The 72,089-nt window shown below is 36.6% G+C and overlaps 1 protein-coding gene across 1 annotated transcript; it reads right to left on the reverse strand.

Moving 5' to 3' along the window:
- Positions 1-1,933: 1,933 nt before the first annotated feature.
- Positions 1,934-55,977, reverse strand: ZNF280D (zinc finger protein 280D). Its single transcript, XM_074156637.1, has 17 exons — positions 55,740-55,977; positions 50,426-50,574; positions 46,657-46,722; positions 46,191-46,549; positions 38,818-38,935; positions 31,378-31,487; positions 29,380-29,609; positions 27,185-27,342; positions 26,660-26,760; positions 26,419-26,565; positions 25,680-25,814; positions 23,918-24,162; positions 22,590-22,730; positions 20,865-20,927; positions 20,167-20,285; positions 19,947-19,983; positions 1,934-4,050 (listed from the first exon to the last, which is right to left on the reverse strand). Exons 2-17 carry the CDS (start codon positions 50,565-50,567, stop codon positions 3,414-3,416), a joined length of 2,808 nt encoding a protein of 935 aa, XP_074012738.1. The 5' UTR covers positions 50,568-50,574; positions 55,740-55,977; the 3' UTR covers positions 1,934-3,413.
- Between the last annotated feature and the right edge of the window lie 16,112 nt (positions 55,978-72,089).

Genomic DNA, 72,089 nt, shown 5'->3' on the forward strand with positions numbered 1-72,089 from the left:
ACAACAATGCTTAATGCCTGCAGAAAAGCTTTGAGATCTTTTATTTAAGGTTTTGCAGAATACCAAGTGTTATTCAAGATTTTTTACCCTGACCTTCAGTTTCTAATGCCCTCTGGCACTAAAGCACCACAGAACATGATTTAATACCTATTTCTCAGGGTTCTATTTCTCTCCCCATTTCCATGAAAAGAGAAGTGGACATGGTTTTATTACAGAAATTTTCTTGTTTAAAATACATCACCTAATATGTACAACTCAGTATGTGCTATGATTTGATCTAATTTCCACCCCCCAGGTTTACTCATCCTTTCTGCTAAAGAAAAACCGAACCGCTGGTAAATCAAATCAACTGAGACACCAGCTGCACTTGAGGAAGCTCCAAGTGACTGAACGCTCACTGACCATAAGCTAATAATGACAACAGTTTTCCATTAAATGCAAGTAATGACGATAGCATACATGTGGCATGTGATTTCTTTAAAAGTAAGTGTTATATAAACAATTTGAAATGATTATTCAAGTAAATATGGTAACTCTCTTGAGATAATGATAATTCTAGTATGGACACCAAGAATTAGCTTTAAGTTACTGCTTTTTGGTAAGGCAATGAAAATTTGAGGTAAAATGTCTTCCTAAGTACAAAAAAAAGAGGTGATACAGAATAAAAAGTACTGATGGCTGGATGGAAAAAAAGACTTCTGAACAACTCAGAACAAACAAAAAAATGAATTACGTGCAGCTGAGTTCAAATAACAAAATGCATTCAATGTTACTTGGTCTTATGGAGTGACTTCAGCCAAAAGTCCCAATTTAACTTATCTCTAGGATATCTCCCCAATAACATGATTAATCTCCGCAATTATGCAGTCTCCCATTTAAAGCTCTGACAGTCTTGCTAGAACAATCTAGTTATCTTTCACCTCTTCCTTTGGAAGAGCTACTACATATTTGTGTGGTTTATACCTAACATAACCTTTTGTATAAGCATTCTCTACATGGTTTAAACAAGCAATGCTTTACATATTATCTGAGAAAATACACATGCATCTGCCAAATATGCAGATTTTTCAAACTCAGTTTTATTTTCCAACTTTTCTCAACCGTATGTGGCCAAATCCTTTCAAATTCTAATTACTAAACTGGTAAATGTTTAAAAAAATTAATTGCATAATAAAAGACAAATGTGAGGAATTTACAAGCAAGATCATACAACTGGTTCCAGTTGAACTTAATCTTTTCCAACACCACATACCATGGCTTTATTCGAAATATATCATTTTCATGGAAGATCAGTCAGATTTAAAATACTATAAAGATTTCTCTGGGTTTAAACACAGATGCATTCAGGAACTCCTTCAGTAACGTACACATCAAGTTCCATAGCTGATTAAGTCCTTTTTTGTGATGGTGTATTTTGTAATCTTCCATGTGTACATGCATGAAGACATCAGACTGGTTAATCATACTGTGAGTTAACGGTTTCACTAAAATATTTCAAGAACAAAACAATACTGCAATTTATTGCTGTCAGCTGTTTCGTATGTCTTGTTATTTGAAGTTCTTAAAGTGGCAGATCTTGAAGAGCTGTGACTATGTAAACTGTTCCACTTTTCTTTCTAAAAGTCTTCTAAACCTGCGTGGATGAAAAATCAAGATGCAATTCAAAATTTAAGTCATATAACTCTAAAGAGTCTGAAGCAATTTTTGAGATGTTGAGATTGATGTAGTTTATTTAGAGGCTCCAACAATAAGCTGGATGGTTTCTAAATTTTAATACTGTTGCTGATTAGATTTATTTAGCAGCTGAGCCCAGTTAACCTAAGGGGACAGAGTAGACTTCAATTGCATGCTGATGGCCCAGAAAAATATCCCTATATGATCTGCAGAAGTTAGCACATTGTACCACAAAACACAGCTACAAAACCATGTTTATGCATAGGCACTTGCTCATTTAATTCTAAAAAAAAAAAAAAACCCAAAAAACCAAAAACACCAAACACACACCACCCCAAAACCCCAACCGAACAAAAACCCCCCCATAAGTCTCAAAATCACAACTCTAAAATGAAATAGTTTTTGGGAACTGTCACTACATCTTTAAAAAAAAAAAAAAAGTGGGAAGACTATGCCCAACATTTCAAGCTGAGCATAAAATTATGCACAAACACAAAATTTTGTTGCAAATATTTACTCAAAAAGTAATAATTTACAGCAGTTGCTTTAACAGCTGTTCAAAACATTTAACATTCATTAGAAATGAAACTGTAAGTCAAAAGCACATTCTGAATGTTTCAAATGGAGCAATGAAGTCCTAAGAGCAAGCTACCATTAATCATATGCATTCCTACATCTAGCTGCTAACTAAAAGACAAAAAAAAAAAACCAACACCAAACCAAAAAAACAAACCAAAACCAGCAGCCATCTTTCTGTACACAATTTAGACTATAAAAAGTCCTGAAATTGAACTGTACAATTCTACTTCTATGCTCGTGTCCTTTTTGTAACAGTTAGGCAGTAGCAGCTGCAAAATGGCAGAATGCACGCGCCAGTTGGTGTTTCCAGTTTGGGGGTTTCCTTCTTTTTGCCTAAAACAGTTTTTACATTAAACCATACTTTGGTGTGACTTACAGACCATTCCTATAGGTCTACGGCTAAGAATAATTAAAACAATGGTATAAGCCTAACAGCTACAGTACTTTTAGCAGTATGTTCTACTTTATACAATTATGTTCGGTATCTCTGCTCAGCCTGCACAATGAAAACCCCACAAATATATATTTTTATTGTAATAATTCCACTTTCACTGAAAGTTTATTAAGGTAAGCTTACAGCCTGGCAGGATTACACCTGTACAGAGGTGCATAGAATCATATAATTCTGTTTACATGCTTTTAGAGACGGGAATGTGACACCAAATCCAAAGGGTTATGTTTACCCAGATTATCAGCAGACCAATAACCATCATTACAAGTGTGCTCCATTTCAGCATCAGAGGTGAATTCATACTGAATTCCACTGTTTAATGATATTCACATGGAAGGGTTTAAAAAAATATTTTCTTGGCAAACAAATCATCTTTTCTTGGGCTAGTTAACTATAAAAATTAGAATTTATTCATCCTTTCAAATGTCAATCTAATAAGATATATCACATCCAAGAGACAGGAAGATATATTTGAACATGTTACCTTCTCTAAATTTAGTTAATTCCATTGTATGTATACACACATGCTATCTTGCTATCTTCATATGCAAAACTTCCCAGAAGTGTCCCTTTCTTTCCCCCATTCCTCCTCTCCCCCCCAAAATCAGCTCTTTTATTTTTAATAATTAGCATCAATGAGCACACTCATCAGGAATGGTCCATGGTGTTCTTACCAATGTTTATAACAAACAATAAAATTAACATAATTTCAGCTTGCTTCATTTTCGTCTGTCTTGTTTACAGTTGTTTCCATTCTGCTGGGACTGCTTTCTTTAGAAGTCTCATCTGTCTGCTCAGAGAGTTGTCCAGCTTTCTTTGATGAAGGTGCAACATTACCTTTTTGGAGGATTTCAGTAGCTTCATGCTCTAGTACCTCTGACGGAGTCAAAGGCTCCAAATGAATACTGCCTTGTTCACTAATGTCTGAACTAATGGATTCAGGTTCATCTCTTTTTCTCAAGAACTGCTCAAAACTAACATCTTCACCCAATGTTAGTTTTAAGTCCCTTGTGTTCATTGCGGAAAGTGTAGTTTCATCCAAGCTATGTACTTTAGTCTGCTCATTCAAAATAACATTATCTGAGCTTTGGCAATTTTTCAACTCACTTTCATCATTAATACATTTTTGTTTCTCATCTACCAGTTGTTTGTTATTATCTGAATCACAACATGCTCCTTTCTCATGCAAAGAATTCTTTGAGCTGCTGTCAGGGAGTTCCAAACTAGGAACATTTTCTGTAGTTGACAATGATGAGTTTTCTTCACTCGTTTCAATTGATCCAACTTTTTTAGTTTGATTTCTATTATATTCTTTTGTTTTGTCTGAAGAGTCATGCTCTTGTTTGCTGAAAAAAACAAAACAAGTTATTTTTGTAAGAAACGAAATAAAGCAACACATGGCTGTACTCTGCAAAGTGACATTCAGAAAGTGATGTTATAGACTCCCTATATGGTATTTCTCACAAATTTTCACAGTAAGATGATCTGAATTTAATTAACAGCTGCATTCTTCTTACCTATTTACAAACTCAGCTTTGTATTTAGCATTCAATTCGTACTCTTTAGTTCTTGCATTTCATCTCTAGAAAGGAAAGTTAAGTTGTCCCCTTTGTGTGACACATGGAATTTGCCAAAATCCAATGTTAAGTTCCTCTACCTGCACAGCCTCTTTGACGTAGATGCAGATACAACTACTTGGAAACTCATTAATGATGTGCAAGAAAGAGAAGCCAGTTGGTACCTTTATACTGTTAAACTGACTGTGCAAAACTAATGAGAGTCAAGTGAGGAAAAAAAAGCTAACAGTTGGAAATCGAACTTAAATCTGAAATTTAATTCAGCAACTACAAATTTGGATTCACTGAAAAGTGAATCTGTGAAGCAATATTTTCAGTCACTTTTCAGAGTAAAACTCTATGTTTATAAACAGGAAATACAGATCACTACTGAATTATGCAAGTAAAACTGAGAATCTTTCTGTATAATAAAATCTAAACCACAGTGTATGAACTAAGTAGACAAAGTGGTTGTTTAAACCTTGTATTATTTAAATAAAACCACATGCATGCAGTGCTTCAGGATGACCAGGACAAAAAAAATTAAATAAATCAGAATACTCCAAAGACAGATTGAACTGTGTACTTCGAACGCCATATGTACCCACAAAAATACAAAATAGTCTGGTCATATTGTTATATGCAATTTGCTCATATTTTCATATTCCAACAGTCAAAATTCTAAATAGTAGTTTCTACTATTTCTCTTCATTTGTTATAGGACCACCAGCTTCTCCCATCTTTTCAATGATGGAGCTCAAGATTTAAATTTGGTAAAAGTTTAATCCAATTTCTAACTAATTTGAAATTTTTCAGAATGAGAAGTAGTTCAAATTATCTAAAACGATGATGGTGATAGACAAAATAATGCAGGGGGGGAAGATGGAAGAGCAACAGTTGGTCTGATTTCAGACATAAATTCTATATAGGAAGTGAAATTAGGAGCAAATAAGTCTCCCAAATTAACATCAAACTTTAAAACAAATTGAAAGTAGTCTCTGAACAGTGACATGCAGACAAAAGATGTGAGATATATCACCACCGAGTATCTCATGAATCAAAATGAATTTGTACTTTATTATTCCTTCAAATAGTTTTAAAAATGGTTTGAAATATTTTTTTGGGTAAAACCACTTTCAACATTACCTAAGCAACAGATAGCTCCAGGACTCATAAAAGGAATAACCGATTTCCTGATACTATGTTTTTATGACATATTTTCAAGCTGAACATCTAGACACATTGACTGGCCCAGGAATTTAAAATAATTCATGTGATTTGCCTATATGCTAAATGATATTGCGTTCTACAGAAAATAGTTTTTCTGGAAGAGGTGCTACATACGACAAACATTAAGAAATCTGTTTTCAAGTTTTACTTTCACTTAAATAAACTAATCGAAAAGTATTCCATTTCGTACATCAAATTTAAGTTGGAGGAATACCTCGAGTAGGGATAAGAAACTGCTGAAATCTTACTGATCACTGAGATAGGCATAAGAATCTTTTCATCGTATTACACTGGTTTTTCATTCATAATAAGGAATATGCTCAAGAGATAGGCCAACCTCTTTACCAAGTTACAACCTGTATTTGCTAATTAAGTCAAACAAAGGGTTGTTTTTTTTTTTTTTTCATTTATTGGACTATCTAAACCAGTAAATTACATTCTCGAATATACAAACAAATTTTCTATTTAAGTTCTTCTCCTCTCTCTCGAACTTCTAGAAAAAAAAAAAGAAAGGGGAAAATGGGTAATATTTGAGGGAAAACTCAAGACTAAGTTCCAGCACAAAAGCCAACACTCAGAACCACCCATCAGCTGTGGCTGACATAACTGGTCTTGCCATAACTGTTCCTAATTACCTCATCTACTCCAGAGAAACACTTAAGCTATACAGAGCTGTATAAATGCTAATAAATAGTTAGAATTGTTTTCATATGAAAATCCAGTCAACTCTTTATGAAACTGTATATACATGCCCGTTAGCTACTACTTTTCAACAAGCAGCTTGAGGGTGAGGTGCAGTTGTAGAGTTAACAAGCGCAGTATTATGCTTTATGTGGGAAGTTTTAAACACAGATATGCAAAAAACCCCCACAATTTTAAATAGAGGGATGACAAATGCCTCATTAGCACACACAGAGCAGTGTTTCCACACTGGAAAACCCCGATGGATTACATATATGTACACACACGCTCTCAAGATTCACCCCGAGAAACTTTTCAAAGGACAAATCTGCCCTTAACATATCAGAGGAATCCATGACAGTCTTCCTCACCTTCTAGTAACCAAAATCCCACCTTCATCCAAACCCTGCCTCTCATTCTCACCATTTTTGGAAAAACACAGGAAAGGAAGGAGAGGAAGTGGGGAAAAAAAGGAAGAAAAATCTCTATATATTCATTTCTCATGCAGAAACATGCTGTTTCTCATCAGCATACCTTCCTGTGAGTCATTTACACCAAGAAAACAAGAGTATAAAAATAAAATTGAACAAGTATTTGCACAACAACCACCATCACAAAAACAATTATCCACAAAGAACAGTGATCTTTTAGATCACCAAGCACAACAGTAAGTTCATTTAGATAAAACAGTTCTCCAATTAATTTACCTCTGCTGAGAACTGCAGATTAATAAACAAAACCTAGCAACTGTGACGCACTAAAATCCATTAATAAAGAGAAAAATAACATAGGATTTAAAGAAATTCTGTTAGTAAGTCAGTAACTGAAAAAGAATAGCCTTCCATCCATTATTAGGAATGAAATGTACTCTTACTACTCTATGTGCTAACTGTAAGAAAAGTAAAAATTCAGGCATCAAAAAGACTGGAAAATGAGAGAATGATAATAACTATTATACAGAAAGAAGGATTTCAGCGAACAGTTAGAATGTAAATCTGACTTGTTTCATGAAAACAATGAACCCATTTTCTAAAGCATGATACAAACCATGGCGAGACTATCAAATAAGGGCTTATACTCACAAACTAGCTGCTATATTGTCTGTATGAAGTCAGGTTTTAGAATAAGACTACTTCAAGGGAGTAATACAAGATATAGTTTTGAATCCAAGAGATAAGTCTACTCAGTGCAAACAAATCTATCCCAAGCTACAGAAACCTAGAAATTAAAGGGATTTTTTTTTTCTATTTCTCCCTGGATAGAAAAAGGTAAGATTTGGTGGCCAAGTGAGGCTGAGGGACGGTTTTTGCTTTAAAATCCTAGTAACTTAAATTTCCTTGCTGTTCTTTGCTAAACATATTCGCTTAACTTTATTTAGAGTATTTTATTATTTTGTATTACAATTTTTAAAATCATTCAGGGAAAAATTCTACAGCAAGAAAGAAAAAAATCATACAACTTCACAACAGAACTATAAACAAGCAGAGCAGTTGCAAAATAAGTGCAAACACACACACCTTCAGGCTGTGGAAAAGTACTTCCAAGGTAACAAAACCTGTATTACGGCTGCATTTACATTAACAGCTTGGGGTGAAACTACATCATGGTTTTGAGGCACATTCTTTAATTGTTCCCACATACTGGTTTGGTTTACAGAGCAGTCCTGGGGTACGCAAACTAGATTTCTTTTTGAGGAAACTGAACTGGAAGCATTCATCCACAAGTGATCCAACTCCGTAAGGAGCTGAGTCTTCAGGAGTCCAAACCAACAACGGATGTTCTGCACAGCTCTGATGATGTGCACACTACAGACACTCTGTCCAGGGAACACAAATCTGGTCTAAAATAACACCTCCCAAACACAGTGCAGGGAAGATGCCAGATTCGCAGAATCAACTGCTTTCATCTACTGATCTGCTCCTGCAGCACTAATTACTTGCTAATATCAATATAACTACCTTTACTTAATAACAGAGAAAAGTGTTTGATGACTGAGAATATCTGATGCTAGAGCTACAATAGTCCAGATGCCTATCTTAAAGCCCATAAAGTAGTTTTAACAGAAAATACAGAACAGATTTACATATTAAGTTTTTTTTCATCTACTTAAACACAAGTATAGGAGAAAGTATTATATCATATTCAATTAGAATGACAGTGACTGTTTACTAACCTGCAGCTTCAAGACAAAGTTAGTTTCTAATACCTGAACCATTTAGTCTCAATTCTTAAGCAAGTATTTTAAGTGAAAGTAAAATTTCAAATTATTTGGCTCAAACTGCGTATGACTAGAACAAAGAGAGATAAAGAAGAACATTTTCTAAGAAGAAAAGTAACCTACAGAGAGACTCTTAAAGTAGTTTGCTTGCCTTTTTTTTTGGAGGCACTGTAACTGCATATATAACAAGTAACCACAATTATGCTTTGACTAAGCTTTTAAAGGTTACATTTACACCAATAATTGTGAAAGACTACTACCTAGAATAAGACACTTCAGGCTGTGGGGTCTGGACAAATAATTTAGATCAATTATATGAAGTCTTCCCACAATATACGCCAAAAGAAATGTATAAGATTTCAATTGTTTCCCTAGATTGACATTAAAAATTCTACAATTTTGCATATTTTTTTAAGTGTAGAGCTATAACTGATAGTTACTCAACAATCTCACATATTTGCTCTGCTAAGAATTTGGTTGAGTATGCCTTCCACAAATGACACAGGTCTTTAAAGACCTAAATGAATATCCAAGGATTAACATTTTATACTGTATTTTAAAATCGTTGCCCAATTGCCCCAGTAATACTGGTAACTCCTATGCAATATTATAAAAAATGCTTCTTTTAACAATCTGTACAATTTATTTAATGTCTTATGAGTTTTGACTAATTTACAGTTTAAGCTTTACTAAAAACGTGTTTTGACTCTTGGAACCTAAATTCTACATGTCTGTTGAGTAAGTACATAATGATCGCCATTCCAAATTTTCTATCATAGAAAATGCACATTATGTAAATACTAATTAAATACTGTTGCCCGATTACCTGAGAAATAACATAGTGTGTGCTATTTTATGTACCTGATTTCAAGATGCAGCTCATCATTGTATTTACCTTTCAAAAGTTGGAGTTTCTGTTTTTCCATCAGATATACTAGGTCTTGAAATAATAATAATTTTCTGTAATAATTAATGATATTTCTTTTATTTTACATTCGTGAGCAACCGATTACAATAGAAAGTTGCAGAAATATATTCCCATAAATCTGCCATGTAGCAGAGTGACCATGGATCTTAGTTTAGATGTCTGCCAAGCCTTCCAATTTAAAAAAAAACCAACAAAACAGAACCAGAAACAAAGCGAAACTTTAAAGCAACTCTTGTAGCCTTTTTCATACACATAATTTCTATTATTCCTTACTGAATAGGATGCAAACTAAGTTGATGAAGATTTTTATTTGGAGGCAAAAAAAATAATCTGAACTGAACTTGTGTTTTGCTAGGCAAATAAAAAAAGCAATAAAAGCAAAGGAAAAGCAAAAAAAACAAAGCTGAGGCAAGTATATTTTTTTTAAGCATTACACAGTGTTTTAGCCCTGCAGATGTTATTACATTAAGTGTAAGTATAGGGAAGATTCCTAACAAAATACACCTTCCCCAGGGAAATTACTCCTTAATCCTAAACAAAATGAAGAAAAGAATTTTTTACGCCCGTTTTTAGAACAGCAACAAAGCAAGTGACTGAAAACTGCCATTTGGCAACAGCCACACCAGTCTTCTAAAAGCATCTCCTATGCTACAGGGCATCTTGCACATATAATCTTACTCTCATTTAGGAAATTAAGAAATCAAACTTTTTTTCCTGTTTGAATACAGGTATAAGTTAATTTTTATTTTATTTTAAAATAGAAAAGGTCACTGTACATAAAGACAAACATTTAAAATGATTATTTGAATCACAACCTCTTAAATATTTAAAACTGTGTAAACAATGTTGCATACTTTTAGAATAGTATTTTTTTCCCTCAGAGGTGGCTTATGTTGTTTCAATAAGGTCAAATTATGCAGCAAGTATTTTAAAATTGTATGGTAAAGTTAAGCTTATTCTATCTTCTAAAATACCTTTTGCTATACTTCTATCATAGTTGGTTATATTTCTGTCACACAAAACCCATACATATACGACCCACACTAAGAAACACTTTCCGACTTAAAATTACTGCACTCTACTTCCTGCTGCAGAACCTCCTTCATCATCTACCATCCTCCTGTGCCCTGGCTGACTGCATTCCCCTCTAGGAACTACCAGGAAAGGAAGATTTCCTGACTTATTTCTCTAAGTTTTAAATGCTATGTTTTTAAGCAACCTGCTTCATCAATTTATATTTTTGGTTCTTCAGCACCCTAGAGGTCTGTCCTTTGACCTCATGCTGTGTATTTCAACAAACAGCCCAAATGTCGAGCATCTGGCTGCAGCAAAATAACTGGCATTCTATGGCACCTTGGAAAAAACAACCAGAGGTTCCACATGGCCCAGACCACACTGAATGGCAGCTCACTCTTCTGAAATGTCCTGGTTCAGATGTCCTGCAAGCTCAGACAGCTACCACCAAAGCAGCCTATTCTGTCTGTATTCTCCATCTTTTCCAACTGTAAGGGCAAGGGAGTTCGACTTGGATTATTTTTTGGGGTGGTGGTGCATTTTTTGTTTTATTTTTAAAAGAAAGCCAATATTATGTTACACAATATTGTGGAGCAAAAAATGCAAATTCCACATCTTCTATAATGCTGAAACACAGTATGGGATGAAAAAAAACCAAACCAAAAACTAAGAGAAAACACATCTGAAGTGGTAATGGAGTCCATGGGAAGAAAAGGTGTTACTCTGTATGTTTGAGAATCTTGCTTAATGCTGCTGAATGAAGATGAACAGTCTTCTCACATTTCTACAAAACCATTGCTTCTTTTAAAACAAAGACTCACCCAACCCCTTTGTTTTGGAAAGTAGGCAAGCAGTGTTACAAGAAAAATCTTTTTTAGGTCTGAGGACCTAAACTTCTCCCACTCTCTTACTGATTGGGATTTCTGTAACAGATTGCCTTTTTTGAAGGGCAATGCAAAGACAACTTCTTACAGAAAACAATTCTGTAAAATAAGAATCCAAAGATGATATTTTTGAAAAAAGGTAAGAAGAGGTACTATGTATCATTTAGCTTCCTGACAGGCAGAAAGCAATGGAAAATCCGTACATGTGCTTCAAAAAAAAAAAAAAATTCAAGCCTTTCCAAACTCTCTTTGAAGTAGTAAAAATTAAAAAAAAAAAAAAAAGTCTCAAAATGTTACAGTTCAGAGTCAATATTTACCTCAGGTTATATTTCAGGTCAATTTCCATGTTCCCTGAAGATGAAGATACAAAAGGCAACTAAACCATTCTTTCATTGGAGCCTGGCATAGAAATCAACCAGAATGGACAGACTGCGAACTGAAAATCTCTGGGTGTGCCAGACATACTAAAGGTCCCTCCAACAGTGCCATATCTTTTTGTAGTAAAACACAGCAAGCTAGACTTTCACACTACGCATGTCTTCTGAACACCATGAACCAGCCATATATGTATAGTTAAAAAAACAAATTGTCTTTGATCTTCAAACAAGTTACGAGGTTCAGAGATACCGTTAGACTCTGTGGAGAAAAGAAATAACATTACCTCCAACTTAGCTTCTCTCTCTCTAATGGAGATTTCGGTCTTTAACCTAGTGGATAATGAATTAAGATTCAATGTTTTAAAATACTGTATGGGTCAAATAGAGATCAGGATGACGATACTTATAGTAAGAAAGCAACCATCTCTCACCTCATGAAACCCAGGAAGCAACAGTCTTAAAATGGTTAGTGATACTTTTATTCTAGCACTTACTGCTATTCTACCTGAGGAATAATCTCCTCACCATAAAGGCGTTTCAAACCTTGACTTAAATATTTAAGATCTGAAATGATAAAATTGTTGATGTGCACTTTTTAAAAGTGCATAAAGCTACATTATGGCCCAACAAAAACATTCCACAAAACAAGCTTGGTTTGTTTTTAATTGTCTACCATAACCCAAATACCCAGAACACAGCTGTAGTTTACTTTAGGGCAACTGTAAAACATTGCCACTGACCTCCAACTCCTATTTGGAGGAGATACTTCCCCCAGAATACCTTCACTGCATAGTCTATACATTAGATGAGCTATAAATTATTTAAATTTATTGACTTTTAAAACCACATTAATTAAACAGCTTATCACAACATCACTAAAATTGATTTCCTGTGTTTATATAAGAAAATGCTATCGCAAGAGATAGCAAGAAGTATGTCTCCTACAAAACCTTGTTCAGTCATCAGTTCTAATATAAAATCTAACCTTTCAAAGGTTTCCTATAAAAAAGAAAAACTGAGCAAAACCCTCAAAATTGCTTATGCCTGTATCATCTTTGTTGATGCTGCATTAAAGGCAAATTTAATCTGCTGAAGTGTGGTGCTGCCTCTGGTATATTTAAAGAATGTTATTAATCATATATTAAATGATTCACAACCTCAGCAATCTCAGCTGAGGTTGTTTTTTTGTCAAGTATTCAAGTATTTTGTACCTTGTAGACAGCCAATATCAACTTAAATTTTATGAAAAATTTATATTAATATTAGATTGATATCTACCACATGTATTTTCCTAATTTAATCCCAGAAAGCAGTGCTAAAACCAGACCTTTTGAAGAATTTTAGCACATACTTTCAGCACAACGTAAAACCCTTCTAACACTAACTTGGACTGCAATATAAACAACTATTAGTAACTATTTTAATTATTACATCTTCATTTGCAATAAGAGGGCAAAAATAAATAAAAAAAGGATTGTTTTAAAATAACTTTGCTACGATGGCACTATAACAACGCTCATCTAATTAACAGTAAGAAAGATGATCAGGGTAAATCAAATGACAACACATTTTTTGGGTTAGGGACTTGAAATACTCTGAAGTATTTAATCATGAGTAGCAATACCAGTAAGAGATAAGCTAAATATTTAGTATTGCATTAACTTCACCGCTTTAATGATTTCTATGCAAGAACTTAAACAAATATGTTGGAAATAGTAATCTGTGTAAAGCCAGTCCCTCTTGAAAGAGCAAAACAATTTAGACACAAATAAATCAGATATTGTATATCCAAGGACTAAACATACTGTTCTTCCTGTCTCAATAAATGTAAGTGTTGCCACCAAAATAAATGGGTATGAATTGGATCCAATATCTATAGATTGTCTTAAATACATTATAAACATTATTTTACATCATCAAATTCTAATATGATTTCTTTGGTCATGTTTTATAGCTTATAAAAAAAGATTCAAACTGGCTAGTTTATGCTGTTTTGGAAGTGAACAGGGTTTATAAAGTTTTGTGATAACCACATCTTTGATAACATGGTTTACCTTAGATTCCTGACATATATTCTCAACCTTAATTCTCTTTAGGAATAGGTTTTAGAAAGCAGTTCCTTCTAACTGGTACTTAGCCCAGGTTTCCTAAGTAGATACTAAGCCACAGAAGTTGTGATGTTCCCAGCACACTTATAGGAGATCTTAAATCCCATAGATCTCAAACAGCAACAAAGGCAATGTACTTTCTTACACCTGTGGAGCTACAGTGCTTCTCGAAAGAACATTATGAAAATAAAACAGATTGTGACCATCTCCAGTAAGTACAGCCTGCTGGTCCACAATTTTGAACAATTTTGAAACCTCCCTAGAACTCTCCAAAGATTCTTTATTCTACATAAAAACAAAATTCTAGTTAGAACAATGAAAAAATGTCCCTTAATTGTCAATTCCTTAAAAAAAAAAAAGCATACAATTTCAGCTTGATTGAGATACTCAGTGGAACAGATTGGCCATAATCCTAAGAGACTCTGAATAAAAGCCAGGTAAGGAAGAATGTTAATTTAGACACCTTAAAGATTGATCTGAAACTTGATACATGAGAAGTCACCTAGGACTAATGGAGTCAGTGAAAAAGTAGACTCCAAAATGCACAGTCCAAGCACGGATGGGAGTATTCTCATTTCTGAAATTCATGTAGTCTCATTGCTTCCCCTGCTCTCACACAATAAAATTATGTATATTTGCATACACACACAGAGCGCTCAAATCAGGAGCAACTCTCTTCCCAGTGATCTGTCACATTTCCTTACAACCAAAGAGTTACTCCCACAGCTTCTTTGGGTAAGCAGTACTGAAACTCAGCTGGAATCTTTTGCCAAACATCCCTTTTTTGTCCACCCCTAACCAAAAGTAACCTTTCTAGGATGACTGTAGCTTCAAGATTTTCTAAAAACAAACTTTATGTTACTTAAGCAGCTCAAGCTACCTTCCAGCCACTCAACTGAACCACACCCAGCATTACAAATATAAATCTATTTTCCAACCAAAAGAATGGAAAGGTCTTTGGGTTGTTTCTTTTTGTTTGGTTTTGGGTTCTTTGTTCCTTTTTTTAAGAATTCCAGCTTTTAGCAGAAATTCCCTAATAGTTCATAAAGCACAATTATCCTCCAAATCTCTGATTATATGAGCACCTACTGGGAAGGTACATGAGACCATACAACTAGAGAGAAGGAAAAGCTGCTTCTGTTAATGACTGAATGGGAAAGGAAATACGGTGACATTCATGTTATTTGACACCGTCTCCAGTTTCGCACCTGTAAAATGGGGTTAGCAATGAAGACAGCTACATAATAACTATAATTATAATGAGTAAGCAAAGTGTTATTATGCACAAAGCTGCAGTTACAAACATTTAACAAAGTAAAAAAACCATTTACTTTCTTGTCAGAAAGACTTTCAAAACAAAGGTAATACAGCATTTGCTAATCAAGAAAGGTTGCCCTGCAACTACACATCTTTTAAGAGCCCATAATGCAGTGACACTCAATGTCCTAAAAGTAACAAGAGAGACAGGTTAAAGGTACATACAAATAAAACTTCAATTCTTTGACCATAAGCTAAACCAGTTATACCATGCATATTCATGCTCTGTCCTTGCCGATGTGGTCCGATATGTTGCATTATTCTTCTAACTTGGTAGTTACTGGGACTACCAAGGATATTTAATATCAAGTCAGGCAGGTTTACTTGCACACTTTAGTACTGGTTTTATGAGTTTTCCACGAGTAACTTTTCTGAGAGCCTCACAAAAATGGAAACTGGATGCCGCAATGCCAATGGTTTCTACTTGACCTATTTACACAAAGCTGGCAAATGTCAATGTAGCTTGCAGTTAAAACACTTGTAAGTCTGAAACTTAAAAAAAAAAAAAAATCTGTAGCAAAGCTGTAAAAGAACCAAATGATAATATTCCAAATGAGCATTCAAAAGAGGTATAATTCACATAACTTCAAATTAAAGTGTCAATCTAGTGTAATTTCTGGGAAATTCTTAGAGAAGATTTCTGAAAGCCACGAAAATCTGCAATCCTATTCCAGTTTTGTTGTTGCTGGAAACCTGAATGAAAGTGAAATATCACAAATTCAACTTCCTCTGAAACGCAACAGCACGTTCACAATGAAAACACAAACCCACTATGCTTTTTTGAATGCTGCTGTGTCAAAACAGAAGTAAGTCCTGCAAGAAAAACCTGTAGTAGGTAACTGATGAAGTTGAACAGCAGCATTCAAGATGGAACATAGCTTCTGTCAGAAGAAAAAACAAAAGTTGCAAAAAGAACAACAAGACTTTGAGTACTGAGTAAGCGTGCAGATGATCAATCACAAAATATGCATAAGAGACAATGGATGACAGGATCCTTTCTATTAGCAGCAATACCACAGCGGTTGCAGAAGCTCACTAGCACCAAAATTGTTACTGTTTGAATACTGAAAGTGAAGAGGACAAAAATACCAGTAAAAACGGATTAATCTCAGAGAATTTGATTATGCAGAAAAAGAAAGTGCTGCAAATCAAGAATAGCTTGCATTCATCAGAAGTAATATCTTATAACTAGGAGGTTATAGCAGTGACTGATCTCAGAGTAAGATTAGCTCTATCTATTAGGTTGCTTAGAAGCTAGTAAATTAAAGATTCAACCAAGACATATATCCACTGTAAGCAGGGCGTTGAGTTTGGAGGAACACTAGATGTTCATCATGACAAAAGGAAAGCTCATCATATATCCAGACAACCTGTTGATGGATAAACTTGCCATAGATAATCTAGAACTAAAGATGAAGTCAGGAGCAGTGAAATCAAAAGCAGCAGATGTCTCAGCAGCTTGAGTAGAGCATCCTTGAAGATGAGAGATGATACCAAAAGAACAAGGTGTGAATGAACTGTGGCTGCTCCACCCTTAGAATCAAGGCTCAATAAAGTCTATCTGCTTCCATCCCATGCTTTCCTCCTACAGTATTTAGGAGCAAAAAGAAGCTTAGCTACCAGAGCAAAGCAGCTAATAAATTCCTTTGGCCAAGATTCAGTTTACGCAGTTACATGTGACAGAAGTCATTCAAAGCATATTTTGCCACTATATACTGTAAAGTCACTGGTAGACAAAAATGCAATGTACTTGAATATTAAATAGATCAGGATTTGTATGTTTTAGTGAACATCCGAAGAGAATGACAAAGCCCTTTAGTTTCAGAAGCTGGATCAAGTTCAGAACCTGGATCAAGTTCAGAACAAAATGGGCTTTGATGTCACACATGTATGTCATCATTTATACACTACCCTGGCTTGGGATGATATTGATAGACTTGGGCAGCGAAGAAACACTGCAAACGAGCAGCAAAGAAACACTGCATCGCATAAGTGAAACTCCTGGTAAGCCTCTCTTCAAAGGAGTATAGCCCCCAAAAAGCTGCAAGTCAATGCTGCAAAGCAGAGAACATTATCACAGAAGGGCCTTTGCCAGATTACAGTATTGGGAGAAAAGACCAGACCTGCTGCCTGAAAGATGTGAGAAGAGAATACCACAGCTTCAACGTATGAAGAAAAAGGAAAAGGTCTGGTCAGATCCTTGTTTGCTTACATACCAAAATAATCCCAAGCTGGACTGGGTTCAATTTTCTGGTCCACAATGATGTATCAGTGAGCCAAGGCAGTATAGGATACCTGCTCACTTTCAACTCCCCTGCAACAAAAATGTCTGCTGTCAGTTCATTTTAAAATATGTTAATTGTTGCGCAAAGCAGAGAGTTGAGCATTAGAAGAGTACTGGCATAGCTATTAAGCCTTACCCCTCAGCACAAGGTGGGTCACTAAACAAACAAGACAACTTTGCGTAGAGTAACAATTTAAAAAAGCAATTCCTGCTGGAACATCTCCAGCTAGGTTATCTGTATTACTAACGGCAGGATTCTGGTCCAAAGACAGTCTCATCAACACTACACAGAGCCCATAGAGTATGTCTGGTCATTAGCAATAAAGATGAGTTTTACACCACATACAGACAGTCTGATATATAATAAAAGATACCAAAAGATACCATGTGAGAGATGCAAGAGAAGATCCAAAAGTGTTTAAGATTGCAACGAAGTCATTGTTTCTGACGATGAAGTGTTTCTGAAGAGCCCCATAAACAAGTCATATCTCATTGAATTATAGGTCAAAGAATGGAAAGAAACATTCATAGATCATTGAGAAACTACACAGCAGAAGTTGTGAGTATTGTCTGCAAGTTCCTCTTCTTCCAAAGCAAACCACAGAGTACCATGAAGAACCATCCCCCAAAAAGATGAACATTTTTGTGTGTACTCTGTACTGCAAGTCATGAAAAAAATCTGCTACACTGGTATATTCCTGCTATTAGGTTTAGCAAAGATATGCTCTTGTCCAAAGCATCACAGAATTAGTGTATGAAACAGGACAAGATTTACTGAAATTAATGAAGTCTATGAGCATGACAGTTTCTAAAAGCACCATCACATGTATCACCTCATGTAGTACCAATAACTAATCTTATACCAACATCAGAGCTCTCAAAAATAATGGCTATCTGCACCTGTCATAATCTAACAGCTTGCAAAAACAAACCTGCACATATTCTTGACTCTACTTCAAATCTTCTCAGTGCTCACCCATCTGTTTCTGAGTAATATATACTTTGTGAATACAACATTCTTAAATATTTTCATGTAACATCTCCGTGATACATTCAAGACAGCAAGACCCTTATGCAGTACTGCCAACAGCCTGCCACAACCATACCTTACCGTTCAAAACATCTATAACCTTTCCTTACATATAGTTCAGCAAGTATTAATTCCCAAGACCCTAATGCCAGCTCCAAGTAGAAAAGTCAAGGTTGTATCACAGCTCAACACTTGATTTTCCCTTCGAGTTTCACTGGAATCTAAACTGTTAAAGGATACAAGCTACCCTGGATTAATGAAGGGAATACAGCTCACCCTCCTAGATGACTTTCCAGTGTTTTGTCCAATTTCAATATTCTGTGCTCCAAAATCAGAAATCTAATTTTTCAAATGGCCTTTGGAATACTTCCCCAAATTAATTTCCTTCCCCTGCTCATTCCTGCCAGAGTATCTTCAATTCTTTTTAATAATGTCTTTTGGTCATCCCATCAGACCACCAGTTTTATTCAACTGCATCACATTCTAAGCAGTTACTAGCAGAGGTCTGAAGTTTATAGCATATATTTTGCTCTTGCATCATTTGGATCAGATGTCAGATTATTCCAGTACCCCCTCTTACTGGCCACTTTATGGAAACTAAGAAAGAAAACGTTTAGTAGTTATGAAATAACCTACTGGGGATACTTCCAACACTCAGTGAAGGCTGATTTATGATTAGAGGCCTAAGGACTTCTTGCTCCTTTGGAAGAGTTCTCACCATGCATGAGGATGTGCAATCCCTTTTAGAATCCCGCTATAGGCTACATAGACTCAATGACACCTTGTTGTTAAATCAGGATTTAACTATTTTCTTCCATCATTTAAAAATATCTTTCTTTGCAGTCTAATTGACATTTTTATTTCTGTGTTCTGAAACAGATTAGAGAGGACTCAAATGTATGATTACAATGCTACACTGTAAAGCCTCAGACACTGTTCCAGGATAATCGGGGATGGCTTGGCACGTTTGATTCTTCTAAGGTTAAAAAAAAAACAACCAACCCAAGCAAACCTTGCAACACCATCTCCACATTACTGCAGGTTCTTTTTCAAATCCTTAAAAAAACTGAAAGCCAAAAGCCTCACATTGATTATTCTTTAAAAGCCAGAATTAACAAGTTAATATAAACCAGTATACCTTTGTCATAAAAATAACAATTTTGAAAATAATTTTTAAATATTTAGAAAATATTAAGACTGACCATGTCCTACTTCAATAAAGCTATTTTAAAAATTCATATTAATATTACATAAAGAACATTGAACACTCATTTAATAAAGCCAGTATTAAAAGCAAGTCAAAGTAATACTCTCACTATGTCCAGACTTAGAAGTCAGGATTAAGAAGCGCTAATATTGCAAGAATTATTTATATCTCTTTGGCCAAAGAACAAAAACCTGGTTTTGATTTTGGCTGCAGCAGGTAATCATTTTATCTCCCTGTTCTTGTAATTCTGGACACGGTAAGACAAAAAGCACTAGTATAATAAGGATGTGTTCAGCCATACATTTCAAGTTCTATGAAATTCAAAAGAAACCCAAGTTAAAGTGCAAATTTTGGCCATCCATCACTAAACTAATAGAAATAAACACTTAGCAGTAAAACAAAACTTACTCAGATACTTGTTCGGCAGTTGGGATATCTACAGAAACTGAAAAGAAAAATAAAGGATTTAATTAAAAATATTTTAATATGTGGAAATATACTTTTGAATCCAAGTACACAGAAATAATGATAATGAAACTGAAAAAAAAGACTGCAATAACACAGAGACCATCCACATGTAAGTATTTACATATGTATACTATATAAAAAAGACACTTTACATACTCACCTTTCTCTATAATAACTTGACAAGTATGAGTGTGGCTTTCACTCAGGTGTGCAGCCATACTATCTAAGCCAGAAACATCAGTCAGGAAATCACAGTTAAGACATACTACAGTCACACCTCTAGAGAAAAGAAAGTAATAAAGAAGTATAAATACAACATGGTTGTGAAAACAGTTTTCTTAACTTACAGCAACTGGACAGACTATAAAAAAATAAATTCCTGCAACTTCAGATGAGATGACTCACAAAAATATATTCTTATTTTTTATACTGCATCTAGCACATGGAAATCCCAGTCAATGACCAGGGTACCTCCATATTGGATGTAGTACAAGGAACACCACTTTAGACAGAAATTGATTTGTAAAGCATCAGTTTCTCAGTTTTGTTTGTTTGGTTGGTTTTTATTTCCCTCCCCACCCTCCCATTTTGCACATTATGAATAAATAGAAAATAAAGAAAAGGAAATCTTTTTTTAAACTGCTCAGGGTTGAAAAAGAAGTCAACGAATGTGGACAAATAACCGGTATTTGTCACTGAAGAGAACACTGCTAGTGGAAGAGCTAATGTTTTTATTTCCCTGCTTTTTCTAAATTGTAGAAGTGTAGAAATTCAAGAGACACTAATTTCATTTAACTAATCAGTTCACTGACAGAAAGTAAAAACATAATGATCTGTAACTGAAAAAAGGTGAATTACCGCAGTTGTTCTGAATGCTTCTTATAGATCCAAAATCTTTTACTTGGACGAGCACTGTGAAAACTAAATATAAGAAAACATTACCATTTAGACTGGTTTTTCTTGAGTACATTATTCCACATATCCCCTACACTGTACATGGTACTGCAATTTTCTTATGACAAGGCAGGAAAACAGAAGGCTCTATTACTGACCTGCATTAGTCTAAAACATTAAATTGCTGTAAGCTCACAGGCTTGTGAATCTCAGCTCTAGTTCAAAACACTGGTTCTCTTGTAAATAACGAGTTTGGGAGGGGCAAGGCATAAGTGTCAGCACAGTCCTGCAAGAACACAGTTACATTGCTTCCATCAGCAGTTCAGCTCTTGAGGCAACATGGCTGTAGCTATATAGCGCTCCACAAAAGAAATGAAGCTTTGTTGAACTCACACGTCCTAAAGAGATGGCTTTAAATGAGATAAAACACATTTTCAGACAACCTGTAAGTTATTTTACGTGAGGGTTAAGTATGTGCCAACACTGTACTCCCATATGAAACAAAAAGTGAGCAGAAGAGTACATAGGGCTGCTACTGCAGAAACACCCTCCAACAGCCTTCTTCCTCACCATCCTTGTTCCTTACACTCACCAAAAAAGGTGATGACAGATGCTGCAAGGGGTCAAAGTAGGGGAATTGTGTGTGCATCAACAAGACAAAAGACAAAAACTTGGCTAGTTTTCTGCATGGTTGAATTTGACAACACCCAAAACATGGGTGACAGTAGGAACAGTTCACCTCAGATTTCCCTTTCCCCTTCTGGAGCAAGCTATCTTGTACAATCAGAATCAAGCACATTAATTTTTAATTTTTTTAAGCATGCAACCAATAAGTTTTATGCATAAAAGCATGTAAATTATTTCAGCCTAGAATTTACATAAGCATTGATATTAATATGAGTAGGTCAATGTATAAAATATATACGAAATTAAAGACTTGAGTCATAAATTCAAGAATTCTAGCATTCAAAAATGCCAAGGCATTTTATACATACATGTATTTAAAAAGACAACTGCATTCTGTACTTTTCCCGCACTACGTTTGTCTTGTTTGGGGCACAGGATTAACAAGTAGGTTTTCAAAAATTTTATTTTACCATCACTGCTACATTATCTGGGTCTAATTATTGCACAGCGTAATTCTATTGCTCTGAAAAACTAATGCATCTGTTTTCTTAACAGGCTTTTTTACAGCTGCCATCACTGATACCCTACACAATCAGTGTACAATCCTCCTGCAAACTGAGATGATATTTTTATGGATGACCAGAAGTAGTTTAAGAGAAAGTATCCACTTGAGTATTTGAGACCTTTACATGGTAATATAAGCACAGATTTCATTAGCAACAGTTGTATGAATTCAGCATTTATAAAAAATCAGGTATGGTATTCAATCTGAAACTGAGAGAACACCAACAACTAGTCATTATTTGTTAAGCCTGGCTGAAATGATCAAAGGAAATCCCATAGAAACTGAAGCAAAGATAGAACGCTGCTTGAACCACTGGATTTTTAAGACAAAACAAGAACATGGGGTTTAGGCCCTTATTACGAAGTAAAAATCCAACCTTACACATTTCCCTGCCAGTCCTATGACCCAGTTCAAAATTCAGCTAATGGAAACACTCAACACACCTTTTATGAATTTAGGAAACACTTCATACCCCAGTAAAAATTTTGAGTTCTTACCTCATCATGTGATTCACATAGGCTTTGCTACAGCTAGTGTTGTATCTGCATAAGCTGCAGTGGACATAAGCAGGAAAATGGCTTGCAAAATCTTTTATTTCTGAGTAACACTCAATGCATTTGTGAGCTCCCAAACGATACCTAACAGTAATATGAAAAAATAAATAGCTAATATCAGCACTTTAAGACACAATAACTATTTCAAACTTTTTTGCTTTAAGTCAGTAGCAAGCTTGCCTACATTACAGAAAAAAATTAGGAACTTATAAATATATCTATTACATACTTATTTTAGATTATGTTAGCACACATGAGGACAACCTTGTTTTTTCTTGAATTATACTGTCATTATGACCTTAATAAAAAAGTGAAAATTAACGTAAGCATCTGTTATTGGCCGCTCCTGGCAACAAGATACTGCAATAGATTACAACCTCCAACTTTGGCTGCTGGTGTTGTCTCTAGGTACTTGAGATGGATTTCAAGAAATGCTTCATCCACCATGATTCAGGAAAAGATTCTGGTTTTCCTGTCACCCTTGATATTCCCCACAAACTCTGAAATACCTACAAAGCAAGAATAAAATCTTGCTCTTCCTCAATTTTTCTGGCCATTTTTGGATGTCTCAGTGAGCTACACACTGTGAATGCTAGCACCTTATTGGTAGGGAGACATTTACAATCTTTGACAAAGAAAATGCTGACTCATCTTAGCCAATGAAATTATATACTAGTCCATATAACACCAGTTTTTAATATAAGGATAGAAAAACCCAGGAAATTGTCAATATAAGGATAGCATTCTACCAACAACTTGCTTTCACTTTCTTGATTATTTTTTTTTTTGGTAGCTCTCCAAATTAAAGTATCTCCTAGGACAGACAAGACTTAACCTTTTAAATAACAGGTTAAAATAACCCTTAAAAAATTGAAGGAGGAAAATACTTTTCCCTCCATAACAAAACTTGCCAAGAACACCCAGGCAGATGTATTTCCCCACACAGGTCACTTTTAAACATACATCTGCCTAATGAGACAGTATTTCAAGAGTCTGTGGCCCTGTACAGAGAAAAATTCTAAATTTAGAACAGAAAAGTTTCCAGAACATCTGTTTTTCCATCATAAAGTAGTCTACCACCACCAAAATTGGTGAATGAAGATTCAAAAATTAAAATCACAGCACCAGGATGTGGAAAGTTTATGCATCTGCTTTCTCTGCAAAACAGTGTTGTCAAACCTCCTGTATTAGAAGTTATCAAAAAGTAATTAAATGACAAGTTATTGATATTCAAAGTATACTTAAAGATATTTTTAATGCTAATATTTTACCTTAGATTATGCAATGCTGTATTTGTAATTTCTTTTTTTTTTTTGCTGTTGGTCCATGCATTTTGCTTCTTTGATGTTGCTGGTTTTGATTTTGCTTTTGACTTATTTGTATTAGATTTGTTATGATTTTTAGTGGTTGTATTTTTAGCTTTAGGTGATAATTGAAACGTGGAAGCACTTGTACTAACAAAAGATGTAGCTGATGATCCTGATTGAAGAGATCCAAAAGATGCTCGAATAGTCACCTAAAAGTATGAAATTAAAAATTTTTCTATTTAGATTTAAGCTTTCTAGGTTCCCATCTCTATTTGTCCTAAAGTTTAAGCCACTTTAGGACAGAAATCATAGCATAAAAACCACTCCTCAGTAAAGACTGCTTTGAAAAATACCTAATGCTGTTGACTAGAGAAAAACTAATCTCAATAGTCTATTGGATGCTTAAAAAGCTCTTGTTTTGGTGGAAATAGCCATGACAAAACACACTGCTCTTTTCACACCTGCTGCAGACAACATCCTGCTTTCTTAAAACAATAAAATGTAGCTATGTAAAAGAAACAGAAAGGTCAGGCCAATTAGCACTACTAAGAAGAATATCAAACAAACCCATCAGTGCCTGGATTTAACAAAAGCCCTGTGTCTTGTTGCCTCATTATTGAAGAAAGTAGATTGGCCAGATATTTTTACTCCTTATCATAGCCCCTCCCCCCCGGACTCATTCTGGTTTCTGACCTCTCATCTGACATTACCGAACTCCCTTGTCTTGCCCTTAAATTTGGTTTTCCAGTTTTCACTCGCAGCATGACTCCTAATTATACTTGTTTTCCATACTCATAGTTTAGAAGCACCTCATCTTCTAAACCTGGTTCCAAGCTCTTCAGTCTCATCATCTACATCCTGTCAAGGGCTACTAACACCAACTTTTTAACATAATCTAAGCTTTTATTAGGTCATGAAGACCCTGAAATCTTTAGAAAATTGAGGTATTGTCACAGAACAGAGAATCAGTGCTTTATATAACATCAACTTAATTCATTTTCCCTTCCTGATTCCACAGCAAATGAACTGTGAAGAGCTGATCAAAATGTTAATTTTTTTCTTCCTTTCAACTAGAAGGGCATCTATCTTCACACTTCATTGAAAACCTGTAGGAAAAAGTCTTGAAAACTGCAGGAAAATCCTAGTCTAGGTTGTTCCTTCTCAAGAAATGGAAAAATGATTTAAAAATGTTCTGAGGGCATCCAAGTTTACTTCATAAAACAGAAAATTGTGGGCTTCTTTTCCCCTTCAAACGCTGGAGCTAAAAAAGACCTGGTGACCTCAGTTTTAAGCACATATTGTCTATGGAGAAGTAAGTCTTGCACACTATATGATTTTTTTGCCACTGCCTTCCATGAGTTGAAAGTCTTTCACAATAAATTAATCTAGATGTTGGTCTGAGGGGTCTGAATATCTCCTTTCCTCCTAGGACAAAAAAGGATAAATGGGAGAGGGCAAATTAACCAACAGCTCAAGAAAGCAGCAGCACTGACTGCACTACTGGCATACATGTCTGGAAGAATGGGACAGACAGCACCACCGCAGGTCACCAGGAAGAAACCATAAACCGTGCCTGGCAATTCTTGCAACAGGAGTATTATTTAGATTTTTAACTGGGGGTGAAGATCTTTGCTTTTGAAAAGAAATGAGAAGAGCCCTTCTTTCTATTCCACCCAATACATTTTTTTTATTTTGCCCCCTCTAATTTTCCTGTATGAACACTTACCTTTGTTCCAGGAGGTAATCCTTCTAACTGTTTAGGCTTCCTAAATGTTCGGTGATGCTGAGTCTTGTGATCCATTTTTTCTTTGCACGTCAAAAATTGCAGTCTGCACTTAGTGCAACGGTATATTCCTTTTTTCTTTTAATAACAGAAGACAGTCAACAGTAAGTATTAATGTAATGATACACAAAACTCCAACCCTAGCCTGTCTCAAGCAATAGTTACCCAGTTTCTAAAACACCAACTGGACAAACTCCTTATATTGTACAAAGCCAAGATACTGTGTAGGAGTTCAAGACAGAATATTTAAGGACTTGAAAATGCAAGGCTGCATCGTTACTAAGAGGAGGAGGGATCAGGTTACCAGTTACAAGAAGACAAAGTACTTCGTAATCTTTTTCTCTACTTGTACTAGTAAAAGGTTTGCTAGTAACCTCAAGAAAAGCAGAACACATGACTACAACTTAATGAAGAAGCTAAGTAGCAGAGACATTCTTTCAAGGGTATTCAGAGATATGTTTTTTTTGAAACAGGGAGCTACTGTCACACAAAAACATGACAAATTCTAACAATCCCCTTAAAGACTTTTCAAAAGACAGAGTCATAATTCTTCTACTGTATTTTCTTTAGCTATTCTTATCCAGTAACAACCATACAAATTAGTTACCCTTTTTTTCAGAGACAGATTCATGACATACATTTAGCATTTTTCTAGCATTAAGAACTGAAAATACCTGCTTACCTGATGCCTCATGTAATGATGCATATATGGTGCTCCAATTTTAATTACTTTGAGGCAAAACGGGCATAGCAAATGTTTTGTATTTTCATGAACTGTTCTAAAATGTGTTTCTACATCTGAAAAAGCTGAGGATCTGTAGTTGCATACCTGAAACAAAAAGTTTGACTTCCTTGTTAAAAGTTTATTGACAGTAAAGACGGGGGGAACGTAATCTAAATACGAAACAGTCACTCTGAGATACCTGGCAAACATACGGCATTTCACCTGGCTTATGATTGTCCTTCATATGTTGTAAAAGAACTTGCTCTGTTTCAAAGGATAATTCACAGATTTTACAAATTGCTAGAAAAAGTGAAAAACAAGAAAAAAGTAAAAATTTGTTTGGAGTCACAAGCAGACAAATTTTAATACAAATACATATGTGAACTGTATAAATCTATAAAGGTAAAGCTATTTAATGATTACTGTACTCTTCAGAAAAAAATCCCTGTACAATTTCAGTAAGCCAGGAGTGCAAGTCCCTTAAACAACAGGAATTCTTGCAGTCAAGCATTCAATCAAAAAAACAAAACAAAAATCTTTTTTTTCCCCTACATATATTGCTCTAACATAAATTGAGTGCTCAGCTTCTATATTAAATCTCAAGATTATTGCTCTTAAAGTACAATAGCTTTATTCTGAAGTTACAAATCAGCAAATGAAAAGCCAGAAAATATCTAAAAATTGTAGGTCCCAAAAAGATTCAATGTGATACAATCCAACTTACTAGATGACTCATAAGGCGTGTGTGTACTTTCAATGTGGCACTGCAGCTGGAACGGTGTGGGAAACTGACGGTAACAGTGCTGGCAGGTGGTGTGGCTTTCCCAGCTTTCACTGCTCTGCTTCTCAAGCTCCAAGTGATGTTTCATGTGGTTCATAAACCTTTAAAAGACAGTGAACAGGTGCAAAAATCTACATTTTAACATTCACTATACATGACATATCCTATGCAAGAGGTACTGGGTTCTTAAGAAACTTTACTCTGTAAGGACTTCTCAATTTAAAAAAAAAAAATAAAAAAAATCTAAGGAATGAGTGTTTGTTAAAGAAAGTAAAAATAAAAAGGCAACAAAAGTTAAGCAAGCTCACTATGCCAGAAATCATCTTCCAAAGCTTAAAAAGAAATCTTGACTATTATAATGAACATGCAACATATCCAAAGCATGTTCTAAGACTAAAAAAAAACTATTGCATTTTTCATGTTTGCTTAGACAAAATTGTTGCCTTGAAATAAAGGGAAATTAGCACAGGCAACAACAACAAAACATGTCAGCTGTACACATTTCGCCACCACCAGAGTCTCACAGCCACATTCTGAGGCAAGTGAGTAGCTTTCAGCAGAGCTAAAGTTAAAGTAGCAAGAACATATCTGCAGTTAGGATGTTATAGCTTTATCTGAAACCACCTCCATTCAAAACTGGCATGGTTCCAGGAGCTTTTGTTGTATAGAGCATTCAGGACTGAAGTTGAATTATGAAGGACAGTTATCAAAGAATGCCACTGCGCAGCTGACAATCCAAACAGCATGAGAAACTTGGTGCTATGTTACTACTTCAAGTTACCACCTTTTCCTCATTAATATGTCCCCCTATCTGTAGTAGGAACCTGTCCTGGCTGAGAAGTCTAGGCACCCATCAGAATGTTTCCAGGTCAGTGTTACTGGTGGAGCAGCACAAGGACAGGTTAGTTGCACAACCCACTACTGCTAAACTTCAAAAATTGCTCTATTTTGAATGTGCTTCATTTCAGTACAGCCAGAGGAACTATTAAATGTAGGTCACACTCACAAAAGGCACGTAGTTCTCAAAGTGGTGACCTTGGAATCGGAAAAAACAAATGAGCAAGGAGAATAGTCTCTTGAGCTCAAGCTTCTAGTAGCATGTAACTTAAAGAACAATAACAAAAAAAAGCAGCTAACTGAAGATATCCAGGTACCTAAGCAGAAGAAAGGAACTGACACCAGAACTGCATACTGCCTTAACAGAACATTATTTCAATGGTGTGTTCAACCACAGATCTTTGAAAGGAAGCAGGGGATTACCCTCATGTGCTTTTCTGAATTAAGGTCCATAAAACTTCCACTGTGAGTAGAGAGGTACTATGTATTTATTTTTGGTTAAAGGTATAAAATATACCTTGGAATAAAAATGATGAAACTATAGCATACAGCTTAAGACAAATTATCAGCCCTTTTACTTAGGATTTAGACATACTTAATGATCAATAGCAAATGTAATATTTGTAATTACATGGAACTTCTGTTTTGTTCAATAATATAAGTCTAATGTTTACATAAATCTATTCATTTTAACTTGCAGACTGTGCCCTTCAAAGAAATAGTCCATTTTTCAGTTTTACATTCTGCTACTTCAGCTTCCCTTGAAGAATGCATAGAAAAAAGTTCAATGACCTTAGCTACCAAAGGAACAATGACATGAACTTGTCTACCTATTAAAACAGCTTACTGAAGTTTTTCTGCAGCGTTTGGAAGTAAAATTATTCCATCAAAATAACAGATGTTACATAAGTAAAGCACCAACTATTAGTCATTGTGCATCCCTAAAGGGAATAAACACTCACATCCACTGATATCACCATCAATCCAGATGGCAAACTGTAAACTACTTTATGCCCTTTCTAACCCCAAAGTCCTACAACTGCTCTCATTAAAACTCTACACCATTAAAATTTGTACTCTGTACAAATTATTGTACAGATTACTCTGTAATCTGTAAAAAGTTTAAGTTATCACCATACACGCACAGTCAAAATTAATTCCATTTTTGTTCAGTCACCAATATTATCAGTTTTCAATAAGAAAAAAGTTTCTGTTCCAGAAAGACAAATTTTTAATGCATAAGACTAAGTGCTATGGGCTGTAAGTGATTAACAAACAATTAAGGAAGTGAGTTCAAATACCTTATGTTATTTTTAAGAACTTTCAGACAACTGAAGCACTTAAATGTTGTATGAGTCTTCTGTTCCTGTTGTACCTGCTGGGTGTCACCTTCATGTTTCCCATAATAAAAGTCGTTAACTAACATAATCAATTTTCCTTTCTCAGATTCAGCAGTCTTGCTTGTTGTGCTTGAACATTCTGTTTGGGCCATTCCTGGGAAAAAGTTATTCACCATATCTGGACAGCAATACTGGATGGAAAGGGGGAGACAGACAGAGACAAAGGTATCAGTCTCTCTTACCAAACTGCATCAATGACAACAGCATTTTAAAAACTGAAGCCACTCACTAATCATAGTTAGATCCAAAGCTCAGCTGTCTGACACACTGACTTTGTTCATATTCACATATGGATTTTGAACAGTAACTGATCTTCAGGTAGCATTTAGGTAATAAAACACTATATATTACAAAAACTGAAAAGGAATTATTTGCATAGGTTCATGTAAGATAAATTTAAGCTTGAAATCAGAATACCAGTGTTGCCTTACTCATTAGAAAGATGCCTACTTCATTTAAATTTAGTAATGAGAAAAAGAAAAGCAGCTTTTATGCAAGTATTTTGCTGACAAGTGTAAGTTTACTGAGAACTTAATGGAAAGTTATGTTTTATTTCTTTGGGAAGACAAATGCTGAAACCTGCAGAAGTTCTTTCCAGCTTAACTGAAAAAATCAGAAATTCTAAGTCACACAACATACATTGTCTAAGCTTCTTTATGTCGAAGTGTACATAATGAATGCTTAACCCAATAGCTATTATATGAAACTTAATGCTTAATAAGTATGAAGTACTTCATACAGAAGAAGCTATGAAGTTTCCAACCGTGAACAAAATTAGCGTGTTTCATAGAACAGATCTTTCTCCTGCTGAATACAGGTTCTTATTGTGCAGGACTACTTTCTGTAAGCCTATTAGCAAGGAGTTCATTTCCTACTGTGGAAGCGTAACTCGCTTATACAGTTGCTATATTTATACCATATAGTATGGTATAACATCACTATATTTATACCATATAGTTTAACTAAAAATGTAATTAAATAATACTAAATAGACCCATTCTTCAATGCTTCTTTCACTGGATTGCTGTACTCAGTGCAAAAGCGATTCTCTACAAATGATTAGAGAAAGATAAAACCCTTGATTTTCCCTCCACTGTTATGTATGTTTCTTAATTACATTTTGTAGCTGAAGGGCAGAGTAGCTACCACTTAGGGTATCTTAAGCCCAGTAAATCAGAATCATCTGTGTTAACAGCAACTCAGAGCCTCACAGATTTCTATTACTCAGCAGTTTGTACTCCGTTTTGCATGAGTTATTCACATTGTATATGGAGTGCAAAGCCATTTCTCTGCCCCCTGGAATGGAATACATATGCCTGAGAATTGCATAAATCTGTGCCAAATAATAATAAATATTTTCCAGGTAACAATCAAGTAATTTCATAAGCAGACCAAGTGATGCTTAGTTTCTGAAAGCTTTGTTTCTCACAGTGTTTAAGTATGAACTACAAATTAAGTTTTTCCCTTCAGTTTAACAACTCTTTTAGCTACCAAATAATATATCAAAATAAAAAGGTAAGTTTACATTGTCATCTTTGTCTTAGTAGTGATCTAACACACATGTGGGCCAACTGGCTGCCTGTTATCATAGGCACTTACCTTCATCAAATTCACCTGAATCTGGCCAGTGGTTCAAGAAGTCACAGCCATGGCAGAGAGAAATCATACAAAGCCAGCAAATATGTCTCAATTCATTAGAAAAACATGGCAAAAAGTGGCAAGATCTAGAGCTCCCCTACTCCAGTCTTCCTCTCCATGACTGCAAGACATTGAATGCTTGGGGTCTGGTTGATTGTAGCCAGAAGCCAGACTATCTTCATATCAAAACATGGCACTCTTTCATAACCAAAGAGAAGCCCACATAAGTTTGTTATGTTTACCAGCCCCAAAATATTTTACCTTCATATGATTTTTTAGAGGATCCATAAGATTGAAATGAATATTGCACTTCGGACAAGCTCGTGGAAAAGGTCCTCCATTTTTAATGGTGCCTGATGCAGCATTTGTACCTGTAAAATTTAAAATATGTTAAGATTTAGAATTCACAAGCAGAATACTTGATTTATTATTATTTATTGTTCTAGAAAAATATGCTATTTTAAATGAAAACTATTACAATTGATGTAGTTGTAGTGACTACAAGCAAGGTTTTACAACCATCTTTTAACCACCCTTCCTTTTTTCCAAACTGAGTTTGAGTTTGTTCTGCTTGATATAGACCTATAAGCAACTTTTATAAAAATCTTAGCAATAAATAAGTTAAAAATGGAAGAGGGTGAAGACAGCATAATAGAGACAAAGCATTAGTTCTGTGTGCCACCACCTCCCTAACCCCATGGATAGGACAGATTATTTTATGTTTTTGTTTTAAGAACTCTAATTCTCAAATGAAAATGTAGAACTTGTTTTATGCCATGACCCAACCATCACCACAACAGGGTTCATATAACTGGTTTTGAAAAGGAATTTCACCAACTGGTTCTCAATGAGGAGAATATTTCTCTTTGGACAGTTGATGGAACCTAACCCTAATCAGATGCATCATTCCTGTTGAGCAAAGGTGTCTTTGGAGAACCTGGAGAATAAATCCTCTAAATAATTTCTCCCAGTAGTGAAAAGAAATAATATTTCTTTATGAACTTAAGATGATTAATGCCTTTTGTGCAAAAACAAAACAGCTTTGCATTAGCTTGAACTTTAATGAATAAACCCAGGCTTCCAGTTTTCTCCAAACTGCCAAAAAAACACCAGAGTGAGAGCTACTTTCCCAGATGAAGTTCTCTTGCATTCTCAAGTCATTCACAGACCTGGTGGACTCCATGCTAAGTATGTAGTTTAGAAGAACAGGTTGAACATGGGAAGAGTTTTAAGTAACATCTCAACTGTAGAGTCAACTGTACCCTGCCAGGGCTAGGAAAAAATTTAATAAATATAAACACACAAATATCTCCACCTTATAACAAAGAAACGAATAAGTCTATGTGTGAAGAGATGACCATGCAACAGTTACACACTTTTCCACAAAAACAGTCTTGCATAGTCCATGAGGTAGGCATGGATCAAACAGTATTTTTCCTTGAAGATAACAGCATTGTTAAGAATCATAATTAAGCTGAAAGTCCTTCACGTGAGCAGATGGCCGTGCAAGAGATACACTGCAAAACTGGGCTGCAAGTCTTCACTATTAGGGTTTGTAAAACTTTTTGACACATCACAGCAACTGCAAGCTGATCTGCAAGAAAACAGGTTCTGCAGCAAGATCTGGTGTTCTGTGGTGCTTCAGTGCTGGATTCTGTGACAGATTAGAAATCATTATGCTAGCATGGGATGGCTTAGAGACAAACTCCTAAAAATAAGATTCTCAGTGAATATGATCTACTCCTTTGTTACTGCATTTAGTATGATCCTCCAATTATCTTTTCTATATTATAGGCTGCAGCTCAATATCTTTTACCCAAGAGAGGGCAGAGGAAATTTTTTTGCTGCAATATTCCATGTTATAGCCACTTCCTTCTGGTTGTTGAGGAAGAGTCTGATAGCAAACCAGCTGCAAACAAGACTTGCAAAAAAACAAATATGAAATGATTCCAAACAACAGAATCACACTGTAGATAGCTCCTCATTTTAACAATACAGGAGAATATGTGGCTGGAAATATCTCAACATCAAGAATAAATCCTCCTCTATTGCAATCAGCTGGAAAGCACCTTGAGGGTCAGGAGGAAAATGCACCTAATTATTAATACACTGCAGCTAGACTACCTCTTTTCCTGTAGGGAGGGAAAGGTCTTTCAAATATCCTCTCTTTGAAACTTAGATTCCCCCTCCTCCTTTCCCACTACTGCTTCAAACTGTATCAAAAACACTGCTGCAAAAGAAAGGGGGAAACTGCAAAACACACTTTGCAATAGTCAAAGTACAGAACCACAGAGTAATTTAGATTGGACCTGTGGAGGTTTTTTTGGCCAACCTACCGCTCAAAGCAAGTCCAGCCTTATCAGGAAGCTCAGAGCCGTGTCCAGTCAACTTCTGAGTATCTCCAAGGATGGAGATTCCCCCCAACCCAAGTCCTTGCTGCCTTGCCTGACATACCTACAATCATGTTTTTTTCCTTCCTTCCTTTTATCTAATCAGAATTAGTTGATGAATTCACCAGTCACAGCATGCTTTCAATCTTTATTTTCTGTTTGGTTGTATCTTAACATTTCAACTCTCTATTCAGTTCTTTGACATAGAAAATCTGAACTAACAGTATGATTTATTTTGGTCACCTGTCTTCCCAGCCACTAAACAACTAATTATTAATTAAAGATTCAAACATGCCTACTAAAATAATAAAATAATAATAATGGTCAAAAATTTCAATAGGTAATAACCTAGGGTGTATTAATTTGCAAAGGTATATAAATCCTTGCATAGAAAGGTTTTTCTTATTTGAAGGCATAAGAACAGAGTTTACTTATTTACAGTGCCTTAATAGCATTAATAATACTGACCAACTGAAACATGACAAGAGTGCTAGCTTTTTCCATGAAACAGGCGCATGGATTGACAGCTAGACCATTTAATCCACCCTACCTTTTGAAGACACAGTTTGTGATGATGTTACTGTTGGAGAGTTAACTGTAACTGAAACAGCTTGAATTGCTTCCAGCACCAGCCTCACTAGGCTTGGCCTGTTTTGGAGTTACACTGTTGCCTTCAGAAGTAGCAAGATACTTAAATACAAAAAGGCCCTCTCATTCTGACCTACAGTGGTTTAAATTAAAGAACCTCAAGGTTTTTGCCATAGTATATTACAAACACATTACTGGTGCCTGTACTTCGGCAGATAGACTAGTCTACATAAAACAGTAAAGATCTCCCTAAAATTATAAGTCATACAGAAGTTAAGAAAACAATATCCAACTCAGACTGAATATTTAAGGCCAGTGGAGAAGGAAAAGGTAAATACAAAGAGATACAGCCCCATCCCTGAAATCCAGTAAGTTATACTATGACCACCTGAATTTATTTGTCCCACTTTCCACATCTTGACCCACATTAATCTGAGACAAGGCGAGTTCACCATAATAAAGTTCAGCTAAGCGGCTGGTGTCTGCAACGCCCACTATTTGGAACAACCTCTGCCCTTCCGATGAAAAAAAACCTCTCCTTTTTTTTCTGGTGCTATGCTAATGCTGGTTTAGTTTTCTATTTAACTCTGTAAAATATTTGAGACTTCAGACTGTATGCAAAATGAAAACAGTGTTGTAATTTCTAATGACCAATCACAGCACATCTATTTGCTCTTTTCTGAAGGAAGAGCTGATTCACTTATTGTTTGCAGTGTTTCTTCTAAAAAAAGAAAATCACTAAAAAAATAACTCAGACATTCAGAGGTTCGGTGCCTGATTAACATACCCATCAATATTTGGCTCCATCTTGTCGTGAAACCCATGTCTTTGTCACTGTAACATTACCCTTGATGATGTAGTCTCAATACAGACATCAGTCCTCAAGAGGATCTGAAAGAGTACAGCTACATACCAAGAAGCCTGAAGTGCCAGCACAGGCCTTGTAAATCTCTCACAATCGCAGACTGCAAAGAGCCTTAAGACTACAATAAACTATGACAAGGACTGGACTTCAGTTCCAAACACAATGATCTGAACTAAGGACATTCCTGGATATTCCCCTCCCAATGGCCTAGCTGCTCCAGTGATTTCTTTGGGTGTGATAAAAAACTGAAATAGTACCTTTAAAAGTCTTCTCAACAGGCAGAGAGAACTTGTATCACACAAAATTATTGAAACTTTTTCTGAGAAAAAAACAACCAACCTCCTCCCACCCCTAAATTGTGTTTACTCAGTGATACCCATCTACACACAGCAAACAGCCTGGAGAGTCCCCCCATTCAATCCACGGAAGCAAAGAATCCCAGCAGGGAATGCCGATACTTGAGCATCTTGGAGAATTTACAACACTATGCTTCATATACAGGAAAACGTAATTCACTTGTTACATACATATTTAATCATTCTAACATTATCCTTTGTAGTACACCTTACCTTCTTTCTTACATAAACAAACATATTAAGCTCAAATGTCTCACTCCATGCAATGTTTGCCTAAGGTAATTAACACATTCACAAAATAAACCGGTTATTCATTAGGTACTACTACTTCCTGGGGTTTTTTAATTTATTTATACATGCACTATTAGGTATACGGGCTGGTTACATTGACATACGTGTCTTGATCAGCAAAGGCTTCCAAACAGCTAGTATGACTTTGGTATTCTTTTATATCACTGAGGCTATTCAAGCATCAGGCCATCAACCTACAGCAGGAACTGCTGCTATATATTTAATTATGCATAGTTGTGTAAAAAGGGCCAGGGAAAAGACAGAAGGTCTGACTCATTTTAAAAGAATCTTCAGTAAAATATTTTATTTTACTTTAGAAAACCAGATTTGAAAAAAATTACTATTTTCACATGCCAACAAAATTGGTAATAATTTCAATTTAAAAAGCTCAACGTAGCTGTGGCAAAAAAACTTGAAGACTATTTTATATATTTATAAAGGTAAAGATTCTTAAATTACTTTATACAGCTCTGATGTAATAAATTCCCTCTTTCAGGAGAATTATAATACTAAGAGAATATACCTAGCTTTGAATTTGAATTCTGTTGTTTGTTCATTTAAAAAAAAGTTAAAGCCTCTTTTGAAAAATTATCAAACCAATTCAAAGTATCATTTGATATCTAGCTGGTATAAATCAGACTGATTCCTCTTTTCATCAAAGTGCCTCTCTCAACCGTCGTGTGGACACAAGAACTCATTGGATCACTCATGTTCTAGACTCGTTTGTGCAATCCTCTCTCTCTCCCCAGCAGATGACAGAGCCTACACTGTCAGGGGCCCCACATACTCAAGGGAGCAGAGAAAAGCAGCAGCTAAAAAATTCTTGTTTGTTTTTGAAGGCTGCTCAGGAGTCTATTACCTTTACTTCATGCTATTAGTGAATACTTCTGTAAATATTTTATAGCTATTACAAAACAGTTGGCTATAGTCATATTGTACACAGTATTACTGTGTACAGTATCTAAAATGATTGCAAGAAGGAGCGAAGTATACCGGGTGCAGTATCACCTTACCCATGGCTTTCTAAACACACAACACTACCGCAAAATCCTTAACATTGTTGCATGCATGTGTGCTTGCTGGGCCTGATTTTATGAATGATGGCAAAAGACAATAGAAACAGTAACTAAGAATAAAAGCATCAAATGTACTGTGGTAACAGTCAGATCAAATTAACAGAATAGGGACATGAAAACCAAATTATTTCAGGCCTCAAGTGCATTGTCCCTCACCAACATCTCCCATTAACCTAGTGGTATGAAATCCCATATACAGTCCAGTCAACTCCTAAACACCACAGAATGGTTCTTCTATTGGTTATGGCATTTTCTCGTTCCTCCAAGTGGGTAAAGTCTGTGGCAGAATGATCCCAAGATATTCTCAGAAAGCAAACTACAGTTTTACATACATCCCCAGTGCCTATCCAACCTGCAGCTAAGAGTTATCACTGCTGTTTAACACCATCACCTATTTAGCAGCCTAACAAAATGATTTCTTAGTGTCCCTTCACAGCTTGTCGTTTCCTTGCTTATACCTCAGAAATAAATATTTATGCTATATTGAGCATAAATATGCTCATATGCACGTATATATAAAAATATGCATAAGTATGTCTTTAACGATCCATATACAGAAGTTAAGTTGTCCTGCAGAGTATCACAGGCCAGCTCCCAAATGGATTGTGCTGTTAAATATCATGTTCCGGAGTGTCTCGTGCCCAGAGCGCTGCACATGACTTAGAGGAAGCATAGCACCAACACCAGCAAGTAGGCATCAGCACATACAAACAACATGAACGTAAGAACATTGTGTGACCTCACCATGCAAGCAAAACCACAAAATACGCAGACACTTTCTTTTTGTGAAGTGGAATGTATCTTAAAGTTGCTTTCTCTGTCATAAAAATACTCATGTTTCAACATGCAACTATATACCTTATAATTTCTAAATCCTATTGCCATCTTACAGAAATAATCATAGAATAAGTATGGTATATTTAAGACACTTCGAATTACAATCCTTGATGCTTTTAAAGTATTTAATCTTTCTGGAAAAGAAACTAGTAAAAGTAATTTTCAGATACGCAAGCAGGTCTCCAAATTATAAAAAAAAGCAAAAAACAACACAAACCCACAAATAATTAAACTTTAATACTTGTTCTTTGGAGAACAAGAGCTGGAATACTTAACCATTTGCAAGAAATAAAACCTTTGCTTACCTTAGAAAAAAGCTATTTAACCCAGTAAGATAAGAGTGAGATCACAGAATAGTTGGACACATGCAAGGAAATACACTACCAACCCTCCATCAATAAGTATCTGGAGTGAGTGCCTAATTTAGAGATGCAAATCATCACATTAAGCAGAATTAACTAGCAATTGCTCTGTTCTACATAACTTGTTAGTATGACCAGTTAGGCCATATCTGTTACCTCATGGAAGAGTCAGAAGTGATTGCCATCTGCAACTTATAAATTGAATTACAGGATTCTGGTCAGTTATTACAGAAGTGCAATCCTTCACAAAAGAGAAGGGAAGTCCCAAGTTACAGCCTGTTTAAGATTGAATACACTGCATGCCACAAATCTACTTCATCTGCTCTGACACAAAAAAGGTGCTTTTTGTTTGTTTCTCAGTAGGTTAAATAATTTCTGCTAAAACACAATTTAGCTCGTTTTAAAAAAAAAAAAAAAGTTGTCAAACTATGTATTCTTTCTCTTCCTCTCCTTTTCAGACAGGATCCTTTCGATCCCATCTACTCCTATATATAGCAGTCAGGAAACCAAGATCATCACCACAGGGAATCCACTCGGCAGACTCAGACAGTTCTGGCACGGCTCACAGCCTCGCTCTTGCTGACAGCCATCCCTAGCTGTGCTAGTCAAAGAGCGGTGATAGACTGAAAATGAGCCTTTATTGGTAAAAAAAATTACGGTGAATCTTGCAATAATTTTTGCATCTAAGTGAGCATTACAAGAACACAGCAGTTGATATTACGGTCAGTTTAATGTACTGAAAGGCAAAGTCTGACAACACAAGGCTCCAAAGTTTATTTCATTAGACATTATACAGTGTTATGTACAGGGGGAAGAAAAAAGTAGCTATATTATGTTCTAGAAAGTCTATTTAAAGTTATAACCCAAAGATCTGCACTACAGTTAAATGACATTAGGCTGTTTCTTTCTCTTATCAACTACTACAGTTATACCCACCTGTTACATTCACTGCTGGCCCAGTCTGGTACTGTGGAACTCCCGAGTTCTGTCTCACACCAAACAGTATACCAGATGTATTATCTGGTGCAGCTGGTGGAGAATCCACAATATAATCCTATTAAGATATTTTCAAGAGGGAAAAGAAATTTGAGGTTTAACATTTTTTTTTTTTTTTTTTTTACTTACAGGCTTCAAAGGGTTTATTTTGAAAATAAATTATTGCTTAAAAGTACTCCTAAGTACTCAGCTGTAACTCAAGTTCATTACAATCTCCCCAAAATACTTTCTTTTGACATTTTGATAAGTTTTCAATTCTTATCAGTGGTTGTTAATTTATCCATAGCTGTGTGTCAGAGTAGTAAGATCAACCGTAAGACCTGGGAAAGTCCACTTTATGAAGTATTGCTAAACCTGTTTGAATGGCTAATCGTAAGTGCTTTTGTTCAAAAGTCTGACGATGTTTCAAATTGTACTTTACTTGTTTTTTAAAAATTAATAATTTCTTCAACCTAAACTCAGGCATTTGTCTGTTACTCTTGCATAACAGGTAGCTGCATTTTAAAAGATCAGAAAACAGAACTCAAAAGTAGCACAAACTTCCAGCAAGCAGAAGCTTCTCAAAGCAAGATGATACTACATAAATCAAATTCTACTAAGTGGTCAAGCTTTAATGAAAATAAAAGTGTATCCATAGCATGTTGACTGGGAATGGCACTGAAATTCACGATATCACTAAGGTTTTTTTTTTTCTTTTATGTAATTTAATAAGGACCTCTAGAAATAATATAATCAAACCCTCTTTACAAAGCACAGCTAACCTAAAAGTTCGTTCATGTTTCTTAGCACCTTGTTACATTAGATATCTTCTTAACCTCCAGTTTAAAAGGTTTACCCTTTAGTACTACATATAACCTAAAAAATTAAATAGTCCATAGCCAAATTTCTTGGCTCCGACGCTGAAAACTGTTAAAACTAAACAACTGCACTGATCCCTCAACAGGTAAAATTTGGAAGGAAAAGAAATGTGAAATTTAGTTTTCTTCACAAATATTCAAGGTTTAGGGGGTGAGGTAGGAGAAACACTTTCCAAGACTCATCAACACTGCTCAAATCTTAATAGGCCATTAATCCTAACACAAACAATCAGGAACATGAAATATTTTCAGATATAGCAATAAGGATTTAAGAAAAACCTTGTAATAGAGTTAGCTTTAATTTCAAAATTAAGGTATGAACAGCAAAACATTGTCGCTTGATCTTTCTACCTTGAAATAATTCAACTGTTACACTTCATCAACCTGTACAGTGAAACAAAAAGCTTGACAAGAGGAGCTCCATTTTCCTAAAAATAATAAAAAAAAAATTTTAAAAAAATCACCCAATGCACATGCACTGATGGCACTACGTATCCATGAGACAAAGGCCAAAATACATTTTGCTATAAAGATCAATCTCACAAAATGCTTCCCATCCACAATTGTACTACTTATTTGAAAACATCCCCAAGGAAGTTACCAAATTTTTATCTACCACCATGTTGACTAAACTTGATGGAAGAAGTCTGAAGAAGTGCACAAGTACACATACAGGTGTAAGAATCTATTTTAGGACTTTTAAGTACCAGAAAAGATTTGAACAAAAAGGAAGATGCTTCTCCCCATCCTGCCTTTTTGTTGTACATCTCTTAAATGAAGATCCTGAAGGACCTTAATGATAATTAAGTGGATGAAGTTGCTAAGCTGCTTTCCAGTATATTTGAGACGTCATGGCAGTCTGGTGAAGTTCCCACTGCCTGGAAAATGGAAAACATAACCCCGATATTCAAAAAAGGAAAAAAAGGAAGACCCGGGGAACTACAGGCCAGTCAGTCTCACCTCTGTGCCTGGCAAGATCATGGAGCAGATCCTCCTGGAACCTCTGCTAAGGCACATGGAAAATAAGGAGGTGACTGGTGACAGCCAACATGGCTTCACCAAGGGCAAATCATGCCTGACAGATTTGGTGGCCTTTCACAATATTGCCACAGCATTGGTAGACAGGGGCAGAGCAGCAGATGTCATCTACCTGGACTTATGCAAAGCGTTTGACACTGTCCTACATGACATCCTGGTCTATAAACTGGAAAGTCGTGGATTTGATGGATGGACCACTGGGTGGATAAGGAACTGGCTGGATGGCTGCACTCAAAGGGCTGCAGTCAACAGTTCAATGTCCAAGTGGAAGCCAGTGATGAGAGGTGTTCCTCAGTGGTCGGTACTGGGACCAGTGATGTTTAACATCTTTGTTGGAGGCATGGACAGTGGGATAGAGTGCACCCTCAGCAAGTCTGCCAACACCACCAAGCTGTGTGGCACGGTTGACATGCTGGAGGGAAGGGATGCCATCCAGAGGGACCTGGACAGGCTTGAGAGGTGGGCCTGTACAAACCTGATGAAGTTCAACCAAGCCAAGTGCAGGGTCCTGCACCTAGGACATGGCAACCCCAAGCACAAATACAGGTTGGGTGGAGAATGGCTGGAGAGCAGCCCTGAGGAGAAGGACTTGGGGGTGCTCGTGGATGAGAAGCTCAATATGAGCCAGCAGTGTGCACTGGCAGCCCAGAAAGCACCCCGCATTCTGGGCTGCATCAAAAGAACCATGGCCAGCAAGTTGAGGGAGGAGAATCTAACCTTCTACTCTGCTTTCATGAGACCCCGCCTGGAGTACTGTGTCCAGCTTTGGAGCCCTCAACACAGGAAGGACATGGACCTGTTGGAACGGGTCCAGCGGAGGGCCATGAAAATGATCAGAGGGCTAGAGCACCTCTTCTACGAAGACAGGCTGAGAAAGTTGGGATTGTTCAGCCCGGAGAAGAGAAGGCTCTGGGGAGACCTTATAACTGCCTTCCAGTACCTGAAGGGGGCCTACAGGAGAGATGGGGAGGGACTCTTGATCAGGGAACGTATACCTTGATAGGACGAGGGGTAATAGTTTTAAATTCAAAGAGGGGAGATTTAGATTAGATACTAGAAAAAAATTCTTTACTGTGAGGGTGGTGAGACACTGGAAGAGGCTGCCCAGAGAAGCTGTGGATACCCCATCCCTGGAGGTGTTCAAGGCCAGGCTTTGAGCAACCTGGTCTAGTGCGAGGTGTCCCTGCCCATGGCAGGGGGGTTGGAACTCAATGATCTTTAAGGTCCCTTCCAACCCAAACCATTCTATGATAATGAAGAGCAACAATGGTTTCAGACTAGCCACAGGCAAAGCTGCTTCACCTGCAAACCCCACATCAAGCACAACTGATGCTCAGGTGGTAAGCCTCTAGAAGGATCTTAGTGTGAAGGACTATGCACACGACCTACACTTAATATACAACCCATACAATAGCTGCACACAAAATCTGCTTAACTACTCTGTGGTTTGTTTGGTTTTAAGTGCTGCTAACATGTTTACTTTTTTCAAAATAATCGCCTGGGTATTTTGATGGCATATGTACATCTCCCTAGTATATACTCAACATCTGGTGAGTAAGAAAGTAAAAAACCTGGAAATTCAAAGTCTCATAATCTTCAGAATGTCCTCTTCTGTTTACAGCTATTCCTTCCATGCAATTTGGCTCTGCCATTTTCCATATAGAAAAAAACCCACCCAGAATCTTCCCAAAGCAAAACATTTTAAAGAAAAAAACCACACCAAACAACCCCAGCTTTACCACCTCAATGAAAAAACCCCATCAAATTAACATGTACAGCTGCTTTCACATGCAGAAATGCAAAACCCAACACCTTTATAAATTAAACTCCTCAGGTTCAAGTGAAAAAGAAGAAAATAAAATCCACCATCATTTTAGTTTTCCAAGAGACTAGCAAAAATATCGGGTTCATACTATGCATCCTAGGTTTCCTAACTGTGGAAACCAACATAATTAGTAACCAAATCCACACAGAGGAATTGCAAGGCATGGTATTGGACCTTTGCTCTCCCAAAATTAACCAGAACAACTGGAACCTAAATCACACTCAGACAAAGTAAAGTGCTTATTAAGTAGAGGACAGATGTGGACAGAATTGTCTGGGGATTACTGAAGAGCATTACGAGTGCTGAATTATAGATCTTCACTGCTAAGAAATTTTTTATTAAGAAGATAGCCCTATGCTATCATATACAACAGCAGTAGCTGTGACTGAATTAGAATTGCTGTAAACAGTACGACTGAAGCCAAATTCAACTCAAACTGCATTAATGTAGTGCAGTAACAAGAACACAAAAACTTTTAAAGGAAGTCAGTGAATCAAGCCCGTGACTGGAAAAGGGTATTTCAGTGATAAAACTGGAATACCAAACATTGACAAAAGGTAAGTTATAGACCTACATGTTACAAAATTGAGGAGATGTGTGTTTCAACACAGTTGATGATCGCAAGCAATCAGTTCCCACAGAAAATACTTTGACATCCTGAGATTAAAAAATATTGGACCATATTAAGAACGCAAAGGCACTCTGAAGGATGTTCAGCTAAAGAGGGGTCCTGCCACAGTGTCTAGTCACACCTCGCAGTCATCTTCACATCACAATATTTTAATTTCAAAGGCAAGTTTCAACATCTGGAAGCTGAAGATCCAAATGTCAAGCACTTCCCAGAAAAACTTATTTGAAGCCCTTGCCACTTAGGAATAATTAAGTTAGGAAGAAACAGAAAATGCGTGAACAAAAATGTCACAGAAAGCCCAAGGCAGAAAATCATCATCGTAAAACAGTGGCCTCAAGTGGAATAAAGACTAGATAAAGGGTGGGGGGAAAACTCCAAAAACCCTAAGGAGCTCTTGAATGAAGACAACTCAAACCAAGGACATGAACCAAAAAACAGATAGTGTACATATGACACCAAGAACAGCAAACGACATAATGTGGCAGGAGTGATATTAAGAACCACAGAACTTTGCCCAAGAAGCTGAACTATAGTACCTCAGAAAAAGAAAGCACAACAAACAAGCCTCTTTCCCTATAAAAAGTATAACATAATCAAGTGGCAGGAACAATACAAAAAAAATCAAGAAAACAAATTATTCTAGATAAGGCTAAAATTGGAAATACAATTCTGAACTTAGAAAAGTTGAAGAGATGGAAGATTCACTTCCAGCATGTCTTAAGCAAGGAAAAAAACCCAGAAAAAACTTCCTAAAGGTACTCAAGAATTTCTTAACATCCAAAGAATAGGATGTTACATTTAGGATATGCTAGAAAAAGCTAAGAGCTACCAAAAGCCGTAATCAAAATGTCAACACTGTAAAAAAACCCATATAATATATGATAATTTCAACAGTGGAATACCTATACATTGGATATCCCAGAAAAGGATGCATTACTTTCTAAAGCATGTCAGTCTAACTTGGAATAGAGATAATTGACTTAATACATGGTTAGAGATCCTTTTCCATGCTGTGTATCTTTAAAGTCACATTTCAGGCTGCAACTTCTTCAAATAGGCGTTTCTCTACTCTGCCTGGGAAGAACAACCACCTGCAGATTTCGGCAAAGTAAGACTATAAAACTTAACTAAAGTCTCATCTGTGACACCCCTGTTGAAAGTAAACTTGATGAACGAACTCTCACAAAAAGAAGTGCTGTGTGCATAGTGTCTTTAAAGGAAATCACTGTCTTAAGGAATTACGTCTGGCTTACATGTACCTTTTGGAGAAGTTAAGCTTTCCTAGGTCTGTTTACTCTAAGGTTTTCTAATAAAAACAATGTAGAGGCAGCTTTGCCTATTAGAACAATGAGCTTATCCAGGTGAGGGAAGTAAAGGAAGGGGCTTCCTTTTGCAGTTAAGATTCTGCAAGACATCCTAGTACTCCTTTGAAGGATTTAATAAAGCATACTATGTCATAAGTAAACATTTATAAAAATAAAATTCACAGACTTGACATACATGTATACATTATGTGAAGTAGCAGACATTTCTGTATTAAACTGTCCTGCTTAATAAAGACAGATTTAAGAGGACTCCAGAGGCAATACAGATATTATACTAATATTCGGACTTTTGATTATATCACTTTTCAGGCCTTTTAGATACAGTGACTGATTTAGCTAACCTGCTTCACCAGTCATGCCTATTATTTCTCTCTGCAAACTATCGCTCAGCTGCTGAAGACTCAAAATTGGAAAGTACACCTTCTTTCCTAATGAACCTGCCAGGGATTCAGCTACCCAGTGGATAGGCAATGATTCCATTGCATTGTTTTTCTTAAGATATAATCAATCATTGGCAATGATTTAGCCACAAGTCTTGAGAAGAACATCTAATTCTCATGCTTTAATGGCCTCATTAACTATGTTCATTCAGACTGACACCCCCGCTCAACAAAAGCAGAATACATTAGGTTGCATGATTTTTATTTACACAAAAAGACTGACAGCTGGGACAACTGCAGGTGTATATATTTGCATGGATGATGGAGATGGTGCCTACTGTCAGACTTCATTTTACCTTACAGTAGTAGCTAATATTATAGGCAGAACACATTGTCTAAACAGTTCCAGCTAAAATTATTTTCAATAAAGGTATCACATCATAGTTTATCTCATACAACAATGAATTTTCATCTTCATTCTTTCACAAATGTCCAACAGCTAAGGCAATAAAAACCAGCATCTAATTTGACTCCCTAAAGCTATCATTCTGAGGTTCTGTGGCAATCCAGGAAGATCTATAATATGTGATCTCTGTGCATAATTCCCTTGTGCTTTTCAAACAAAACAAGTATGCTGCTGGATTGTTTCGTCTACTGACCCTGCAACTTTTGGTTCCTTAAGTCCTCCTTATGATACTACTGTTTCACTACAACTGACACGTGAACCAAAAAGCAAAAACACCTAGGGAGCTACAACTACAGCATTCTCTAAAGAAGCAAAAATCCCAAGAGGCACTGTAAAAATCGGGTGGGAAAACCACAAAGTTACTTTAAACACCAAATGCAAGCTACTTAAAAATGAAATTAATTTATCAATACAGAGGATCCATCTCTGAGCACAGAAATCTGAAACATTTCGAGAATGAGAATTTCCATCATTTCTCCACACAACCTAAACAAGATAATCTAAACAGTACTAATTTTTCTTATGCCTAAGATTTTCATTTAATGTAATTCCACTGTTACTAAAGCTACCATCTTTGAGTCTTGCAAATCAATATTTTCAAATATTTATTTTAATTCACCAGTGCAAGGTTATGGTCCTAGAATCCTCACAGTTTATATAATGCCTATAATGAATGTCTATAATCTAGTCCAGGTCTTCAAATTACTAGATTGAGTCAGTATGTTCCTCATTAATTTATTCAAAAGCAATCCCACCTGAGTATTTTACAGTTTAAGGGAATAAAAATTTACCTGATTGAGTATTACAGGCTGTGCTGTTACAGTAGTCACTGGCCTGGATACAGGTTGAGCCACTACAGGAACTGTGATACTTCTTGATACTGGCTGTGTCGTCACTGGAACGCTAACAGGCTGTGATATTCCAGAACCTGACCCAGGCATCTGCTGTGTTGATAAACATCCAGCAACTGGTCTCTGCAGCGTTTGTGAAGTTCCTGAAACATTCACTGGTACAGACAATGGCTGAACTGCCACAGCACTAGTTGTAGGTCTGGATACAGACTGAAAGACTGCTGAAACAGGCATGGCACTGGGGCTGGAGACAGGTGTCGCATAATGGTGACTGTCAGGCTTGAATGTAGCAACTGTACCTGTTACAAAGGATTCCAAAGTTATCTTTATATAATATTGCAGACAGATGTTTCATAAGTGTTGTGGATTTTTTGGTTTTAATTACCATATTAGGACAATAAAGTACCTCTACTGGGTGCACCATTCTGTATCGCCCTTCGTGATGAGCTGAGGTTGACTCTGTTCAATATATCTGTCAAAAGTTACATTTATCTTAATTGCAGTTAAATTAACAGCTTAATTGCTTTTCAAATCAAAAATAGCATTCATATCCACTAATTAAGCCAATTAGGATTTTACTTATAGATTAGAATATTATGTCTAAAATAAATACGTGGCAAAACAAAGCATCATTTGTACAAATAAGATATGTTCTTCTACTGCTCTTCTCTTAGGTTAAGCTAGTTCACCTAAGAATCTCAGTTTTTATTTTCTTGGAGATAGACTAACACACAAATAAGAGTGCAAACAAAAAAAAAAGAGAACATTTCATAAATACTTAGCTTTGCTGATTATAATGCATTTATTCACTTCTGTTTCTCGTATACATAGTAATTTCCCCAAATACTAGAACTGCTCTACAATAAGGGAAACATTTTCTCTAAACCAGTAACTACACAATTTGTTTCTGTATCACAGGAAGATACAGCACTTACAAACTTGTTTTCAGACTTCATGATCTCCATTTTCCAATGTGAAAGAAAAATCAACAGATCAGCAATCAACAGAGTTGTCTTGGAAACGCATTACAAGAGAACCGATTTTCTTACGTATCCTATGTGGTAGTCTACGACCAGCATTCTAGCTCATTAGAAACACATGGAATTTCTTAGATTTGATGTTTACTCCCTAACTAATGCCAACAACATTCCCCAACGTTTTATGTCTTAATCTGGAGTTTCTGATCATTCCAGAGTGTTACAAATATATTCAACAAGTCAAAATATTTTTCTACTGCCAGATTCTCAATTCCATTAGTGTTGCTGTCAAGTTTCTTGCTCTGACATGTGAAAATATGCATATGAAATTAGATAAGAGTCTTCAATATCTAACCAACATGTAATGTACATTCTCAAACCAGGGTCAAATTACATCAGGATCTCAAACAACAGATCTTAGAGTATCTACATACTGTGTTTAACAACCTTAAGGCTGTTTCCACCAGCAATGGCTCACTAGTATACACTACTCAGGTTGACAAATAAATCTAAAAGCAATAGAGCTCAAAAGATCACAGCTTTCAACCTGTCACCTGCATTTAGATCATACTAATAAAAAAGCAGCTGCAACCAACAGATCCAAACAGGTTTGCATTTTTTAACATATGATGAAATTTCATTCTGTAATAGTAATACTATTTTTACGTCAACACAACACTAACTATAAGCAAGAATTTAGCTGGATACATACTTTGTGTTTGTTAATAAAGCCATACCTTACATTTGAATTCCAGAGTGAAATGAAACTAAAGCCCTCATCTACCTACAAGAAAAAAAGCTATTCTAAAGTTATGTCTCAGAAAGCATATTAAGCTTCAGACAGTCAGATGTGCACACAGTTCACATCCTAAAACACAAAGGCAGATTTTACCATTTTTAAAAAGAACACTTCAGGAAGCCAGTGATTTGAAATTATAAACTAGATTTACATGACTCCACTGATGCTTCATTGACTTGATGTGCCCTTTCCCCACTCCCATCAAAGCATTATTTGCCCTGTTTAGGTAAAACAGCACTGAAGTGTAAGAAAGCTAACATGCAGCATAACATTTTGAAGTAGCAACAAATCACAGGTTTGTATCATTATGAAAAAGGAAGCAAGAAAAATGAGCAGTAACTGCGGGAAAAATGAGCAGTCGCGGGAAATGGTAAAGGCAAAGTTCGAATTACTTTTCATCTCAAAGTAATCCTCCAGTAGGTCAGAAGAGACACTTTGTACATGACACTGTACCAGCAAGTCAAAGCTAGGTTTTTAACTATCTCTCGCAAGTTTCCACACCAGTCTGTATAAAAACTGATAGCTGCATTGTCATGAAAAGGTTAAAAAAATTTGCTATGTATTGTAGAAAATATACCTTTCAGAAAAATTAAGAATTTTTCATCTGATCAGACAGGAATTTTCTCAGGTAAAAACCAAACAGCAGTGATAAGCAAAATTGAGTCCACTGTGTCTTACCTATCACCAATAACAAACTGAAGCCTGACTACTGCCAGGTAGTGCTACTTACAAACCAGAGAACAACTGAGGTCATTCTTCCATAGCTGTTTTTGATAGCGAAGTAGAAGATTACAAAGAGGAAAGTTGAGGAAAGGGAAGGAAAAGAGATAAAGTAAAAAGTTATACCATAAGTGATTTTACTGGTGTCAGGACTGAGTACGGACAGCACTAGAGTAAGATACATACATTGTAAGTCTGTCTCTTACCGAAGTTCTTGAAGTTGCAGAATCATATCAAAATTAGAGTTTTTACCTGAAATATTTCCATCCTTTATGACTACAAAAAAATCTTGAACCTACAACAACTGCATGAAACTTGGCTTATTTGTTGTTCCAACATATGCCTAGTGCCTTAATAGTTGTTCTATGCCATGACCTACTGCAAGTGACCAGCAACAATCCAGAGGTCTCTAGACTTTCAAGAAAACAGCAAGGCTATTTTTCAGTCCTTCTGGAAGTTTGTACTGCACAAAAATTTTAGAGTAATTTTAAGATATTCTTCAAATTTTCAAGAGGATCTTGAATACTTTTAAATATTCAAAAAAAAATTAACCCTAAAGAGTATTTCTTTACTATTTAAAACATAATTTTCCACTTTTTTAAGCTAGCGTAAGGAACACTAGACTTACTATCCCAGCAAGTAACAAAGTAAAATAGAATTCAGATGGAAGATGAAACTACTGTGAACTAAAGTGACTGAACAGCTAATAATAGCTCTAAACTCCATGCACCAGAGTGTGACAGAGTCTCATTTCACATTTTGTCTTGAGATTCTTCACTGCAAGCTATAAGCCTTCAGAAAATGACTATGGAAATCTTGGATACGAGCACAGCAGAGATGAGGAGGAAACTGAAAGCAGTAAACCTCACCAAAGTCTCATGTTTTCAACAGCTAGAGAAATCTTAGGTCAAACCTCTTAACAACTGACTACAAAATCCCTGCATATAGAAATCAAGACGTTTCATTACTAAAATCAATTTAAGTAACAAAAATATTCTCCTTTACTTACCTGCCACAGCCCAAGCACAGGACAAACATGGAATCCTGACATCTGCTGTCATCACAACCACCTAACCTCACTCCCTGCACTACCTGCATTAGGAGAAAACTACAGAACTTGATGAAAAATCTCTTTATTTTACAGGGGATGAATGAGTATATTAATAAAAATCTCTTACTTAACAAAGAGGCTTCTACTATTTTCACATTAATCACTTCTCCTGATTGTGCTTAAGACAGTTACCTTGGTTTTGTCAGAATGATGTCCACCAACACATGAAATGTGGGGTGGAGAAAAAAAAGGGATTGTAACATGAAGACTTAAATTAATGCACATTACTTTAGCAGGGAAACACTTCAAGTATCTAACTAATTATCAACTACATTAAGAGCAATTACATGCATGGTTTCAGCATATTTGATTTTTAACCATATTGTTAATGCTAAAACCTTCAAACGTCCTTGTTTTGACTTGAGACTTAAAGGTCAGAGCTATGCATAACCTTGGTTTTAGGACAGAATTTAAGAATTCCAATTTTCAGTATGACAGCAAACTACAGAACAGCTTTAAGATGTAGAATTTCTTAGGTCTTACTGTGAAAATGTCTATATTTTCAAAGTAAGTTTAAAACGTTACTCCTTGAAATATCTGTTTTAAATTATGGAAAAGGTTATCTTACATGTACTAGCTGGCTTCGAGCTTGAGATTTCCCCAACAAAGATGGGCTCATCATCATCATCATCATCTTCTTCCACTTCTTTCACTCTCTTTTGCCATGGTTCTAACTCTTCTTCTTCACATTCCATAAATAATTCTGCCATCTTGAGACTAGACAGTAAAAAATAAAACACACATACCAAAACATTTGGTACTTTCATGAAACAAATATTTCATTGTTCAGTAAAGATTACTGCGCTTCATGATAATTCCCATAGAACAGTCTCCCCTCCCCACCCCACCCTCCCACCATAGTCTGTACAGGTTGAACCTGATCTGATATACAAGATCTTCAGATCGACACCACATCACCTTTCTGATAAATTATTTGAATTCTCATCTTTGCTATTAAACATGAGAAAAAACTGAAGATATCCTTCACATAATTAAACTATTTTTGTATAATCCACCAGTAAGTACCAGAGGAATCCTCTGACACCACAGTGAAAGGTATCTTAAAAAACCCCCACTCCTCTTACAGGTAAGTTATTCAAAAGAAATGTGAAGACTCTACTATGAAGCACGTAATATACCTGGCATAACTGAGTTACAGCAACACTAGCTACAGCTTTACTTTCTATGCATCTAAAAAACTCAAACCAAACCAAATAAAACCCCACCCAAACCCACAACCTACCACCACCCCACACATTTTGTAAGATTTTGCCAGGCCTTCCCATATAGTCACATTTTCTTTAAAACCCAACAAAACCAAAACAAAATTCCACAAAACCCACACAACAAAAACCAATCCACCCACAAAACCCCCTCAAACAAAAAAACCCAGAACAACAAAACCCCCAAACTAACCCACAACACATCGCATAGTGTTTCCATAATCAATTAGGACTTGATAAAAATTTTGCATAGGTCTCATTAGACTGAGTCCCTTGCCCTTGGAAACTTGCTCTTGCAGTAAGGAAAAAACATCATGTATGAAAATCGTAACGAAAATATGTAGCTTTTGGAATTAACCAAATTACGATCAGCATTTCTACTCACAACTAGTGTTACTCACTTTTTAAAGAAACCGTGATGGCTAATGAAGTTTTCCTCTTTCTTTTCATATCCTCTAACATGATCTTGAAAGTATTTCCAAACAATACAGTAAATAAGAAACTTTTCTATTTCTTTACACATGCTACCAATAATTTAATTTGTAGTAAGACCAGTAATTTCATAAAAACCACAGGGCTGCCTCAGCAATAACCAGTGTTTTCTTTGCCTAAGACATTTCATAAAATTCAATGACTTGATTTTTTAGTAAAACAGAGGGGAAGCAATATAGTTTCACATGAGGAACCAAATAGTAACTCCAGCCAATACAGGAATTCCTTGAAATAAACAAGCAGTTAAGTATACGAAATTCAATTCATCATTGGACTGCTTGGACAAAAAACCAAAGAATATTCAAGCAACAGTTCCCTTCATGAAGGCCACAATCAATATAAGCAAGTTTCACGTCTTATTACCAGGCCACTGCCAACAAAAAAACATTACCAACGCTTCTCTCATTCTTGTGCTGACGCAACACTTACCTGACAAAACAAACTTGTTAAGGAAGTTTGGCTTCCCACTATTATACAGAGATTATACAGGCAGTTTAATCCCCTAAATTTAATAGCCAGGGCATCAGACCAGCACCACTGTATACAATTGTGTTACTAAAGCCTATCAAACCTTATACACAAGGCAACAAAATCAAGATTTCATTCATAGTCATAAACTGCCATTTCCTAAACTAAATTATTTATCTTGTAATATGAAGAGGGTGTTTATTCAACACGTTTTTCTGTACAACTGCCCATTATTTTCTCTATTCCAAAAATATTTCAAAAGCAATATATATATTAAACACTGAGCCAGATTTCTTTTTTGAAAGTATAGTTACGCAAAATTAAGAATACTCATCATCTATCAACAGTGTTTGAAACGGAAGCCTTCAGCACAGACACAGTGAGAAACTGCCTAATATTTAATAAGAGAAGACAATTTCAGAATAGGAGTAATGAGCTGCTAGATTTGGTGATGGACTGTGGAAATAATTAGTCTATAATAGTCCCCTGCTTACCACAGGGGAGCAGATAGAATCGTGCCCCTACTTTCATTAAAGTGCATGAGAATGGGGCTGCTGGTGTTACATGCAAAGTCTTGGGGATATAGTAGCAAAGCTATACTCCTTTCTTCCTCCCTCCCTCAGCTTAGGGTGCTGAAGTTAAACATGATGCTAGAAAAGAAGAGAATACGTCATTAAACTAAATTGTCACAGGAAAAGAGGAAGCGCATGAAGCCTACTTCCACTTGATAGAGACAATACGGGCCATATGCCAGATCTTGAAAAGAGAATCAATCCTGACTCTCCTCTGTAGAAGGATGTTCTTTAGAATGCCTTTTCTTTACTAACACAGAAGCAAAATTTATTAGATTCCAAGGCAAAGTGAAAGACTATTTTCAGAGACCTTTTACATGGAACTGACAACATAAACACGAGGGTTTGGGTTTTTTTTTAATTTAAAAAAAAAAAAAAAAAGGTTTATTTGACCTCAGGGAAAAAAGTAATCAAAGCAAATGAGAGCACATGTAATTTATATTAAAACCACAAAATAAACACAAGCAGAATTCTAACAAGATATATGCAAAAATCTCAGCTACACTATAATGCGCTGGTTTTGTGGTTTTTTTTTTTTTTTTTTATACAGTTTAAAGTAATTTGATAACATAGGCATGGACTTTTAGAAAGTTACACCAACTGGTGGTATCTCTTATGGATGTTTCATTCATGAATCAGGATGTACATATTAAGGTATTCTCAAAAGGTGACTCCAAATGTATAGCAGCTTTCAAAAGACAAGTATCAAGATTATTTCAGATCTTTTAATCTATTTTTATTTCAATGCTATGACTTGAAGTCAAGCTTTCACTGACTTTTTTCCTGGAAACAAAGCCAGCCTAATGAGTTCCCACCCTGCTCTTGCACTGTTCCCTCAGTTGTGCTAGTACAACTTTTCATGGGACTATGACGCGAACCAGTGCAGGTTAAAAATAGCCTGGCCCACTAACAGTTTTACCCGCACAACAGAGAGGTAAAAAAAAAGGGTGGCCTGAGCAATCAAAGTTGCAGTACGGGGGAAAGGATTTGATTACAGGTGGTGTGCAGGACCTGCTCAAGTGGTCTCCATTGCCAAAGGAAACATCTAGATCCATTTTTAGAGTACAACTAGCTTCCAAGTCTTCAGCTTCTTTAACTACATTAATGCAGAAAATGCATTCCAGGAATCCTGCTAGTGGTTGCTCTCAAAGCCAAAAGCAACAGTGAACCCTTCCCCGACTCTCCCAAAATATTTCCCAGTGGAGATGCAGATGCCAGTAAAAGAAAGGTAAACTTCTTTACAATAGACTTTATTGTCCTCATTTTAAAATATGTATAAACATATATACACATTCATACACACATCTCTTTAAAAGTAGTCCATACATCTGAGAGGTCCAAAACTCCAATGAAATGCTCTATGTACATAATCAAAGAAAGTGTTTAAACCATTGCTCTAGGATAAAAAGTGTCAAAATTCTGAACAAGTTCTTTAAAACATTAAAAAAATATCATTAGATATTTAGATATGTCAAGATATCGCTTTAAAAGGCAACTGCCCCACAAAAGCTAAGGCTAGTCATGAAAGTTCATTAGGCAGGTCCAGATAATAAACAGCCTGCAAAGACAGAAGTCCATGAAACACTGTAATAGTTATTAAACAAGCAATGAACTAAAAACCTGATATAAGACAGAAAAAAAAGTTGATCTGAAGAGCAATAAGCTTCTGATGAAACAAGCGTTTTAAAAGCACTAGTTCGGACATGGCAATTACATTTAAAGATACCTAACTTTATTAAAGGCCAGTTGTATTTATAACCTGCTCTTTTTACTGTTAGGATATAAAGGCACTCATATAAACAAAAGTGATACAAACATTAGTAAATGTAACACAAATGTAACAGCTGTAGTGAAAAGAGCAGAAAGTGATCTGCAGAGGCACCTTAAAAGATGCAGGCAAATCAATACTATAGAAAATCATGGCAAATGCAGCTGCAATATGATTTAGAATTACTGAAAACCCATGTGTTACTTTAGGTGCAATTCACCTGTTCCATTCTTAAGGTAAAGTGAGCTTTCCAATACTCATTACTTCTTTGGATTGGCTTAAAATAAACGGAACCAAATCACCAATATGAAATCACTTATAGAATGAGGACATTTACATTAACCAGAAAGTTTGTCATCTTACCATAATGGTATTATCAGTGAATTATTAATTTTTTTTTCCCTCCAGTTTAACAGCTGTACTTCAAATGAACAGGAAAGTTACATTATTTACAACACAGACCATGGGGTGAGCACCCACGTTGTATTTTTCAGACAACTTCCCATACAAGCACATAATTTTGTATCATATTAGTTGTAGAAGAGAGTGCAATCCACAGCTTTATCAGGACTGTGCGCAATTGTGCTTTTAATCGACTGCTGCGTTTGTTTCAGCAGCGAAAAAACGATGACCGAGCTGAAACTGAACCTCAAAGTTTTAGAAGCGTCAAAGTAGAAACCAGCATCCCTCAAAACCAAACTGCACCAGCCAACGCTGCCCTCTCTGCCGTGAGATGGTACAAGCTCCGCCTCGGGCGGGCCGACACTGCCTTCGCGGGCCGCTGAAGAGCTCACACCCCCGGGCCGCCGGGGTGCGAGGCGGCGTGAAGCAGCCAAGTCCCCGCGGGCGGCCCAGCAGCCGCCGCCGCTCCGCCCGCGGCGCCGCCGTCCCCGGCGCAGCCCCACCGCCCCGCCTCCAGCCTCCCCAGCGCCGGGTGACCGCAAGCACTCGGCTCCGGCTGCAGGTTCGGCTTTGGACGAGGCCCACATACCACAGCCACGCCGGGAGGGGAGGAGGCCCGGCAGCATCCGCTGCCAATGGCCGGGGAGCCCTGACCGCGACCGGCCCATGGATGGTGGAGACAGGGCGGAGCGAGCCCTATCCGGGACGCCCCTATGGGCAGAACCCCCCGGTTCCCAGCGGGGCCCCACGGGCGGCCCGAGGGAGCCCTCACGGCGTGGGGTCCCCGCTCCACAGACGCGGCGGGGGGAGGAGAGGGGGCAAGGCCGCGCTCCGACCTAAGATGGCGTCGGTCTCACAGGCGACAATCCCCCCGCGGCCCACCCGCCGCTGAGCGGCGGCTCCCTCCTCCCGGGGAGGCGGCAGGGAGGGCCGAGGGGAAGAAACGGGCAGACTTACCGTGCTGCGCGTCCAGAGAGGCGTCGGTGACGGGCAGGCCGCCCCGCTCCCTTCCTCCTGGGCTGGCGCGGTGGGGGGATGGGAGGCAGCCGCGCTGGCGGAGGCGCCTCACATCGCCGGACCGCGGCGCCCCACCTCAGCCGCCGGCGAGGGAAGGAGGCGGGCGGGGATGGCTGCCCGGCGCGCTGCCTGCCGGGTAGAGTGCGGGTCAGCCCCACAGCGGCGCTTGCTTCCCGGCGGCCGCGGGGCGGGGCCGCGCCGGGGGCGGGGCCGCGCGCCATGTGCCGGGCCTCACACCCCGCGCGCGCCCGCCCGCCTCGCGACCCATCAGCGAGGGCCGGCGGGGCCTGGTCCGTGGCGGGCCCGGAGAGGAGCTGCCGGCGACTTCTACTGCAGCGGTGCCCCGTGAGTAGGCCTAGTTGGCCACGGAGCCAGCGCTGCTGTTAGGCCGGCGTGCAGGGATGGCGGGCACAGCTCTCGGTAGGCCGCGACAGGGGGATCAGGGCTGTCCCTGGTGGTACAGTCCGTCACAGGCAGCGGTAACTCCACACAGCCCTGTGGCCAAACAAAAGCTGGGGAAAGCTCTACCCAAAGTTAACATTAAATACAAATAGCTGAGAATATAATGCAGAGTAAGTTGGTGGAACCAGTGGACAATAAAATTTTTTTTTACACAGGAGATTCCATCTCAACATGAGGAAAAACTTTATTTTGAGGGTGCTTTAACTGACAAGGCTTTAACTGGGCAGTGAAGGCACGGTCGCTAGCGAGAACAGTGCACGGTACCTGTGTTTTCACTCACCTCAGAATTTGCATATGAAAATCTCCCTATCAAAAGGTGACTAAGAAATTCAATTTTTCTCATGCTTTTTTGTCTGTAGTGCTCTCTCACTCTGGCCAACATCTGTCTTAAGAGTGCTCCCAAGTTTAGATATTTTTTTTCCTCAGTTTTACTGTCCATTCCAATTTAAAAAAAAAGGAAGTGTGATTCTTCCTTTAGTAAAATATGAAAATATTTCTGGTGAATTTTGAAGGTAAATAATGGGAAAGTACTTAAACCAAATGTAATCTGTGTATCTTTAACTTTTTCATCCCGTACTTCTCGTAACTTACTGTTGGTGACATCTGCCATAGCTGCCTTCAGACATCCTCTATTTAGTGTAAATTCTCTCTCAAATACAGGTATTTTTCAGAAGAATAACTAGTGTCCTGCTTCCTTGTGAACTTAAGCTCTGAAGATTTGACTATAATATTTAGTCTGGAAAATATTCTGTTCTTTTTCACTATTATCTTGAAATAGTGATTTTGATCCTCTAAATGCTTTCAAAGTACTTTGGAACCTCGGAGAAGTGAAAAAAAAAACTAAACAACATTAGTAATTAAATAATTGCTGCTTAGTGATTATGCCATTAAATCATTTGGTTATTACAGTTTAGTAATTAAGCAATTATTAAACTATACCATCCTGCCAAAGTAGGAGAAAAAAAGAAAGACAGACTCTTGATATTTGGCAGAAAATGGAGAAAAAGAATAGGAGCTAGAGAGGGAAACTTATTTTAGACAGAAATGACGGGGAAGAGGGAGGTATTAGTCCAGTTACTTGAAACATATATTTTCAACTACTCATTTACCTGCTGAGAAGTCATTGCAGGTGTTTGTGTTCTTTCTAAAGCAAGATAAATACAAAGACAATATTAAGATCACAAGGTAAAACATTGAAAAGTGTGAAATAGCAGAATTAAGATCAACTCTGCACATTTAATTTATTAAATTTGTGCATTCTGAAGGTGCACAATTGCATAGTGTCTGTTCTGAAAGATTCCTCCCTAAGACCTTGGACAAATATGTTTGAACATCATGTTTTTGCATCTTCCTGCAAATCCATAGGAGCAAACCAAGTTTACCAAGTGAGAATTAATAAATGTTCACATCTTTGAAACTCACAAATTAATGAAGGATAGTAAATAGCCCCCATAATTACAAAAAAAATAATTCTTTCCAAGGGTCCCTCAGTATTATAGACAGGCATCTTGTCTAAGCTTAGCAGATAGATAATGGGAAAGCCCTAAATCTTTGTATTGCAACAAATAATTGGTGACTAACTAAAAAAAAAACCAGAAAGTTTAATGAGATCTAGAAAATCTCTTTATAAAGAAGAGTCTGAAAACTCAGTGTGCTCACTGTCACATGGGTGAGCTCTGTCTCCTTGACATTAAGACGTGAGACTTCATAGACTGCATCAACAATGAAGGTGCCCTTCTAATGTTCATCAGGCATGGAAACAACGTGGGAGGTGCTGGGGTAGGGGCAAATGAAAACAAGGATTCCTGCCCCCCACTTTTAGTAATAGTCCTTGGGAGTTATCATTGCAGTGAGCCAGCAGATACAGGCAATTAAAGAACGTACTCTTCCATGGTGTCCTTGCAATAAGAAAAGAATAGGCAGATGCACCACACAGGAAGATTTATAACTCCTATAGGAGAAGCTAGTATGATGGAAGACATGCAGTACTTTCAAATGTAGTCTAAAAAACTGCAAGTTCTGGAGATCCCAGCCAGAGTTAAGTACCGTGAAGGAAGGCTGCATTATATGTAAAGAAGGTACTGTTAAGGTAACGAGGTTTTAGGAGGACCATACCTGAAAACTTACATAGAAATCTCCAAACATATGATATACTCTAAAAGAGAAATTTAGCAGAAGCTCATTACAGAAAACAATTGTATTTTGTGCAGTTGGGCAGCATGCACGCACCATTGGCTACAGTAGTAAAGCTGATCTTGAAATCTAACTAGTCTGAATTATTTAATCTTAGACCTACTGACCTGTTACTTGATTACTAGAGGCATTCCTTTCCCTCTTAGAGTAATTAACAGAAACCTCTGATCAGTTTCTCGTTTTTGTCTCAAAAGCATTGTCTGTGCCAGAGAAATCAACTGATTGCAATATCCCTCAATGGTCCAAAATGCTTCTGTTGCTTGTTGCATATTAAAAAAGTACCCCCACAAATAAAAGTGAGTTGCATTTGTATACTAAAGACACTTGCTAACATGGACTAACGTGGATGTGTGGATGTAGGCAACTAGACACATTGATACTGTCAATCTGGCAGCTGTTAGACCTGCCAGCCCAATAAAAAAACAAAGTCTCTTAGTTGTTTGTATTTTACTTCTCCACTGCCATTCTTTTTCTTTCCCTCAAGCAAAAAAACTGCAATAATAAATTAATAGATTCATTCTAAGTGTAGGTTCTCTATATATTGTTATTGTGATCTGCCCCTTCTGCTCTGCAGGTCTTTTACTTCTGTTTCTTGGTTGTAAATTGCCCACTAAATTATCATTTGTTCTATCCCAGAGGTCAGTTCCCCCACATCACCCTGTATTAACCACTGATGAATTAACAAACACACTCATTTTGACAAGGCATACACAAGAAATAGCAGAAACTGGTAGCTGTATTGCTCACAACACCAGGGGGTATAACTTATTTTCTCTCTTGACTCCTCTGACTTTATGCTGGTCGAGGGATGAGTGTAATAAGTGAGAAATTATGAATACAGCTATCAACTTTATTCTGCATATCAACCAGCAATTGTTCATATTGTTCTTATTTTACTTATCATGTTCAGGCATTTTGAGGCAAGAGCATCAGTCAGTTAAGGATGAGGATTTTGCAGTTGAGATATATAATAATAGTTCTCAAGATGGTCATCCATTTTTCTTTTATGGAAAAAAAGCTTGGGTCTGGGAAAAAAATCCTCATACTCTCTATATCAGTTAGCAGGTCTTTAAACAATGCATCAATGTCTGCAGAAGCTGGATGATTACTTTTCACCCTGGCACCATGCTTTTTAACTTGTTGATCCTTTCGGTTTTTAACCATAGCCATCCCACACTAAAAGCTAAAAGGCAAACATTCCATCAAGGTTTTTAGCAACACAAGTAGTTTGGATGAACTGCTTTCTATTTCCAGATCAGGACCAAAGAGCTAGATAGTGGGAAACCAGGAAATGTGGTTGATACTTTAGAAACCTTGCTATGCAAGAACAGCAAAATGTGTGCTTAAAGCTTGTTAACCACCTTACCTCTTACCATGCTGATACTAAAATATCTCTTATGTAGTTTTCAGGTTGATATTTGAAAATGAACTTTGAATATTTTCTTCACTATCGATTTAGTATACAAAATTAATATTTGGTGAGAGTGATTGAGGTGTAAAGAAGTTTATAGCATATTCTGAAAAGTCTTGACGAGGATCCTGAAAAACAAATTTTATATGTGGCTTAAGCTTAACATAATGCTGCCTTATTACTAACATCAAAGTTAACTTCATCAGAATTACCTAGGAAGACTGTGAAGTCCCCATCACTGAAGATTTCTAGAGTAAGTGAAAACATGTCAGAAGCAGACTTGGTACATTTAGTGCTACTAAGCTACTGGGGGAAGCACTACTAAATGACTGTGACAAATACACCTAATGATGATTTTTTTTTAAAGCCCTACTGAACGAGGACTCCGTGTTGTGTCTGGTCACTATTTGACTGTAAGCTGGGAATCAAAGTGCAATTGTCTAGCTCTGATTTTGTATGTCAGTAAAAAGCCTACAGCAGAGTGAGGAAGTCTTGCACATTAGCACTGAGAGTTATGGGTTTGTTTAATATTATTTGTTATTCTTAGAAGTACTACACACATACAGCAAGTACCAACCTGCCTGACATAGCAATTGGGGCTGCTGCCAAAATTTTGTTAGAATAGATATGTTCAGATGGGAAGCTTGTAACTATGAATGCACAAACAGATACTAAATGAACATCTGCAAAACAAACACTATTCAACATGTGTATGGTTTACTGAAATATTCGAGTATTCCATAAGGTATGCTTGTAAAATTGATTGCATTTAGTCTGCTGTTGTTGGTTGTTAAAGTATCATACCTTCAGGAATTTGGCACAAGTATAAACACTAAGGGGTGATCTAATCTGTTTATAACATTATTTTATAATGTTTTTTAGGCATATATAACATGTTTGCACTTTCCTTTTTGAGACAATATGAATTCAACCCTGAAGAAAGCAAAAGCTTCCATTCTTTTAAACTTTAAGAGGATGCTTCTGTAAATTAAGAAAAAAACCAAACCATAAATTGTCTTTTTAAACAATACCAACATACTATCATGCAGAATAATAATAAAAAATTAATATTTAGGAAAGTCAGTGTCTCTTCAGTGTGCATGTATTTCTACTGTCAATATTACTCAAACTCATCAGACAAGAACGCATTCTAAACTGCTTGAAGTTACAAGAAATGTTTGAATTGGATGAGCTCTGTCAGAATGAAAATGATTAAAACCAGAACCGTTGCTATTACAAATCCAGTTTATTTGGATGCAAAAGAAAAATATTTCTTAAAAAACTTTTTGTTTCCAGAAGCTTTTCATGGTGGCTTTATGTTGTAATAAAGTTAGTACATCCATTTATCTATGGCAGCTGCTTGTCCAGTTCTCAGATCAGAGACACAGGGCATATACCTTGTCTATTGGATTCATTTTTATCATGCGCCTTACAACACATTCAGTCCTAGATGTCTACTACTGTATGTACCTCATGTAGTAAAGAAAATCCAAGCAAATAACTTCTTGATTTAGCTTTTGTGTCCACTTGTACTCAATTAAGTAATTCAGCAGTAAAGAACATTGTTCCACTGGGTTGATGCCAGACATTGTTATACTACTTGGCAAAAGCCTTAAACAGCATGAAAAGTGACATAATACCAACTCAACATATGCCCCAAAGGCTCTTATTGAAAAATGACACTATTGGGTAAAGTTTACAGTCATCTTTTCTGCTTTAAAAAAAACCAACAAAACAAAAAACAAGGAGTAATGTATATTTATTGGAGAAGTTGTCTTATTGACAGCAATTGCCAGGTCATACTGACAACTACTACACTGCAAGAATCCTACTGCTGGATTGCTTTCCCTCTCTCACAAGCCTTGTCAGAAAAAGAAAGGCTGTTGTATATTACTTTGCCAAGATACTCTAGTTCATTAGAACACTGTGAACAGATATTCAGCATGTGCCCTTGTTAACAGGAAGTGGAAAATTCTCCTATGATGCTTCCTTTTGTTGTGATTTGTAAAAATTGATTAACTCATTATGCAAATTATTAGCCATTCTTTATGTAGGATCCCACAAGCAAACCACATTGTATTCAGCAGACAAAAAGAGGATAATTCCTTCCAAAAAAAAATGCAAAAGAAGTGAGTTAAAACTTGTAGAAGTACAATGCTCCAATGCAGCTTTTAAACTATTGCAGATATTAGAGGAAGTGATAAATGATGCATCTGCTTTGAAAATCATAAAATAACTTACTTGTGTCACAATGAGTTGCTATTAGGAAGATTTAAAAATAACTGAAGAATAAACATAAACATATCAACTCCTAAGCAGTAAGTATTTTCTCATCATCCAAAAGAAAGTAACTAGTAACAGAGAAATAAGGAAAGAAATCTGTTAAATGTAATATTCTTTAGTAGAATATTATTTAGAATTTCTGCTAAGGTATCAGCAACTCTGGACAAATCACTGTAAGGAGTGACACACCTATAGATCGTTAGATTTCTTGGTATTCTTTACAAGTAATCTTGTATTTGCCTAGCAGCTTCTATTCATAAAACTAGAACTGAAACTGATTTATTTGCATTATCACCATATCTGTCAAATCTGTCCATGAATTCTGAGAAAGTTTGTGTCAATAACTGATTTTTATTTATCAGATGGGCTGCCAAACTGAAAGGAAAGAAAGTATTAGGATAACAAAACAAAACAATGGGGGTTGCTGTCTTATGCACTAACCAGTTAGTTTACAGTCTCTAAAGGAAGACCCCTTATTAGTCCTAGAATCAACACTTCTCACAGGTCTGATCTAATCAGAGTTTTGCAGGGTATTTGGGGTGCTTTTCTCTGATTTAGCTGTTCACCTTTAAGAATATTAAATGTCTATCTGAACAGGGATTAAAAGCTGAGGGTGCTGCCCATCTCCAATTCCTGGTTTATACATCAGGCTTTACTCATTCTGACTCAGTGAACACTTACATAAAACAAAACGAAGAGTTTTATTCCAAGATCCCTATTAGTCTGAGTGAGCTATCCAAGATTAGTCTGAGTGAGTATATCTCCTCAAACAGGAGAGGGAAGATCTCTGCCTTGTGCATTCTCCCAGATGAATGCACTTGTGCCTGGGCTTTGGGGTGAAAGGCAGCATCACTTCCACCTTCCTTTTCTTGCATATGAATCTAGCTAGTCATATCCTAGGGTTTTGGGTTCATACTGCTTGATGAAGTTAAAAAACTATCAAAAGAAAGTATTGGCATCTCTAGAACATTCTATTTATTTTATGTGAATACTGTATCATTGCCTTCCCTTAAGCTGCAGTTTTTGCCAGGTTCTATTGAGAACAGTCTCTAAAAGATTAGTGTTTTCTCTTTGGTTTTTGGAAGTTCCTCTGCAGCATATGAATGAGAACTTTAAAATGGTAGGGTTATATATTTTTTAAAAAAACCTTGTTTTAAAAAAAATTATTGTGCTGGGTTTTTTTCTGTCGTAAGTTTTCTGATCCACTGACTGCTATTTATAAAGTCTGAAACTGTCCAACAGCCCTTATATCTACACAGCTATTTCCTTTCTGCCTCAATATTCAGCAGACTCAACTTGTTTATCTTTCCTGCATGATCCCTCATGTTGGACATAAAATGTTCTTAGCAGGAATTATTGTACTCCTTGAAGAAAATTTAAGAAACAAAGTAGTGAGCAGCAACTCTAAAACAGAGTTAATACTGTCAAGGCTCTCCATCATCTCCAGATTCTTAAATATTTGGTCCTTGACTAAAATCTAGCCAGTTTTTAGTTCCCTTGCCAAATTTCAAAATAGAATGCATGCTTCCTACCTGGACTACATGTCTGGCAGCCAGGATATGCTTATACTTCAATCAAGATGCGAAGTCCATCTGAATACCATGGTGATGCATGCTTCATTGGTGTTAATATTGACTTAACTCTGAAGCAAACAAGGCAATCATTTGCTGTGCAACACCTCAAGTGTTCTAAACAGCTTGACTGAATCATATATTTAATGTGGAAATGTGGAGGAGGGATCAAAAATTCATATAAAGAATATGATTTCTTATTTATTCCTGCACATTTGAGTAGCAGTATTAAGATGACATTAAAATTGGTAAAACATCTGTAATTTTCTAAAAAATGTAATTTCTTAAAGGTTAAACTTTCATTTGGCTTCTCAGAGGTATTTAGTCTAGTTTACTAAGGAAAGGAGATTTGTGCAATCATAGCACATATGTGGCCTATTAATAGGTTTTGAGCACATAAGATGATTTGAGACAAATTTGACAGAATGGTAGATACACCTTTGAAGTAATTTAGAGCTTCAAATTTTTGTAAAAATAACTGCTGGGTAGAGAGTATCCATACTGAGAGTTAGAGTGAAGAGACGCTCATTCTATCGAGGAGAGAAATGCCACAACTGTGGCTTCCATCAGTTTGCAATCAAGAGTCAGGTTTCAGTTGTTGCGATTCTCACAGACCCGAGTTAACAAAGGGAAAGCACCATTATTAGCCCAGTAACTCCTGAACTCTGAGGGCAGGGATGGCACATGAGCAATCAGAGTCTCGGGTGGCTCCCAAACACAGCTAGAGTCCAAGTGAGAGCCTGTGTCATTCTCTCACTTCTTAAAAATTTATTAGCAGTTTACCACAAACAGAATTATTCTGCTGATTTGTGTATTACTTTTCTGCATCCTACAACTATCCTTAAAATAATAGTAGTCTTACTTAAGTCTCAAACTAGAACTTACAGCTTTTTTTTTGCATTATACAGCATATGGAGGAGGGAGGGAAGACACCGTTTCTGTGCTAACCTCACTTCAAGTTGATTATCTTTGTTCTCTTTCCTTTTTCTCAACACCCCATAGTGCTCCATTTCCTCTCAATGTGCCCTATTATCGTCCCAGTTCCAGTGTTGCGTAAGTGCATAAAACTAGTGGAAGTACCTCTCTTTTTCTCCCTTCAAATTCTCTCTTCAATTTCTCTCTTCAAATTCTGTGTCTGTCCAGGGTTACTTTTCATGCCAACTACAGTAAAGATAGTAGTTCTGTGTTGTAGACCCACATAATGGGCTGGTAGCAATGGAGACCAACATAGCATCAGAGCCTGTAGCAATGAAGGGTTGTAGAGCTAAACCTTAAACTGCAGAGAGTTATAGGAGAGTGAAGTCTGATGGATGCTGTTTTGATCTGTGTGATAATTTACAGAGAGGAATGGGAATTTTCATATGACATTGTGATTAATAGTATTGCATTGGTACCAGCTGACAATTCTTCTGGCCTAGGACAATAGAAATGCCATTCTGGTGTCACAACAGCTAAAAAAGAAACTTTTAATTTATTAACAAGCAGTATTAAATCATAAATAACAATGCTATGGCAATAAATTCCATCCTAACAAACAATACAGGTAAGAAGAGGCTGAACAGAATTCTTAGAGGGATCTTGGATCATAATGTTCTGCAGCCCACAGATTTCTCTAACAAGTTTTTTTTTATGTGCCTGCAGCAGATATTTGCAGGGTGATTTCCTTAATTGTGCTAATATAGTCGTACAAATCTACGTGCAATAAAAAATAATTTTTCTAGACTTCAAATATGTAGAAAAATGCTGAAGCCCTAAACAATTTGTGGTTTGTATTTGATTTCATTGTCACAAACAAAAGATGTCAGATCTGTAGTTTTCTGTAGTGCTCCACTTCTAGTGTATGGTTTCACTGGGAAGCATTAACAATGAATCAGTCAACTGCTCTGCTTTTATTTAGACAGGTGGAATACAGATATTAAACTTCTACAATAAACAGATGCCTATCTGAATTTGATGGAATTTTTTAAAATGGTATTTTTTCATGTTTTCTAAGCTAATGTGAACACTGTGCATATCCTTTACTACAAGCCAGGATTACTCACCAGATCTGCCAATCCCCAAAATTACTTTTTTAAAAGGCCGTGTACAAGTCAGTAAAAAACAGCTCATCCCTTTGAAGGTTCAAGACAGGCTAATATTTTCATTTTCAGGAAAGATAAGGATGAAATATCAGGAAGCCGTGGTATATATGGAGAAGTGATACTTAAAGGCAGCCTTCTGTTCAGAATTATTATTCTAGGGAAGACTTTCACGTAGTGCTGCAACTTAGTTTACTGGCATTGACAAAAAGTTAATTTTTAAAGAAAATGATCTTCTAGAAGGTAACCAAGTGGAATTGACTTACAAATTTAACAACACACCTTACTTCTATCAATATATGCTGTGTGGACTAAAACAGCAACTTTCAGTTTGACGCAATCCGAGTTAGCTATAAAATGCCAATACTCTGACAAAATATATTAAAAATGCACCTGTGAAAAATTAGGCGTTAATTATGAACAGTCTCTAGTGTCTTAAGCTACAGGACTGCTGTTTTAGTTTAGTAGCAAAGTACTCACTTGGGAAACTTGTGATATAATTTTAGAGCAGTTTCTCAGATGAGTTTTCAACTTCAACAGCTAATTGAAAAGAGTTTGCAGAGGCAGCCACGTTCATTCACCTCGTTAACCATTTAATGATCTATAATAGGGGAAGAGATCCTGCTCCCATGGAATCATATAGTCATCTAATTCATTTAGAGTATTTTCAATTTGGTATTATTTTAGAGAGGAATAAAATGTATCCACTTGATAAACATCCTTTTAACCATCAGAAATATTTAGAGCAATATACTTCCAGAGTTCAAACCAGATATTCTTGTATCCATTAACAGAACATAGCTTCCTCACCATATATAAATCCAATATTGTGCTAATTGGATTTAAAAATATTTAATTTTACTAATTTCTACTGTAGCATATTAAAATAAAGTGTATTTAGGTTAGATTTCTGCAGTGTCCTTTCCCAGATATTTACTGTTTTGGTTGCATTTCTACTCAAGAATTATACTTTAAAAGTGGTAACACTCAACATAGATGGTTAACATTATTGTAAAACCTTGAATAGCATTGTAAATCAGAAGACAGCTAAACTTGCTGAACAATATTACAGAAAAAGCAGAAACTTGGTGCCTTAGATGTAAGAAATGTATTTTCTGGAAATAAATTGAATTACACAAAAGGATGTGTGTTGGACAAGAATTGCTTCCATGTGGATCCACTGCTAGGATTGGGACCTTTGCCTTTGGGATAGCATCTATTCTCTTGGGGCATTTTTACAGTTTTCAGAATGGTACTTTGAAAGCCATTATGATGAACGCATCAGCTATAGGTACTGTTTTGCATTGATCAGTTATCTTTGGCTATAAAGCTGAATATTAATGGAATACACAATATTTAAAGAAATAGTAATAGTATCAGCAATCATTAATATCTGTGGCAGTAATCAGGATCTTCAAAATTTTGTACTTTTTAGGTGTAGTGGAAAATGTTTTGGAAATGAAACAGTTGACAGCTATGAAAGTCCAATGTATGTGTGTCCAGACTTAGGAAAAAATCAAAGATAACATAAAAGTACTAGGGAAGCTTTTTGCACTGGTTTACTTTTTCAGTTGTGGGTTTTTTTCTGGGGTGGGTAGGTTGGTAAGGCTCTGATTGACTGAACATAGTCCTCAGAGCAGAATAAAATAGCACAGGATTAAATTCTGTTTACATTAGCTATTTAAAACTATAGAAATCCTAGTTCCCTAGAATGCAATGCTGGTTCTTTTTTTTGGGAAAACCGGGAGCTAGAATGGGAGGCAAATGTAAAGGGTGACTATTTATTTCTGAGAAAGTAAGAATCTGGGGGTTTGCCCAGGAGTAGAACAGTGCTACTCCAGTTCTACAGCTTTAGGGGGTGTTCAAGGCTGAAAAAACATAGGTTGAAAGGAAAAAAAAAAGTATTGAGATTGATAATAATTTCTATTTAATAGCTTCTGTCTCAGCAATTAAAAAAATCTAAAGATTGTATAGTATTAATAAAAATCTACACTTCACAATAAAAGGTAAGAGTATATGGGTTTTAGATCAGATCTTGATCTGGTTGAAAACCGTTCAAAGCCTAACTCTCCACGGTTAGGCATCTCCTTACCATACAGCTTCTGACGGGAATGTTTTCCAGGCAGAGGGACAGACTTCTTTGGCTATGTCTGGTTCCCTAATATTGAGTCCTACATATTCATGGATTGAAATTTATATTCCTAGTACCTGCAAATTTAAGAGCCACATGATAACATAAACTCTATTTGTGCTCTTATTAGAGGAGATTTATTGCAGAAATGTCCAACTCAGCAACCTCATTTTTCCTCCAAACTTGAATTTTAGAGGATATCAAGAAAACGATATCAAATGCAATAAATTAAAATCCTGTCTGAAGAGGAGTGAAGCAACTAAATTAAGCAACTAGAAATTAAGGCAGATTCAGAATAGCAATAGTTCTAATGACATCAGTCTTGAGTTACGGTTTTCTTTTATGAACTATTCCCTGTAGATGTAGGGTAAAGCATCTTCAGCATTTTTTCGTCACGAAAGAAACAATTTCTTTAGTTCTCTTTCTGGCTAAGTGCTTTTTTCTTTTCATCAGCCCTGAAGAAGTCAATCATCTATATATAGCATATTGCAACTTAATTCCATTTCCTAATTCCCAGTGGTTACAATCAATGCTAAAAACACCCTACACTTCATTTCCATGTTTTTTTGAAAAACAAGATCTTAATTAGAATTCATGCTCACCATTTGAGAAATACTTCTATTCTTTCACTGTTTTCAAGGAAACCACCTCTCCAATGCAAACATTATGCTTGGTTTCTGATTTACTCTTGTTGGACTTTTTTATAAGGCTTATTGAGAAAGTGTACATTATGAGAATTTTAAGGAATATTCTTTGAAATAAGTCTTCTTTTTGGCTATTGGAAGGCTTAGATGCTCTCTTGGCTGTAGAGCTGTCAGCTAGACACAGCCCCAAAATGAGGCTGAAGAATGCAGTGAGGAAGAAGGTCCTCAGTTAATGAGGAAAAAAGCTTTAAAAATGCCTTTGATGTGCTTTATATCTGCAGCGGTCAAGATGCAGAAGAATAAGAGATGGCTGACTGGAAGCTAGAGCACAACAGATAGCTGGGTTGTGACAGAGCCTTCTGTGAGAGAAGATACATGCAAGATGAAAATCAGCTTCTGCGGCAGCAGTCCCGGATGGGCTGTTGTGATGTACAGAGCAATCAAGACTGTAGGAACCAGTGACTGACACCCTGCCACTGACCTGATCTCTGTCTCTGGTGGAGCTGACAACAACTAGCAGCAGCAAAGGTGAGTAGTTTATTGCTGATTAGGCAGTGCACTTGCTTTTACTACACGAGATGAAACATCTATTTCACTTTGCTCCAGCAACTTGTGAATAACTTCATTTCATGTTCTTTTAGAACACTGTATAATAAATTCTACTTATTCCTAATGCAGCCTACCTCTGTGGTTGCTGCTAATTTACTTCTCTGTCATATGAGTAACTTTGTTGGTCTCACCAGCTGTTCTATAAAGAAAGTCTGACTTTGTCATGATCTTCCCCTTCACACAGCTGGTTTAACATTGGTAGAGCTTCATCTGTAACAGCCCTAAGTACATTGCAGGCTTTTCTCTTCTTATCTGCATACGAGCAGTGAATGTTTTGGCTGTTCTATTTTTATATCTTGCTTATATCAAAATCCCACACTGATTTGCTACATTTTTGAAGTGGCCAATAAAGTTCTGATTTCAACCATTGCAAATATACCACCAACCTAGAATTAGCTCTTTGAGTAAGAAAAGCTTGCCTTAGGAGCTATAAAGTACTTGTCTTTCTTTTTCCTTCCATCACCTTGTAAACAAAAATCTATGTTTTCCTTATACCGTGAATCACTTTCTTCAAAACCACCAATGCCAAGTGAATAATCTAGGAGGCTTTCCAGGTCTGTGTTCTTGCTCTTACTACCAGATATTATTATAATCTTTATTCGGTGTCTTAACACATAAAGAAAAGACCTCACTACATGAGCCTCGAAGTCTTAAACCATAATGTTTTGTACTGTTCCATTTCAAATGAGAATATTTCCCTCTACACCTTTGGCAGAGTCTTACCTTTCTCTAAGAATATTAGAAAAACTGGTTTAAAATGGTGAGCAAAGAACCCAGAATACTGAGGGGCATTATAATCTGCAAGAAAATTATTCCATACAGTAAAATATTAAATCATAAACTTACTTTCTGTTGAAGACCAACCAAAACCTAGATGGTCTTTTCAATTTTAGGGTTTAATCAAACTGATCATTTTGTACCAGTATATCTTTGAATAATATGTGGACTTACGGTATTAAAAAGAAGACAGAGAAACACTTGTTTCACTGGTGTTGGTGCATAATAATCGAAAAAGACTGTATTGAGATCTTGAGAATAACATTTGCAGACCTGTGACTGCTTTAGGAATTCAGTTCCATCTGTATGCTCTACTAAGGTCTCTTTGCTACAGGTACCTTATATATTTTATGATACTAAAGAGGATAACAATGCAGCATGCAACAAGGGCACATTGCTAATAATCCCATTCCCATTAAATATTTAGAATTCTGTCATATTTCATAATCAAAACATAGAAGTAACAAGTTAGAACAACTCCATGCTGATGAAAATGACTAATTAAGTATTAAAAGCTGTGAGAGGAAGACATTGCTTGAAAAAAAAGATGCCTAAAGGGAGAGAAAAGATGCAGTTGCAATCATTTCTAAATGTTTTCCCCCCTTGATTTTTTGTTTTACTATTGCAGTACTAGGACAAGAGCAGAAATTCCTGAAGGCTAAGCTGACTGTAATATTGAAAAATAATTTGATCTCTCTCACCTATAAAATTGAAATATTACCGCTTATGTAGGCTCAGGGCAGTTCTCATCAGAAGTGGTAAACCTTAGTACTACCCCTTAGTTTGCAGTGATGCCCCATAGATCTTGCACTGAGTCAGCCTGACAAAAACAATAGCTGCTCTAATGCTATTCCAGTTGAAGCAATGGGTACTACTCTGGCTCTGTAGCTGTTAGCACTTCATGAGATTGGAACTATTCATGAAAAATTGGATAGTACTAACAGTGAGAGCTACAGCCCCAGCAGGCTCCAGTAAAGAATGTGTTTGAGCTTTCCTCAGCTCTCAGACAGTTTTAAGAGGTTTAGCCAGAGATCCTGACAAGCAGTACAGAGCTACGTCCACTGTTCAGCAGCACCTACGTGGGAGAAGGGGAGCAGGATCTGAAAGATGTGGGAATGCCAGTGAAATCTCCGCCATTTCAGCCACCCAGATTCCTGTTTGCTCTGTGCAGTCAGATCAGAGCAAAGCAGACAGGCTAAGGCTGGGCTTCACAAATGTTGAATAATATTGGTTTTAACTTTGGATGACAACACATTGCCCATTTTCCTTTTTTGAAGGAAACAGATGTAGAAGCACCAGCAATTACAAGTTATAACTACTTTCTAGGTCATCTTTCTACCAAAAGATCAGTTATCAGTAATCAAATTTGAACTGTTTTCTTACAAAGTAGTTGCACCAAAACTCTGTCATAACCCATATATGCCTTTGTAGGGGTCTATAAAGTAGATGAAAGTAAAATATCCCCTTACATATTATAGCAGTTGGATATTCCAGAAGTTTAGGAATATTCTTTCACCTACATTTTAAATCTTCTGACAGAAAATGCATAAGTATTCCCAAAAGAACACAATTTTTAGTATCAGATATCCAATGGATTTTACATGTGAACAAGTTGTGGGCAGTTGACAAAAATCATTCTATACTTTACTTCGTCTTCAGACTTTAGCCTTCTTCAATCTGGAATACTAGTATTTTCGGATTAGTATTTTATATCTGAGCTTTAGCAATAGACCTAAAAACAGTTAGGATCCTTTGCACTGAATCACAAATCATACCCATTGTTAATTTAATAAGGTGCAGCACAAAGATGTGTACAAGTAGTGACTAATTCAATACTATCCATGACACATTTTTCCATCTTATGCTTCCATAGTCTGCATGTGTAGATGGTGTGGATTTCCTGAATTTTGATGTATACATAAAGATTTCTATTTTGAGCAAATTTTTTCACGTTTACTTGCTTTACTTAATATGAGAGATTTACGATTTGCTGAATTAGGCTCTAAATGCCTTACACTCTCAACCAAAAAAGCTGATAATCTTAGACACTCATGGCATGTTAAATAGCTATTAGATGATGGTCCTCAGGGACAATCTAAGACATCCTCTCCTTAGCAATATGTTAATGTCC

Source organism: Numenius arquata, chromosome 11, assembly GCF_964106895.1.
Source record: "Numenius arquata chromosome 11, bNumArq3.hap1.1, whole genome shotgun sequence".
NCBI lineage: Eukaryota > Metazoa > Chordata > Aves > Charadriiformes > Scolopacidae > Numenius > Numenius arquata.

What these genes read in the sequence shown, in the direction of transcription:
- ZNF280D (XM_074156637.1), bottom strand. Translation starts at nt 50,567, where the DNA reads ATGGCAGAATTATTTATGGAATGTGAAGAAGAAGAGTTAGAACCATGG. An exon ending in AAATGCCGTATGTTTGCCAG is followed by an intron (nt 26,566 to 26,659) that starts GTATCTCAGAGT and finishes TTTTTGTTTCAG; the next exon opens with GTATGCAACTACAGATCCTC. An exon ending in ATCATTACATGAGGCATCAG is followed by an intron (nt 25,815 to 26,418) that starts GTAAGCAGGTAT and finishes TGTTATTAAAAG; the next exon opens with AAAAAAGGAATATACCGTTG.